The following is a 72,089-nucleotide window of genomic DNA, read 5'->3' as shown; positions in this document are numbered from 1 at the left end:
ACTGCACCAGCACTGAAGAAGACCAGAGCTAAACATATCACTGAAATCGTAAAGTTTGAGAAGTACTATCAAGTTAAATGGCACTTTAGGAAGGTGAAATGGGTTTTTAATGAAGCTTTAGAGGTATGGAAAAAGAAAAGGGAGGTACACTTTAATAGGTGTCTCGACTGATTTTTTTCAAAGCTCCCACTAAAGATCTTTTGGCCAAAAAAGAATCCTTTATGCGTCCTTTTAAAAACTCTTCTTTTTCCAATGCCTTTTTTGCCCTTTCAGATATACTCCCTGACCCTCATAAAGGAGCTTGGTGCATGGCAGAAATTAGGCCAATTAAGAGATTGTAATATAAGAACAACGTTGCGAGTATAGCTCTTAACCAGCTAAAATCCGCCTTATCAATTTAGAAAGGTGTCACAAAATTTAGAATAAAAAATACTGGGAGTATGAGTCCCATGTCGTCTCCCAACAAGTTGCAAGAAAGGGTACTAATTTATTAATTAGGAGTTTCCAAGAATTTTGAGAGTTGAATAACAGAAATTAAACAATTGTAATTTAGTGCAATGAAAATTAAAAAAGATTTATAATATTCTAAATAAAAAGCCTTGACTGGGGGAATGATTAATTGGAAGTTCTATCCTTGTTGGGATCTCTTAAGTGTAGTATCAAAAAGGTTGTTGTTTTCACTTAGATAACCCTTACTAAATAAAGGAAAGTCAAGTGATTGAGCTAACTCTTATTCGCAAATCCTAGTCCTCTCCCTTAGGAAGGTCTAGCGTTAGTAAATACAGAACTAGCCAACAACTTCCAATTTTAACCATTACTTAAGCCTTCCAACTCAAGTGTCTCCTTTTAATCAACCCCCATGTCAAGTATGGAGTCTACTCCATTGACATGAATATAACGCTCATAGAAATATAAGAAGACATGATAAATTAAATAAAAATAGGGATTGAAAATTAATTAAAAATAAAAGTAATCCTTTACATTAACAATCCATGAAAACAATCCAATTACCACTCTAAACAAGAATTAAGAATATGGAATAAATAAAAGAGCAAGTAAGGAAAAAAACTAGAATAGTATCTTTAATGGAGGTGATGACTCTTCAATATCCAAAAGCAAAAGCAATAAATTAATAAACTATGAATGTAAACAAAACCTAGAGGAAGAGTAATTTCTCTCTAGATTCAGATCTAAAACCTAAAAACTATCCTAATGAGAATGAATGAATGTGTGTTGAGTCTCTGCACGTTCCCTGGCTTTATTCTGTGTTTCTGGGCTGAAAACTGGGTCAAAACGCGGCCCGAAATCACCCCAGCATTTTCTGTTATTTCTGTAGATCGCGTAGGTCACGTGTACGCGTCATCCACGCGTGTGCGTCATTTGGCGTTTTTCCTTGTCACGCGTACGCGTCGTTCACGCGTGCACGTCTTTTGTGCAGACTCCAATGCGCGCGTACGCGTCAGGCACGCGCACGCATCGCTGCAATTTTCTCCATGTCGCGCGCACGCGTGAGCCATGCATGCACGTCGATGCTCGCTGGTCATCTCCTTAGTTTCTTGTGTTCCTTCCATTTTTGCAAGCATCCTCTCCAATTTCTAAGCCATTCCTGCCCTATAAAGCCTGAAACACCTAACACACGGATCACGGCATCGAATGGTATAAAGGAGAATTAAAATATACAAATTAAAGATCTCTAGGAAGCAAGTTTTCAACTATAGAATAAAACTAGGAAGGAATTGTAAAATCATGCAAATCATATGAATAAGTGGGTAAAGACTTGATGAAACCACTCAATTAAACACAAGATAAACCATAAAATAGTGGTTTATCAGAGCTTTAGGGGTAATTTATGAACTCCAGAAAAATGATCCAAGGACGTGTGGAATAACTTCAACTAATCTCGAGTATGGTCGAGACACTCATCATGTAGTGAGCGGTTGGACGAGGATCCTTGATATCCTCCAGGTACTTCATACCTTTTAGATTGATTATTCAAAGTCTCTTATTATAACTTCTTTCAACGCAGGTGCTCAACTGACCATCATTAGCGGAGTTGCTACCGAGCTTCCCCAAGTTGAAGAACTCTAGGATTTGGACGAAGATACCGCTCCACCAAGCGCCAAATCTGGTCGAGGTGGTCAAGGAAAAGGTCAGTCAAAATGTGCAACCTTTACTTCAAAGAAACATGGTCCCATTGACATCTTAATGAATGTTGAACCACCAAAGAAGAGTCGACCCACCACTTCCTCCAAGTACATGCTTTAGTCATTGCTTTTTTGCAACTTCTTTCATCATATATTTATCTTTCATATAATGATTATTTTTCAGTCGAGGCAATCTCAGTTGAAGCAATCCCAGAAAGGGACTTCTTCTCAAATCACTGATGTTGACACCCCTTCTTCCTAGAGGTTGACCAACCTATTCATGCTGAAATAGAAATTCTTTAGCCTCCATCGATCCCTATTTCGACTCCAACTCAGAATCCACCCTCAACTGCTGCTTCACATACTTTGACGACTTTTCCTTTGGTACGTTCTTTATTGATCGAATTTGTTGAGTCAATCCTTATTTGCTATTTGACTTGTTTTTCTTTTCGGGAAAGTTACAATCCTATTCCAAGTGGTGCGGAAACTCACCAAGAGTCCGGTCCTGCCCATGGGTCCGGATCGACTACCGCAGTAACTGCGGTTTCTCATACTCAACCATCGACACAGAAATCTGTCGATCAAGGTCTAGAAGCACCTTTCACTATTCCTTCTCCAAAAGCTGGGGATTTAAACTTTGATGATGTTGACTTTGATTTGGAGAACATGCTCAGGTCTAGTGTTGAGTGCTACCATTCCACAAGTCAAAGAATCGATCCCTGAGGAGCTGCTTCAGGAAAAGGAAGTCGTAGAGGAAGTCATTTCTCCTGCTCCTACAGGCCCCGACCTTCAGATCATCAAACAAGTCAACATCATCCTTGATTGTCTGAATCATCCTTTGGAGGATATTAATAATGATGCTAATTTAAAGGTTCGACTTATTAATGCTCTTGCTTACCTTAGTCCCCATATTCCTTCTTACACTCATTCAGCTCTAAGTTCCTTTATCGAAGATGTTTATGTTCATCTATAAAAAATTCAAGATGCCGATGATGAGATGAATCAGTCAATCGAGGCCTTAGCTAAGCATAACACACAATTGAAGAAATACGAGAAGGCTAAGTCCCAAGTTTCTGAAGTTTTGTCAGAATCTTGAACAAGAAAACAATAATTGGCATTAAAGATTGCAAATTCAGAAAAAGAGTTGGCTGACTTGAAATCTGGTAAGAACAAGGTTTCAGCAACTAATACTGCTCTTTCCCTTCAACTTCAATAGATTGAGCAAGTTCACACTACTAGTGTTAATGGTCGACAAGCTCTGGTCGAATAGTCACTCGAGCTACTAGTGCCAGTAATACAGCAGCTCAGGAAACCACAAACTTGGGTCAGCGTCAAGAATATTTGAAACTTATGTTTAGGACCTTATTTTGATCTACTTGTTTATATTTTAAATTTCATCATCTGACTCTTGACTATTTTTGTTCTAGTGATTACAATGGTACTTTTCGAGATACTTCCCATTTACATGTATGCTTTGATTACTGATTATACCTCGTATTCTGTATGCACGTCATCAAACACTCTTTCTATTATAAAAGGTCCTTGACATAAAGGTGACCACTTCCCTTTTACCTATTCGGTCGGAATTACCATTTTCAAGACTAAGTCATTAATTGCAAATTTTTTGCTTTTTTCCCTTCGATGGTATGACTTAGCTATCATTTCTTTTTGCTTGAAAATTCTATCTAATGTCATTAGTCGAACTTGGTCTAAATAATCTAATGGGAAATTATAGTGTACAGATGCGAGGATATAGATATTCCTCTTGGAGTTATCTCTTGCTGACAAGTGTCCAGGGGGAGCCGCTTTTGATTGTTTATTGAACGGTGTAACGTGAAGCGACCACGTAGCCGAGTAGCTCATGCTGGAAGGGAATTGGCTCCGTTTGGAAAGAAGGTGCTGCACTTGGATGTGAGAGGATTGGGCCCGGGTTGAATGGACTCCATATAAGGCCTTGGATAAGGGTGGGCCGCGGGGGCATCATGGTTGAAAGGGTGGAATGAGTTAAAAGCATACTGCAAGATTAAGTAATTTTAGGTTGTATGACCCTTGACCAAAAAAAAAAAAGGTTGTATGACCCAAATGAACCCAAACAAAATAAAGGAAGAGAAAGAATATATGCAGCTGGACTAAATTTTTGGTGAACACTGTAGACTTAGTTTATTTACCAGGAAGTAGTTGTTTTAGTGCTGTACTCATTATAGGTTAATTTTGTATAATTTAAAAAGTAATGAATAAAGATAACGAATATTAAATACCTGAGTATGGCACTACTAGATTAATAGTAAAAGTATAGTTCATACAGTATCGCCAGGACGTTGAGATGTAAAAATATCTTAAAATAAATACAGTTTAGATGCAGTTAAATGTGTTGATTCTATTTATTTATTAGAACATTGAGTAAATAATATAGTACAAGATTCAAATATGTAAATATACTGGTTGACGCCATAATTACCGAACATTGTATAAGACTAATCTGGAGTGTTCCGGTGTAGGGTTTGTTGACTTCTGACTGTTACTATTAATTAAAAGAAGGCAATAGAAAGAGTCACTTTGATCAGTATAGATGTGGGTATGCCTCCAAAGTGGATAAAGTCTTGGTGAATGGCAGTGTGTAAAAGCAGCAAGCAGTTGGTTGTTAGGGTATTCCGAGTTTGCAGCGAAAACTGTAAAGAGCTATTTGGATCGGTCTGGAGGAGGAAGGACGTTTTCGATTTGGTCGAAGCTACAAAAGAGTAGAAGAACGTAATAATGAGACAAACTGAAGTTGAGTTGCATGAATAATGCAATTTGATGGTTATCAGTGGCTAAGAGAAGGCGGGTTGAATCTTGGCTTCCTTTTTGCTGAATATTACTTTTGCCTTTTTAAAGAGACTTCACGAGATATTTTCACTTTTGTCTCATAACAAGTTGAAAGACATTTTTCATTTTGTCTCCTGAGTAACAGAAACAAAAAAGAAGTAGAGAAGAAGAAATTTCAGCTACTAGGTGCAATGTAGCCTACATCCAGTCTCCATCACAACAGTGATGAAATTTCACCATCTTTAGCAGATTACAAACACTAATTCTTTTCACTAGGATCTACCCAATCCTATATGGGACAAATCCAGATTCTAACCCAATCTGAACTTGACTAGGACTCATCCTAGCTTTCAACAGCAATGTGCTCACCCAACTTGCAAGGGACTAAGACTCACTGTAGCTTTCAACTGCAAAGTGCTAATCCAATTTGCAAGGGAATCCCCTCAGGACCATGACAATAAAACAGAAATACATTCGAAGGATTTCTGAGATAACTATGGATTTTTCTCAAAGTTTAAGTCTCTGCCTTTTTTGACTCATTGGCTTTTTCTCACAAGACCTCACATTTTGCCTTTTACTAACAAAACATAGACAGAGTAAATTGAGAAAAAGAAATATTCTATGAAGACCATGAAGGAGAAGAATAATATGGGAGCCCAAACGTGTGCTCTCACTCCTTACCTTCAACCCTTGGCCATTCACCGTTAATATAGAAGAGTGAAGCTTCCAAGGTTGAATCACGTTCAACCCTAGCACTGTCTTCTTCTCCAACATCAGATTAGCGGCAGCTTCATCAAAGGAGAGAGAGAGAGATAGCCCGAATCTGTTACGTGCATCTCTCTCATCCTTTTTCATCCATCTTCTTCAATCTTGGCCGTTGATCATGACTTTGGCCCCAAGAATAAATTCTAAGTGTTGATGAGCTTCTGACCCAAGATAGCTTCAAGCTTTTCATTTTTGCTTCTTCCCTATCTGAGACTCAGGGGCTATCTTCTTCTTGATGGAACAAAAATGGAAATGAAGTTTTTACCAAGGAAGATATGCTTCCTGCCAAAGCCGATCTCGTCCTTTCTTGGTAACAAAATCTTGAAACCTTTCTTCAAATCTTTCCTTCTGAAGCAAAGATCTTTCTTAGCCTTTTTTCATAGACTTTTCCTGTGACTTCTAATTTCTTCTATCTTCATATCTGATAGATTGAAGTGACCAAAAGCAAGAGAGAGGATAGAGAAGAGAGACAAAACTTTCAAAGGAAGCATTAAATGGAATACAACCAAATTGAATTTCCACTTCCGTTACCCAAGACATAAAGTAACATGTAAAGCTTTTAATGTGGCTAAATCAATTTGAATTTTAGCTTCCAGTTACTAAGGCATGAAGTCATGTGTTAGAATTTTTCAATTTTTAAATTTTTAATTCTGGTTTGTTTCTTATTTCTCACTTGATATTACTCAAATTTTAAAAGGTTGATGGTGGTGATTCTGTTTATTAGTTAAAAGATTTTAACATCCCCTCTCTCTCTTTCTCTCTCCAAATTTTATTAAATAATTTTTTTAGGTCAGACTATTTTTAACTTTCGCTATAATAAGTATTTTTTAAATTATGTAATGCATAAAATATCACATCTTTTCATATATCACATCATAATTTTAATTAATAAAGTAAATTAATTTATGAATTTATATTAAATTATTAATTTTAGTTACACTTAAATTCGAATAACACTTTAAAAATAATTTTAAAAAAAAATCAAAAACCTTATTTGAATCAGCATATACATAAAATACTATGTGAAATTAAGACTATATAAATTAAGACTATTTTTTTCCTTGTCTTTATCTGTCTACCCTCTTTATTTCTTTTAAAAATCGCTTCGTTCTTAATTTTTTATGTAAGCTATATGAATGCAAAAAATCCATACTCCATCTACTTTCAATCTGTCTTTGACTGTGCCTCAATCCAGTATAAATAAACAGATTTATTCTGCCAAGAATTGTTAAAAGGTTATAACTACTTTTTTAATAGTTATCATTAAAATATTTTAAATAATAATTTACTTTTTTGACCTTTTTTAAATTAAAAAGTTATATCATTTACTCTTTATTAATAGCGTGAACATGGGAAAGCGAAAATTGGACACTGAATTTCCCTCTTCTCTTTACATATTGTTATATATAACCTCTAAAAAGAAGGTGGAAATTATTCTTAACTTATTTTTAATTTTTAAAAAGGATTTCCTATAATTATGTTTTATTCTTTTTTACGAGAATGTTATTGTTTTCTTCTTTACAAGTTTGAAAACCTAATCCCAACATGAAATCCTATGTCTTATAAATTCTTACGTTTCTTTCATGAAAATAATTTTTTATACTTGCATGGATAACATTTTTTTCAACATATTAACGCAGGTATTGCAATAGTCAAATAACAAGGTCTTAGTACGTGGCTTTGCATGACGTCGTTGCATGCTTCACCAGCTCTTGTCCAAAGTAGGGTCCGATCCGGGTTGGCTCGCGGACAGGGGAGCGCGGCATGCACATGTCGTTTGATGCCTGTAGGGTGGCCCGCAGCATATGCTTCCGCTACAGTTGCACGTGCGTTGCATTGGGAAGCCATTCAGCAAGACAAGGAAACTTAGCGTTTGCCCTCGCGGGGCATGTACAGGTATAAAGGATGCATGCACTGGAGAGCCATGATGAGCCTACATTCGCGTACGGAAGCGGTTGTGTTGGACAGCATCCGGCCCCCCGCCCCTTCCAGATGACAGTCATAATAATGGCACCGTTAGTATTGTTAACACCCTCCTGTGCAACTTACGGTGTCTCCTCCTGAGAGTTAATGGATCGGGGTACCAACCCATATGTGGATTGTCGTGCAACGGTGAGCATTTCGACGTCCACTGTTCATGCTTAGCTGTGTCATGATCTTGCCGTGTTATAGCGTATAATATGTGTCTCTTCTCACGAGCTATGCCATCAACGTAGTGATGAATTATTTTTAATGTATTAACCATGAACGAGACAAGAAGATTTGTCGGTGAATATCGACCAGAGGCAACATCGTCACAGTTCAAAAATGGGTCCGGCCACGATAAAAATGGTTGAGTTCAACCAAGAGTACGATTTAAAGGGTCAGTGCATCACGGGACATGTACATATGATAAGAATGGTTAATTAATTTGTACATACATATGGCCGCAGCCACGATTCAGCATACATGAAAACAAATTAAAAAAATTCGTTGAACGGCCAAATAGTGAAAAACATATACTAGTAATCACCTATTTAGGCAGACAAAAGTAAACAGTCTTAACTCGAGATACACCAAGAGATTAATATCGGCATCAGTTGCTGTTCTCCAAGATCACTCACGAGAGGTGCCAACTTATAGTAGGGAGTCACTAAACTTGCATTCATTGTTGCTAGATACATTGGTAGAGCGGTAGTCTTGCAAGTCACCCCGGCCTTCCTAAATGTGAAATTTGCCGAGGTGCGCACCCAATAATGGATCCGACGTAACTAGAAAGCTAACTGAGTCATGCCTTTGTTCCCAATGCTACCCAATCTGAAGAAAACATGGAAGGGGCTTATGTTACTGCCTAACAGGTTTTTATAACGTGTGCGGTGTTTGTTTAGTGGGGTGAGGCTCTCCCCAATATGGAGTGCCATGATTTTGAAGGTCCGCTAAGGTTGTTTTGTAGTCTAACCCTGAACGGGTTTGTGTGTTGTTGTGTGATGTGGTAGCGGTAGAGGGATATTTAACAACGACGCCATGCATTATGCATCTCAAATAAGCCAACCTCCAAATGCATGTAGGATTCAGTATAGTTGCGGGGCCCATAAGGTCCTACACGGCGTCGTCTTGTGCGTTGTGGTTTTTGTTAAAGCAGGTATGACGCGATAGGTTGATGGACAACACAATGGGTGTACTGTAGCACGCATGGGGTTGTGATCCCTGTAGAAAGACTATTTTGTCCCCCGCTATTATGGTTTCCCGCCACGAATATCAAGACCTCATGGTCATACTAATTCGATGCGATTGAATGCGTCGAAAATGCAAGGGGTTAGTTCCATCATAGGGCAACTCATGTAATGACTATGTGAGGCTGGTGTGAGGTAGCAGGAGTGGTGTGGGAAGATCACAATACTTCTACGAGGCATTGCACAAACGAAAAAGAACTTGTGCCTGTTAACCTCCTCCACAAAAATGGCTTCCATGTTGGCGAATGGTAGTGTGCGGGTCTAACGCTATTATTCCTTCGCCACTGTTTCTTGGCATGCGGGAATCTTTCCATGGAAGAGGACAAAACAGAGCAGTCTCGCTTTGTTGGGGGGTCCATGAATGGAGTCCTGAGTGGCCAACATGTTCCTCATCCGTCTGCAGAAACCACATCAAATATTTGCTCGTAGCTCGAACCCATGTGAGTTGATTCCTTCCAAACTTAGCTATGTTCTATTTCTTCCGTACCATTATGATTTCAATAGTGTCAATGCACTCGGGTGCCATACCCACGTCTTTCCCTTCAGAAGCTATCCCTAGTAAGAATCTCGCCGGTATTGGAAACTTGGTCTTTTCAAAATAGCTTATTGTCCCCGTTTTAGTGTTAGGGTTCCGTGACCATGTGTGACCGGGTTGGACGCTTTTTGCGTCGTATCGTGCCTGATGTTGAGAGGAATGTATTAATGCGTGGACGTTGCTATTCAGAACCGGGTCAACCAAAACCTGTATTTTTACGTTTGTCGCCGTTAGGCTTAGTCTGCCATGAGAGTCCGTAGTTGCCGTCGTTTTGCCTACAAGGGTATCTGGGAAGAATGTTGTTTGCAATATTTTGGGGGCTTTTGGGGTAACATGTAAGTAGGACTGGTTTCAAAATTCTCTTACTGTGTGAACCGTTACACATAGGGCCCGCTTCGTAAGAGATGGGCCTGTGTTGAATCAAGTTGGCCTTATGAGGGTTGTCATTGCTGCAGGCGCATGCATGTGTGGCCCAATAAAATAGGAATGTCTAGAAAGCAACCCATCTAGGCTGTGATTATGAGAGAAGGTGTGGGCCAGCAGGTTTTATTGGACACAAGCATGTATCCCTTCTTTTACTGGGCTTGGCAACATGATCTCCGGCCCGGAAACCTGACCGGAGAAGGGGGTGCACAACAGGAACCCTCCATGGTGGTTTTTGTATGACTCGGGTGTATGACTTGTTGTCCTAGGCTAACTGGTGAAATTCTTGAGTACTGTAGGCACTCCCGTCGTTTGTCCTTCAGCGACAAGTCGTTTCGGAAAGTTTGCGACAGCCCGCTGCCCGTATCGGGACCGGTGGCTGGATTGAGTTCCAAATGTTCCTCGTCGTGTACAAGGAAGAAGTCGTGTCTTAACACTAGCAGGTAATTAAAGATATATGGTTTTTATTTAAGGAATTCCATAAGCAATGCATAGAATATACATGGGATAGTATGCTAAAGTTTTCTTGTCACTTGACTTTTGCAGGGGCTTTGTAGGCGGAGATGACGATCAAGTCGCATCATCTGGAAGTTGCCGATCCTCCCGTGCTCCAAAAAACCAGGTATGTCTTAGTAGGGTTCTTTTCCTTAGTAAGCAAACCGTCACGTATTTGGAAGTACAACATTCTGTGATGTGGTACGATTTACTGTCGGGCAACAAAACCATCGCGATGAGTATGGTGACAAATGTCTCCGGGATGCAAACGGAGCTCAGGAAACTTGCAGCCATGTTGTCCCGGCATGATGCCTTTGTACAAGAAATGAGAGATGCCATCAAGCTACTGAGAAGAGACAATTCTGCTGTGTCATTGAACCCGGTTCCATTTGGGCACTGTGCCACTTGCAAGTGCTGGAAGGGGGAGGCCATTGCGATAGTCCCTTCACCTACTGTGACATCAAACAAGAGGATCATCAACAGCCAGCTACTGACTCCGGGGTAGGGCAAGGGTCTGGCATCCCGTCCTACCATCGACACGACGTTCACAATTAACCATATGCCGTTCAGCTCTCTGTGGAAGAAGAAATCCGCAAGAAAGAGCCTCTGGTCCCACACAAAGTCCCCCGCAAGTCCCTCGCCAAAAGTGGTTCAGTCTTCTAGGATAACGGGGTTTATTCATAGCATGCATATGCGAATTCCATGAAACGTTCGTTCCAGATAGCCTAATAATCCAGTTGATTCCTGCAGGTCGATTTGACTTCCGAGCATGTGTGGGATAGCCCAAAATGCAGGAATCCCCCTGAAGAAGGCACTAGATGCATGCGTTGCCCCACAAGGGTTCAGAGCAATTACTATCTCGCTGAGAACGAGGACGTGCTCGATGGTTGCCAGGGGGTGGGGATGAAAGTCAAACACATTCTCCGGGTGCGTCAGTCAATCTGTTTTTAAACTACCAATTACCAACTCTACCCTAGTATGCCAACTCAGACTTGCTGGTAGTTCTTCATTTGTGACACTTTGCATGGATTTCGTAGACCATGAACCTGGCATTCCAGCCCCAGAACGACATGAATCTGTCTCCAGTTGAGCTGGCTGTGGCAGCTTACGTCTTCTGTAGGGATCTTCCCCACAGGTTAATAACATGACGTGGTCTTGCAATAGGCGCTGTGTGGTTGGAATGTTTTACGATAATCGATTTAAGTGACATGACTGCATGGTTTCCTGACAGCGAACTGCTAGTGAATGTCGGCGACTGCATCACCAGCAGGGCAGCCCTGATGACCCTTGTTCTGAGAGCGGAGGTTGTGGATGATGTACGTGCCTGTATTGAACCGCATAGTATAACATTGTCTTAATGGCATGCCTTTATACCCGCACTGATGATGTCACACTGACCTTATTCTTCCTTGATCACTGTTTTCGATGCAGGTCCTAAATGTGGTCGTCTGGATGCTGACACGGACTTCAAAACATACTCAATGGTTCCTCCCCACAAGCATCATGGTATGTAATGATCTTCCTTTTGACGTTGTTGATCACCAGTTATTTTATTGAGAAGACACAGGTGAAGTTTCTGTTCTTGACTTATCTCAGCAAGCCGTACTCGAAGGCCGTACGCTTACCTCAGGCACTGTCACCTCGCTTCGTAACAACTACATGCGGTGCAAGGTGGACAGGGTCACGAGGGTATGTTCCTTACCTAACCCAATTACTTTCGAGTGTATCGTTTCACGTTACGCCTCAATTCTGATATCTTGTTCAATTTATGTCTAGATACATCAACGATGTAGTGTGATGGTCACTAGTATCTCATGATAATTGATGTGCCCCGCATGAAACTCATTTACCTGGACTCGCTTCGAGATCCTGCTCAAGCATAAGCAAGGAAGATCGGCATGACGTGCGTGGTGAGTATCCGATTTTAATTCCCAACTTTTGGATCGTATCCCCTTTTTTTATTGATGTTGATGCTGGGTTCTTGATCCTTGTCATATTCTTGCTGTTCAAGTAGGCATTGTACCTTGAAGGGCTGACGTTGCGACGGTCTTGGCTCTCCGGCAACTGCTCCATTCGACCCAGGTTTTCTACATTCGATTTCGAAGAGCCTAAAGTGCCCCAACAGGATCGGAAATCGTGAGCTACCAATACCCCATTCACATGTCGCTCAGATGCATCCATTACTCAACAAATCCTTGAGTCGCTACTCATAGTAAAAGTGGCATCTCCTTTAGAATACAAACTAACATGTGTTTTGTGACTGTGCAACAGAATGGACTGCGGTGTGTGTGTGGCACAGTGGATGATTAGGGACCATCTGTGGCAGGATTATAATGTTCAGGTATTTTCCTCTGTCACTAGTTCATGTCATGATAGGTTTTCCTCTCGTTAACCTCCTATGTATGTCGAGTTCGGTTTTCCTATGTTATAGAACGTTAGCAACGCAACGCGTATGCGCTTGGCGGTAGATCTGGTGATGAAGTTGCACAACGACATGGCTAGGGACATCGTTGCCAAAGCCGTTGCTCACTGGCAAGTGGAGGCCACGTAGCCATCGCCTTTGAAAAAGGTTCCGGTCTTATACTGTGTGCGTACCCTTTTTTGGTGCATCTCCAACAAGCGTGTGGCCATTTTGGAACAACATGGAGCCCCCACGTTAGGTTCATATTTGGGTTGCATACAGCACTTTTGGAGGTCAAATGACCAATTTTTTGTTCCAAGCTCTTGACCTGGCATAGAAAATGTACTTCCACTTCTGACTTCTGTAACGTGTCTCGGCCAATAGGTCAGGTGCCTTTGAAGCCATGGAAGACTTATAGCACCACTTTGTTTGAAGACATTATGCAACTCTTATCATTTTGTATAAGAACATTATGTAACAGCAACAATGTTCTTAAAATACATATTGTTAAAAACCAAACAATGGTCAATAAATTAACATCAAGACTCATATCTATTGTATTAGTATATACTATAAGTATTTACTGAGAAATAATATTAATAGATATCATACACTTAGGAAAAGAAAAATTAAGTAAGTTTATAATTTTATTTAAATAAAAATATAATTAAGTTAACAATGAGTGAGTTAAGAACTAAAATTAAAATAACTTAAATACAAGTAAATTATTGGCTAAAAGGTATCTACATATATTTTAATTTGCACATATATTGGTAACAAGGATGTTAGTCTGGTGATTCTGACTACCATTCCTCTCCTTTAGGAGGGGGTTCGAACCCTTGCTTTTTCATTTTGGGACCCGGGTAGAAAGGCAAAAAAAAAAAAACGTTATTGTTGGCCCATCAGACCCAGCAGTTACGATTGGCCTTAATGCAACAGTACTCATTACATGGATTTGGCCCTTGGCAACTCAAACATTTCCATGAATCAAAATAATAGATGTCTTCGACTCCACAAGGCACATTACCTGGAGCAGCCACCATTCAAACAAGTCCTCATTTGTTGCCCTCGTCGGAGTCGACATACTGCCGTGGCCTTCGTGCGGCGGCGGTTCGCTTTGGTTCCCAGAGCAAGGTTGGGATGCATAGAATTGGTGGATGTGTTGGCCCCCAGGGAAGAAGTTTCCCCCACTACCCCTGCCACAGAACAGAGCACGCCAACATGGACTACCTCTCTGATTCACCATGGAGGATGTATTCACAGCTGAGCTAGACACGTTATTGAGACCAGCTTCACCGTGAGGCGAGGTATGATCCTGCAAGCATGTAGGCCGTTTTAGAATTTGTTCAAAATATAATCCGCTAGCAAAAAAGTGATATTAGTAATTAACTTCAGCAAGCAGGAAACAGCACAGCCTCCCATGTTCACTTAAAACGAGTTAATATTTTTACCTTAACTCTGTTACTTGTCTCAACATATACCACCGTTCCAATCACGACACAGGTAAAACAAATGACAAGCTACCGGGTTACAACTTAATATGTTCGTGTAACATTGCATCCTGAACAATAGTTTAACAAGCACTATCCACTAAGACTGATACACTTAGCCAATTATTATTCTCTCGGGAAAATGCAAGGTTTAAACAACTCCAACTCACAAATAACATCTCAAATGGTCTTCTAACCCAGGGAATAACATGCAATATACTCAAAAGTAAGGCATCTACCAAATTATGTCGCTCTAAAACAAGGCTAAGGTCTACGGCATGATATGAACCATGAAACTAATCTCACAATAGCACACAAACGTGCAACTAGAGAAGTAACCCATTTATCTGGACAAGTTGATGGATAAAATTACCTCATACGCATCACCGAGCTTTGTCGGAAGCGACGCTGAAGCGGCTGCAGGGTCGTGCTGCGAACCGTTGCCAAACGTGGGCGAGACCCCATTACCTACCCCAGACACACTTGGTGCACAGTTCCCGCTGCATGTCCTCTTCGTATGCCCTGGAATGCCACATTTGGTGCAGCAACATCTCTTCCCTCGGACGTTGGGTTGACAACTTGTGTCGAACTTCTTCGTCCTCTTAGGGGCACCTTTTGTTCTTGCCACAACCAGGTCCTTCGTCGCGCACCATGCCGACATCCCTGGCTGACCGCCTGCCCTCACATAAACTCTGTGACGTAGCTTTTCTATGAGACTCACGATGCTCTCCCTAGTGAATTTGAAGTCTTCGCCCTCCTCCGAACCAAGTCTTGCGACCAAGTTTGTGGCCGAACAAAGTGCAGCATACCTAAGCATGCGACCCGCATGTCCAGGTCTCGTAGTCACCGACATCCGTCTGGAATCCTTTGCATCTTTGCACCATCTTCTCATTATAAGACTGTTCGGTATTTGTTCCAAACCCTCGTATTTCATCACGCAGAATATGTGACTACATGGAATTCCCTAACTATTCCACATCAAACAGTCGCACTCAATTTTCTTGTCATCGGGGTCGAACAAAACCTTCTGTATCCTACCAAGAGCGCCCATCCTTGAAAACTTGTAGACAACCGTTGTGCAGATGCTGTCTCTCCCACGAAACAACAAGGTCGCAACACCCTTAATTTGTTTCTTCACCTCTCTAAAAACTGCCTGCGTGTATAGTTTTGATGCAAAAAGCTCAATAGAGTCAAGCCCGATAGTTAACAGGGGCTATAGTACGTAGAATAGAACTGCGTCGTGACCTCGTTGTTTCGATAATCCTTTATAACGCGATCTAAGCTGTGCACCAGCTCCAAAATGCTATCAGTGGATTTCAGGAACCCCTTTATGTATGCATTAATCCCCTCACATCTTGAGGTTGTCCTGTATCCCACACAGAACGTGCCCCGGAGATATGCTGTTGCCCAAATTTCTTTGACCTCGTATGTGCTTTGAACCCAACTATTATTTTGTAGGCCAAGTGACTCCACCGCCGTCTTCCAATATTCCTCAAAGTCCTCCACCTTGAAGTTCGCATAGATAGCCTTCTTAAAGACCTTCCGGAATTCGGTATCCTTAACCCTTTGAACACAATTTTTCTCCAAGTGCCACCCACACAGCCGGTGCCTAGCTGCTGGGAACACCTCCGTAATAGCTGCGCGCATCACTTTGTCCCCATCCATGACAACAACACACGGCGTCTTCTCTCCCATTACGTCAATAAGATTTAATAGCAGCCACCGGTAACTACGAACTTCCTCGTCCTCCAGCAGCACAAATCCAAAAATGGTTGTCTGTTTGTGGTGATTTGACCCGGGAAACACTACAAGCGGTTTCTTGTACTTATTTGACCGATACGTCGAATCAAAAGCCAGAACATCTCCAAATAACTGATAGTCCGACATCATCTCACCGTCGACCCAGAAAAGGCTCCCCAGCCGATTATCGGCAGTTCGCGTGTAACGTGCGATCGTCGGCATGTCGGCATTCGCCTTGCCCTCCAAGTAATTAATCGTTGCTGCAGCATCGCCATCACTGATTCAGGCCAGTCTTTTCCCATGAACGTAATTATACAAATCACGCTTTGTAAATCGCAGCATTCCAGACCCTTCAGATTGACCAGCCATGTAAGCCATTATCTTTGAGGTTGGTATCCCAAATTGCTTCATGCTATCAACTTGCGCTTTGTCACCATTACTCATCTTCCGATGGCTAGGCAGGAGGTAGGAAAACATGGCCGGAGCAAGCTTGTGGTTGTGCTCATCGAAGATGGTCCTGACCTTCCACACACTGCGTTGCACATCATAGTAAATCTTCAACTTTGCCTTGCAGTCGGTTCGACTTTCCAACCTCTCCTCCCTAACTCGCTCAGGAAGGTCATAGTGCTTAGGATGTCTTGTGCCTTGTCGATGGCAGAAAAAGTCTCTCCTGACCAAAACCCCGTCAACACGCCCACATCGCCCTTGTGTAACACCCTAACTACCAAAGCTCACGCTTCTGGCTGCGCGACTCTGATATCTCGGACATTACGACGACACTTATACTATTTAATACTAAAATATGAGCCTGTTTAAAACTTTAAACCGCAATACCGCTCCCAAAAATACATTCGTTCGATAACGTACATCCATAAATACCATACAACTTACAACAACTCATAAAGAGTACATCCATATATTTATATATATATATATATATATATATATATATATATATATATATAAATAACTTTACAGGCATTAGCCAATACAATTCCTATCCCTCTTACAGAATATATCAAGATAATGGCGAGGGTTCAATAAACCATAACTAAAACAAGACAGAGCATCTCAACAACAACTAAATAAAATCTTCGTAACTTCTGCGCCCATGTCCTGAAAGGGGAAAAATGTAGGGGGTGAGAACATCATCCTCGAAAGGGTTCTCAGTAGAGGGTTTTTGGGAATTACTGTAATAGGATACGTGAAGATAAACAGTATCAGTGAGTAATAACCGTCTTATGCCTCTTTTCAAAAACAACGGTTTACAATAAAAGTAAAGTCGGAAATCTTTTCTAAAAGAGGAACCGTTCAATTCTCAAAAACTCAAAAGCCTTTCAAAAGGGTTTATCTATACTGAACCAAAATAGCCTTTCATATTTTATTCCAAACCAGAAACACAAAACCGAAATCAACCATCAGTTCATCTCATTCCAACCATGGCCCTAGGCCCAAACAATCCAACAACAACCAATCACCACAGTCCAACAGAGTCCCAGTAGCAAACACAAATAGGAAGATGCAAGCACAAACAAACAGTTATTGCAAGTAGAACAGTTAGCAATTAATCACATAGGTAAACCAAGTATAATATGCACACCCAAACAATGTCACATAAATGCATATGATGCATGCCTGTCCCTAGTGGCTGATGATATCATCTGTCAGTTATATAGCCAATCTGACACGTCCTGGTAGCTAACCATGGACAGAAATACCCATCGTGGAGCAAGTAGGTTTGAGCTACAACTCCATTGCTACTACCCGCTCAACCCAGAGCCAGTGGAATAACCACTACTGCGGCTACTACCCAGGCGGGTGTTTAAAAGCTCAACATGGAGCGAGTAGAATCACCACTACTACCGCTACTACCCAGGCGTCACAGTCTCTTACCTGGAGCAAGTGGGACGAACCACAACCCTTGCTACTACCCAGGTATCTCAAGCATATATTCATTCAGTCCCAACCATGGATCAACATCCATCACAGCCATCCGGCTTAAATTCATAATTCATAGTCAGCCATACGGCCTATAACTCATTCGACAATCAGCCATAAATCAATATCGTACACAGCCATTTCGGCTCACGGTTCAATCCAGAACCAGCCAATATTCATAATCATACACAGCCATTCCAACCCACAATAAAACAGCACTTCCACCATTCAACATCATCAAATTCATAAAACCGGCAGTTAAGCCATAAATCACTTTTCTCAAGCCATTTCACTTTGAAATCAAATTTCAACTCTTTTCAGCCTTGGCTTTAAAGATCTCATTTCTCAAATCATCTCAGGCTCATAAGCCAAATTTACTCAGCATCGGTGGTGACTCAGCAGCACAGGGCAAGCTAACAGAGATTCCAGCAACTATCCCCATAAATGGCAGTGGCGATGTCACTTACTATAACTATTTATTAAACACAACTAGTTTCAGTGACAGCTTCAAAGTAAGAATGAATTGGCAGAACTAAGAAGAACCAGAAACAGGGCAAGGCTCACCAAATCAATAGCGGTTCTAACGGTAGCTTCCGACGGCAGTGGCGGCGGCAGCTCAGCAACGTCCCCTTCCCCTGTGCGCACACGCGCGCTCCCTCTTTCTCGCGTCGGGCTCCTGCGTCGCATCCCTCACGTTCGCAGTTCTGGTTTCGGCGCGGGTCAATGGTGATCGACGGCGGCTCCCAGACCTCTAGCGACGACGGCGAGTGGCGGCGGCCAACCAACGCCTCCTTCCTCTCCCCTGCGCACTCCCTTCGTGCACGAGCTCTCTTTCGCCTTCGTGATACTCCTCAGGCGACGGAACGGGGAGATGGGTAGCAGAACCGCGACTGGTCGGGGACGAACGGCACTGTTTCGGCGGCGACGCTCCTCGCGGCTCCGGCGACAAGGGTGACGGCATCTCCCTCCTCTCTGAACCTTTCGTCTCTCAGATCTCCCTTTTCAGCTTCTCTTCTTTCTCATTGTAGCGTTGCTGCTGCTTCTGAGTGTATTGTGTGATGAGAGGTGAAACTGAAGGTGCAAGAAGGGAGAAACGCCGCTGCTAAGGGTTTTAAATTTTGTGAGTTTGCTGAGGGTGAAAGGGAACTGGGTAATTGGGTTAGGGTTTTGTGTGTTGGGTTTTAGGATTAGAGGCAATATAGTAATTGAAGCCCAAATTAAATCCAACACTATTTGTACATAGAAAATACTATTTGCTCATCAATTTTACAAATTATTTTCAATAAAATGCCCAAATCCAATAATTAGAAATAATATAATTAAATCGTTTATTTTCCAAAGCAGTGGTATTAATATTTAAAATATTAATTATTTAATCCAAATCATATAGAAATCCTTATTATTTCACAACTACCAACTTTATGATTTGAATATAGAAAATAATCCAATAATTGTGAGATTGGATAATAATCATAACTTATCTCAAATCTAATAAATCAAAACTTGCCTTAATTATCTTTAATAAAATAATTTCTGAAATTAAGGCTATAAACAACCATATGATTTGAGACTTGATCATAAAAAGACTTTTCAAAGGTTCTGGGTCTTATACTTTGCGGACCCCAAAACCCCTCATTCTAGCAAACTCCTTGTATGCAAGATAGGCATCCTCCTCCCCAACAAACTTTCTGCCCAGAAATTCCTCTGCGACAACTGGACGAATTTTCCCGTCATTGATGACAAGTCATCTTAGCCTATTTTAACTAGTCTTTTTCTCTTGTTTTCATTAGAATTATGCACTTTCTTGAGCCACAAGCAAGCCAATTAGGTAGATTTTAATGTTTCCCTTGATTGAATCAACCATGTATGAATTCATGCTATTTCATGAGGTTTTATACTATAATTGTCACATGTTATGAAAGAATGAATATCTCATGATTTTAAGCATAGCTTTGATGTGTTTGGTTAATTAATGATAGGTGAAGAAAGCTTGGAGAAAGGTTGAAGCAAGAAGGAATAGCTAGGAGTAAAGAGAAGATAATGGAATAAGTGAAATTGAACCAGGAAGCAAAAAGCTGGACCTAAAGTTAGCCTCAAACTTTTGCACAAACTTTTGGGTGAAAAGTTAGCCCCAACGTTAGCCCCTAACTTGGAGGCTAACGTTGGCACATGAAAATCACCCCTGGGCACCAAAAGTTTGCGCCAACGTTAGCCCCCTAACTTTGAGGCTAACGTTGGCATGAAGAAAACCTCCCTGGGCACCAAAAGTTTGCGCCAACGTTAGCCCCCTAACTTGGTGGCTAACGTTGGCACATGAAAATCACAAGGGGAGGAGCAAAAGTTTGCGCCAACGTTAGCCCCCTAACTTGGTGGCTAACGTTGGCGCCACAAGTGCACAAGGTAAGGCCAACGTTAGGGCCAAAGTTAGACCCCTAACTTTGGCACCAACGTTGGTATCAGATGGGTATAGCTGCTGATATGAAAAGTTTGGGCAAAAGTTAGCCCCCTAACTTTTGCTCAAACTTTTGGTCCAACTTTTGCAAAACTCCAACCCGGTTCAATTGGTTCACTTTGGTTCTTCTCCAAACTTCAAGAGCAATCAACCAAGGCCTCTTTCAACCCAATTCCACCAAGAGCAAAGGCCCAACTCAAGGCTTGAAGATCATTGGAAGAAAGTGTATAAATAGAATAGAATTCAAGTTCTTCGGGGAGCTTTCTTTTTAAAATTTTCAGAATAGTTTTCGGAGAGCTTTGGATATTGAGTGATCTTTAATTTCTTTGTCTTGGGGAAGGAGAATTCACTTCTCTTCCTCTAAGTTTTATTGCTTTCAATTTCAATTACAATTGTCTTGGATCTTGGGTTGGAGAATTGAAGAAATTCTGTTTCAATCTCATCCTTGGATCTCTCTGTTTCTTTACTGCTAATTGAATTTAATTTCTGTTGATTGTTCTTCATCTACTCTCTTTACAATTTACAATTCCCTTGCAATTGTTCTTGTTGGATCTAGGAAGGCATTGAGATCTAGACTTGGCTTTCTAGTCTCTGGGTCCTGAGATCTGATTTCCCATTTCAATTCTCTATTTACTGCTTTATATGTTCATTTACTTTTCTGTTTCGGATCCGATTCAATCCCAATTCCCTTTTACTCTTCTGTTTAATGCAATTTAACTTTTCCTTGTTTAAATCCAAGCCCCAATTCCCTTTACAATTCCAGCCGTTTACATTTCTTGCATTTTAAGATTCCGCTATTTACATTTCTTACATTTTAAGTTTCTGCTATTTAATTTCTTGTTCTTTAAGATTCAGCAATTTAATTCCCTGTTCTCTTTACTTCCATGCAATTTAATTTCTGCAAATCACAAAACACACAACCAAATCTTGATTCTCTTGACTAAATCAACCACTAAACTAAAATTGCTCAATCCTTCAATCCCTGTGGGATCGACCTCACTCCCGTGAGTTTTTATTACTTGATACGACCCGGTGCACTTGCCAGTTAGATTTGTGTGTTTTGGGAAAAATTTATTTTTCACCAAAATACTCATCAAGTTTTTGGCGCCGTTGCCGGGGATTGATTAGATTGACAATGATTAAGTGAGGTGGTGATCTAGATCTAGCATTTTTATTTTCTGTTCCTTTAATTTTCAATTAACCCACTAACTGTTTGAATTTTTGCCTAGGCTAACTAATATTTCACTTCAGCCATGGATTGAAGTATTATTGCTTTTCTGGTATTGTGTGATTCTTGTGTTTTGATTGTATGTCAGATACAAGAAGAGAGATCCCTACCTTTCATGAAACTGACGAAAGAATCCTCCGAAAGCTAAGAAGAGAAGCAAGAGAAAAAAATGTTGCTGGAGAGGAAGAATCAGATGAAGAATATCATGAATTGGAGGAACACTCAACAAATCCAACAAATCCACCAGTGAGAATGGCCAACAACAATGGTCAACCCCAGAGGAGAGTCTTGGCTTCCTATACCTTTGCAAATGCTAGACATTGTGGAAGCAGCATTCTCACCCCTAATGTCAATACAAATAACTTTGAATTAAAGCCACAACTCATCACTTTAGTCCAAAACAATTGCTCTTTTGGGGGAGGACCGTTGGAGGATCCAAATCAACATCTATCTACCTTCTTAAGGATTTGTGACACTGTCAAGTCCAATGGTGTGAATCTTGAAACTTACAAGCTTCTGCTGTTCCCGTTCTCATTAAGGGACAAGGCCGCACAATGGCTTGAAACTTTTTCCCAAGGAAGCATCACTAGTTGGGATGACTTGATAACTAAATTTCTAGCCAAATTCTATCCACCTCAAAGAGTCATCAGGCTGAAGACTGAGGTGCAAACATTCACGCAATTGGATGCTGAAAATCTGTATGAAGCATGGGAAAGATACAAGGCTCTGCTGAGGAAATGTCCACCAGAAATGTTCACTGAGTGGGACAAGCTACAGAACTTCTATGAAGGACTCACTCTAAAGGCTCAAGAATCACTTGACCACTCAGCTGGAGAATCATTGCAACTGATGAAAACAGCAGAAGAAGCTCAAAATCTTATTGACATGGTGGCTAACAACCAATATTTCTTTGGCCATCAGAGACAACGCCAACCATCACTAAGGAAAGGAGTGTTAGAAATGGAAGGGGTTGACATCCTCCTAGCTCAAAACAAGATAATGCAGGAGCAGATTCAACAACAATTTGAGCAGATGGCTAAAAAGATTGATAGCTTGCAAGTTGCAACAGCGAATACAAGCCAACCATCAACCAAATGGGGGCAAAATGAAGAAAACCAAGAAGATCAGCAGCAGGAGCAACCTCAATATGTGCATAACCAAAGCTCCGGCCAAAATGAAGTCTATGATGACACCCACAATCCATCCTGGAAGAACCATCCAAATCTCAGATGGGGAGATAACCACACCCACAGCTAGCAACCGTGGCAGAAAAACTCAAACCAAAACAACTCAAGAAATACAACTTACTCAAACCACGACCAGCAAAACACTAATAATAATCAATACAAGAAACCACAAAATACATATCAACCACCCCACCACAATCCACAAACTCATCAAAATAGCATTTCCGCACCAACATCTAACCCCCAAAACTACCACACTACCCCTACAAATAACTTCCAGCAACCACATTTCACCCCCATCATACCACCAATAGACCATCATGAAAGTAGAATTTCAAGTCTTGAGGCAGCCATACAAGCAATTGCTCAGTCCACTCAAAGCTTGGTCAAAATGCAAGAGAGAAATGAAGCTACCATGAAGAGCCTTGAACGACAAGTGGGACAATTGGCCAAACAAGCTGAACGGCCAACCAATGTTCTCCCAAGTGATACAATCTCCAATCCAAAGGACAAAGGAAAAGCTACAAAGTGGGAGGAGTGCAAAGCAATCATAGTGGGAAGTGAAAAGACTAGGGAGAAGGAAGCCATCAATCAAGAAGAGTACAACAGAGAAGTTCCACAAGAAGAGACAGAAGAGAGAAGTGAAGAGGATAGAAAGACCAAGAATGCAAAAAGCTCAAAGAGAGATAAGGACATCCCTGAAACACAAATACAAGAAAAGAAGGAAGGGATGACGCCATATATCCCCAAACTTCCATATCCTCAAAGATTCAAAAAAGAAAACGAGGATAAGCAATACTCAAAGTTCCTGAACATATTCAAGACACTCAGCATCAATATTCCTTTCTTAGAAGCACTTGAACAGATGCCATTATATGCTAAATTTATGAAAGAAGTGCTAACAAAGAAAAGACCCTTGAAGGAAGGATAGATTATTGAAATGACAATGGAGTGTAGTGCTATTCTCCAAAGAGGTCTACCAGAGAAGAAGGATGATCCTGGAAGGTTTTATATACCTTGTACCATAGGAAACATAACTATTGAGAAATCATTCTGTGACCTTGGTGCAAGTATAAACTTGATGCCTCTATCTCTTATGAGGAAGCTTAAAATTTTTGAGCTGAAACCCACTCGAATAACTCTTCAAATGGCTAACAAGTCCATTCAACAAGCACTTGGAGTTGTAGAGAATGTGCTGGTAAAAGTGGGAAAATTTCTTCTCCCAGTTGATTTTGTCATCCTGGATATGGAGGAAGACCCTAACACTCCCATCATCTTGGGGAGGCCTTTTCTTGCTACGGGCAGAGCATTGATAGATGTTGAAAAAGGGGAATTGTTGCTGAGAGTGCATGATGAGCACCTAGCATTCCATGTTTTTAAAACCCCACATGAGCCCACTCAAAAAGAAGAGTGTGCAGAGGATAAGGCCAGAGATCAAAGTTTGAAGGAGGTAGTCAATGAGTTAACTCCAAGACTTCTACATCCATGCTTGAAAGAAGTGGAGATGGTGCAACAGACCAAAGAAATCAAGGAGGAACTAGATCCAAAACCCCCAGATGAGAACCTCAACATTCCAGATAAAGAACCACCAAGGCATGAATCATCTCCTAAGAAAGAAGAGAAGAAGAAGAGGCCAAAAGGGTGGAAAAACAAGAAAATCCCCACTGAAGGCTTTTCACCAGGGGATAAAGTAGTGTTAAACACACAACCAATGAAGATGTCTCCACAATTATTTGAATATTACACTGTGAACCAGGTCCTTTCACTTGAACACTTAGAGATCATCAAAGAGGAGACTGGAAGGAAGTTCACAGTAAGAGGAGAAAAGTTGAGGCACTATGATTTTCAGCCCCCATGATCAAAGAATGAAGGATGTCAAGCTAGTGACATTAAAAGAGCGCTTGTTGGGAGGCAACCCAACCTGAGGTAGTTCTTTTTTTTATATAGCTAGTTCAATAAAAAGGTTAAGTAGATTCACCTGTATTTTAAGGAGCTAAGTTTGGTGTTGCACACCAAAACAATTTAAGGAAGAATGAAGGATTCTAAGTTTGGTGTTCCACCGAAATCTCATTTACAAACACATTCTCACCTTCTGCATAAAGGGTTGCTAGCTCCAAGCAATCAGATGAATCATTTAATCATTGTCTGTTTCTAGTTTTTAGTTTTATTGCCTTTAGCAAAGACACAAGGATTTCACATGTGGTTAACTTGATGCATCAGAGGCAGTGGCGAGGGACTAAGTTTGGTGTTCACACACCAAAGTAAGTTCAAAAGCCTATAAGAAAGTCTTGCACACTAACCAATTACCTAAGGGCTTGAGAAGCAAGCAACTTTTGAGAATTGTGCAGGGAATTCACTACCATTTGAAGACACTATGCATCATAACTCAAAAGGGCACAGCAGAAGGAAGGACAAAGGAACTGCAAACCAATAGGTTGTATCTACACTTAACTCTTGCTGTTGAAAAATGCTTTGACTTGTGTCTTGCTAAAGTGTTCATCTAGTACAAGTAGAATCACTCTTAAAATAAGTAAGTTAGTCTAAGTGTGTGCTTGTGTGTTTACTTTCACTTGACAAAAAGCATGCTTTATCCCCTGCATTTTCAATTCAATAAAAGAAATGTTTGAATGTGAAGTGAGATAGTTCTCTGTTAGATAGAAGTACAATAAAAGTAAGTGGTGGTATGTATGTGTGATTGTATGATAGCTCACTTTTAGTGAATAAGAGAACTAGGATGTCTCCTCTTAAGTAGAAAGTAGCTACTGTCTATGAACCTCAATCGAATAAAAATCCTTGGTTAGAAAGAAAAACAAAAAGAAAGAAAAAAGGGAGAAAAAGAAATAGCCAAAGAGTGGCAGAACAAAAGAAAACAAAAAGAAACAAAGCTGGACACCAATAGCTTGAACTTTAAAATATATGCCTGTGGTGTCTTTGTACTAGGATCTGCTTGGATTAGTAAGCTCTTAGGAGTGCATCAACACTCGGTGACTTGGGTTAACTAATCCGGGATCATCAGCTGAAAGTCCACTATCAAGAGCAACCTAACTACAAGGCATTTAGTAACCCAAAGAGGTGCTGGGCATCAATGTTTTAAGAAGGAATGTGAGCCAAGTGTCTATGGTGAATAATGTGTCAAATATAAAGAAAAGAAAATGAACTTGCTACACATGACACTCAAATAAAGCTTATGAACAAAGTAATAGCCAAGGATAAAGGAATAATGAGAAGTCATAGTAGTATGTCACTTGAAGCTTGAAGGAGACTTTCTAGGCCTAGGAGTCAATAAGAAGTGAGTATTTGCATATCCACACAAAATCCCATGAACTATCAATAATACTTTGCTAGCATGAACATCCTCTTCCATTTCATTCTTTCTTCTCAATAAATCTTTTCTTGCTTGGGGACAAGCAAGCTTTAAGTTTGGTGTTGTGATGACAAGTCATCTTAGCCTATTTTAACTAGTCTTTTTCTCTTGTTTTCATTAGAATTATGCACTTTCTTGAGCCACAAGCAAGCCAATTAGGTAGATTTTCATGTTTCCCTTGATTGAATCAACCATGTATGAATTCATGCTATTTCATGAGGTTTTATACTATAATTGTCACATGTTATGAAAGAATGAATATCTCATGATTTTAAGCATAGCTTTGATGTGTTTGGTTGATTAATGATAGGTGAAGAAAGCTTGGAGAAAGGTTGAAGCAAGAAGGAATAGCTAGGAGTAAAGAGAAGACAATGGAATAAGTGAAATTGAACCAGGAAGCAAAAAGCTGGACCTAAAGTTAGCCTCAAACTTTTGCACAAAATTTTGGGTGAAAAGTTAGCCCCAACGTTAGCCCCTAACTTGGAGGCTAACGTTGGCACATGAAAATCACCCCTGGGCACCAAAAGTTTGCGCCAACGTTAGCCCCCTAACTTTGAGGCTAACGTTGGCATGAAGAAAACCTCCCTGGGCACCAAAAGTTTGCGCCAACGTTAGCCCCCTAACTTGGTGGCTAACGTTGGCACATGAAAATCACAAGGGGAGGAGCAAAAGTTTGCGCCAACGTTAGCCCCCTAACTTGGTGGCTAACGTTGGCGCCACAAGTGCACAAGGTAAGGCCAACGTTAGGGCCAAAGTTAGACCCCTAACTTTGGCACCAACGTTGGTATCAGATGGGTATAGCTGCTGATATGAAAAGTTTGGGCAAAAGTTAGCCCCCTAACTTTTGCTCAAACTTTTGGTCCAACTTTTGCAAAACTCCAACCCGGTTCAATTGGTTCACTTTGGTTCTTCTCCAAACTTCAAGAGCAATCAACCAAGGCCTCTTTCAACCCAATTCCACCAAGAGCAAAGGCCCAACTCAAGGCTTGAAGATCATTGGAAGAAAGTGTATAAATAGGATAGAATTCAAGTTCTTCGGGGAGCTTTCTTTTTAAAATTTTCAGAATAGTTTTCGGAGAGCTTTGGATATTGAGTGATCTTTAATTTCTTTGTCTTGGGGAAGGAGAATTCACTTCTCTTCCTCTAAGTTTTATTGCTTTCAATTTCAATTACAATTGTCTTGGATCTTGGGTTGGAGAATTGAAGAAATTCTGTTTCAATCTCATCCTTGGATCTCTCTGTTTCTTTACTGCTAATTGAATTTAATTTCTGTTGATTGTTCTTCATCTACTCTCTTTACAATTTACAATTCCCTTGCAATTGTTCTTGTTGGATCTAGGAAGGCATTGAGATCTAGACTTGGCTTTCTAGTCTCTGGGTCCTGAGATCTAATTTCCCATTTCAATTCTCTGTTTACTGCTTTATATGTTCATTTACTTTTCTGTTTCGGATCCGATTCAATCCCAATTCCCTTTTACTCTTCTGTTTAATGCAATTTAACTTTTCCTTGTTTAAATCCAAGCCCCAATTCCCTTTACAATTCCAGCCGTTTACATTTCTTGCATTTTAAGATTCCGCTATTTACATTTCTTACATTTTAAGTTTCTGCTATTTAATTTCTTGTTCTTTAAGATTCAGCAATTTAATTCCCTGTTCTCTTTACTTCCATGCAATTTAATTTCTGCAAATCACAAAACACTCAACCAAATCTTGATTCGCTTGACTAAATCAACCACTAAACTAAAATTGCTTAATCCTTCAATCCCTGTGGGATCGACCTCACTCCCGTGAGTTTTTATTACTTGATACGACCCGGTGCACTTGCCGGTTAGATTTGTGTGTTTTGGGAAAAATTTATTTTTCACCAAAATACTCATCAGTCATCCCCTGCATCACTGGCACCACCTGAGAAATTACCATGTTCATCTTCTCTGCGAGCTGTTGGGTCACCAGAACTCACCACCTTCATCCTCGTCACCTTCTTCATCACTGGCATAATAACGGGCACAATATCCATTAGAGCTGTTCTCATCCGAGTCTTCCGCTTTGGCTCCGAACATCTGCTTGAAATCCATCGGAGTTATCGGTTCACAGTTCAAGCCTGAAAACATGAAAGCGTGCAACAAGTTACGGTCAATCACTCTGTCCATGAAAGTTCTTGTCAAATTAAACTACAAATTTTAAAAAGCCAAACAACCATGAACACACACCACTGTAACGGACAACACCCTAATGTCTCATGCACAATCAACTACATCATAAGCTCGGGACATCCGTTTCCCTCATGATTAGATCTTTCCTTCCAGTTTCAACATCGTGGAGGTTTACAGAGCACTTAACACATTCAAATCCCACACTAAATCCCCCAACAACCACTCAGGACCACTATTTGCAAGCTTGACTACGGAAATTGTTCTTCTAATAGCGGTTGCCACCGGAAAAAGTTCACAAAATATTTGCACACAATTCTTTCACCCTACCATCTCAACTAACATCACAAGCTGGGCTCAACTCAGCAAATAGAAAGAACTTGCGTACGACTAAAAAATGCAACCGAGAACTCAAACCTGAATAGTGGGGAGCACAATCACCGGCCAGATCTCCACATCAGACGGCACGGAGGGCTCACTGCATCCTTCAGCGTGGGGAGCTCGTGCAAGGAACCGGTCCTACCCCTCGGCTTCAGATCACACGCACCCATGTTCCACAATTTACACAACGGCTGCAACACAGCTTCAAATCTCCGTTGCGTCTGTCACACGGCACCCAGACCTATGCAACTGTCGGCGGCAACGACCACTCTTCGAATCGAGGAAGCAGACGCGACAGCCGCATTTTCTACGGACAAAGTGGGTGGGGCTTTGGTTACGAAACTAGTGCTGCAGACTGTTTCCCTGACCATGCTCGACCGGCTGAACAATTCATCCCTTTTCCCACATTAACTCATAATTTTTTTTTGGAAATTGGCCCAAAAATCTTTTTCTTCCAAAGCCCACAGCCACAATGACCCACCCATCAATCCAATCCTGATTCCATATCTCTTGTTAATGAATAGTATCGGCTAGGCTCACCCCTTCTAAGCCTTCTAAGCCTACACCAAATCCCACACCCTCAAAGCCTGTTCCATTATAAACCGAACATCACACGTGTCCTCCCTCCAGGCACAAAAAACAAAATCTATGTACACCTTCCCCAACTTTCATCTGTACACTAGACCATCTCTAATCTAATTCATCTATCATGCTCGACCAATATTGTTCGACTGGTAAGTTATTCTGCCTTACTACCCTTACATTTCGCAAGTTAATTTCCAATGGCAATACGGCTTTATACTCATATACTAATTCATAAGGTGTGACTTAATTGATTCTCTTGGTGAACATCTGTAAGCCCATAACACTTGACTTAGTGTATTATGCCAATTCCGAGGCTGTCTCTCTATATGCTTTTTGATTAAATTTATTATGATTTTATTTGACTGCCTTGACTTGCCATTAGTTTGGGTACAATAAGGAATCGAATGTACAATTTTAATACTTCATAATTCAGCATATCCTTTAAAAGTAGCATAGAAAATATTATTTTAGAATTACTTGTTTTCTTTTATTGATTATAATTAGTTTTTAAAATTTTTATCAGGATTTATATTTTTTTTTTTTGCAATCTTGAGGACAATGTTGTTTTGAAGGGTAGGATAATGATAAGATTAGTATTGGGTCTATAGTCTAATTAGAGAATTATGTTATAAATAGGAGTATGATGTAATAATGTGAGGTATCTATGAGATAATTAAAAACTCTACTTTTCTTCTTTGACTTTAATTTTAAGAATTTCTATTCTATTCTCTTTGAATTTCTACTTAATTCTCTATTTTATGATACAAATTCGTATCAAATATTTAAATACTCTTGTAATTTTTTTTAAAGACCAAAATACCTTTTGTTAAATTTAGTAATTGATTTATATAGATGAACAACTAATCAAATAACAAATGATATCATTATTAGTAATAAAATTTAATGTCTAGAGTAATTTTAGTGGATTGAACCCTAAATTTAATAGCTCTTTTGAATGAATGTGAAACTAACAAACTTCATCTCAAATTACTTGTTAATTGAAAAAATAAAATAAAATTGTTAACTTCTTCTAACTATTTGATATCCCATAATATGCTAAATTAGTAAAGAGCACCTCATATTAAAATTAATATGATGAATAGACAAAATAAAAAATATTAGCAATAATATATTGACAAAAAATATAATTATTTATGTGACTAAATTTATTTATTATAATTTATCAAGTTAATCAAAATATAATTTTAGTTATTATTGCTAACGTTATGATAAGCATGTTGTTGGGTAACTTTCTATTTTACATTTTAGATATTCATATATTACAATTAAATTATAAAATAAAGTTAGGAAAATTAAAATAAAGCCTGATGCCTAAATTATATGTGTACAATTATACAAATATAAATTTTATGTTGATGAATAAATTATTGAAAGTAAATGCACCATATATATAGCATAATTTGTGTTTGCAGAGAAGATAAAATACGGAAATAAATTAATTTTTTTAGTATGTATTAATTATTTAACTTATATAATAATAGAATATGTTAAATTCTTAATAGTAATCATAATTGTCATTTATTGAAAATAAAGATTAAAAGTTATAATTAATGTGTTTGTAATTTTATAAAAGAAATTCTTAGTGTGTATTAATTGCTTAATGACCCTACTAATACATATATGTTTAGCCAAATTAACGTAAAATCAAAATGTTGTGAAATAAATAAATAAGGAAGAGAAAATAAATATAAAATAAAGAGATATAAATAAATAAATTTAGGGGAAAAAGATAAATATGTCCTGACTTTTTAAACTTTTGACAAATACATCCCTCACAAAATTTAAATACAAAAAAGTTCCTGACTTTAATAAACGGAGGACAATTTAGTCCTTCCGTCTATTTGCCTCTCATTCACCAAACGGAACTGGCTGACGTGGCTGAAACGGTGTCCAAGTGTCCGTTACGGTGCCACGCTGGAAGGGGAATAAAGTTCGAAGGACAAATAAGTCCTTGACGTCATTTTACAAATAAAGTTCGAAGGACAAATAGATCCTTGAGAATTTTTTTTTTCAAAATTAATAAACTTCTTTCCTAAATTCTCTCATCTACCTTTCTCCATTTTTATATTTCTCTCTACTATTTTTACTCTATATATAATTATATTTTATATTAGTAATTTGACAAATTAAAATATGTCATTCGATATTTTTTTACAATTAAAATATTTTAAATGTAAAAGTATACACATTAAATTATTTTAAATTTTAGATAACAAATGTTAAAATTAATTATAAATAATTTAACAAAAAAATTATTCTCGTAATATTATTATGGATAAAAATACTAGTTCTAATATAATACACAAATGCACTAATGCTAACTTAATACATGAATGATGCACAAATGAACTAATGCTAACTTGATGCATAAATGAACTCATGCTAACTAATGCCACTGGTATGATGAAAACTGAACTAATGCAATTTAACATATTCTAATATAATACACAAATGCACTAAAACTGAACTAATGCAATTTAAGAAAAAAAAGTAGAACAGAACAAGCCTAATTTCTGCAATTTTAATACAAATAATTTAAATTATAGAATACAACAAGTTAACTAGATTTCAAAATACAAGCAGTTTATTCAATCTATAACATAAATATTTTTTTTACATTATAATATAGATCTAATTTGAATATTATTTCAATCTATAATTTAAATTGCAGAGTTCCATTACCATTAATGGGTGGCTCCGCGATTTCTTATGAGCGCAAGCCTCCCAAGTAATTCAGTTTTATAGATTTTTTTTCAGTTAACATAGTGAATGGAATTACAACTATTTCAACTATTTAATCAATTACTTCTTGGAAATGCTAAAAGTATTATTCAATTTTTTTATATGATACCGGGATTGATATTAAGAATATCAGCCCAGGTGTTAATTACACAACCTTGACTATCAACTACAGATTGATTGAAATTGAAACCATTTAAATTGAAAGCTATAGTGCTAATCCATTTTTGGATAGGCGCCAATATAAAATAAATACTCAATTCGACCTATACGAAATAATTTTTTTATAAAAAAAACCAACTTTTAGCCTACATAAACTAAATTCTCATAATAAAAGCATAATAGAAGTATAATGAAAAAAAAATTCTCAAGGACCTATTTGTCCTTCGAACTTTATTTGCAAAATTACGTCAAGGACTTATTTGTCCTTCAAACTTTATTCTCCTTCCAACGTGGCACCGTAACGGACACCTGGACACCGTTTCAGCCATGTCAGCCAGTTCCGTTTGGTGTATGAGAGGTAAATAGACGGAAGGACTAAATTGTCCTCCGTTTGTTAAAGTTAGGGACTTTTTTGTATTTAAATTTTGTCAGGGATGTATTTGTCAAAAGTTTAAAAAGTCAGGGACTTATTTGTCTTTTTCCCTAAATTTAGTATTAATGTTCACCACAATTAATATCTCAATATAATAAAAATGATTCATATATATATATTACTAATATATGTAGTAATATATATATATATAAGAGAAAGAAGAGTGTTTATATATTATCATAGCATGTAAAGAAAGAGAAGAGTACTTTGTTATTGTTGTGTATATTTCCCGCCTCCTAGTTATATACGTACAATAGGTTTACATTTTCAAATCTCTTTAATGCACTTCATCCTTGAGAATATGAGTCACTCATAGTAAATGAGCATCCACATCCCCATTCTTATCACAATACAAGATGAATTTTTAATAGAATTTTAAAACTCCAAACAATAAGAGAGTATTGTAAAAGCCACCGTTCTTCCTAAGACTACCTTGTTCTCTGAAAAAAGAATTTTATAAGGCAATGATTCTTCTCTTTCTAGCAGCAGAAACTCAAGTTGACCCGGGATACGTGTTACCTCCGTGGCTTCTCACATTTTGTGTGTTGTATCTCAAGTTACCTTATTATAGAGGGAGAATCATATCTAACATATATCCCCAATTTTCTTTGGGGTCTTATTTTGGTGCAAGAAGGTGGTGCAATGGAAATATATATCGTACAGCAGAATATTCTTATACGGGAAATATTTGCCTGCTGGACAAAAACTAATTGCATAGAAGAAAACTGATGGTAACTTGTTGGCCTCAAACGAATAAGTGCTGCGGCATGTAAAATAGAATGCCCCCAAGCTGAAGTTGGGAGATTTATTCTCATAGGTAAAGGTCTAGCAATTAATTGGAGGTATTTAATAAGTGATTCTGCTAACCCATTTTGTGTGTGAACATGAGTTACTGGATGTTCAATGCTTATTTTGTTAGCCATACATCAAAGGCTTGGGAAGCAGGGACGGATCCATAAATGTTATCGTGAGGGGCCAATAACATATATAATATTAAAAAAATATGTAAATAAATTATAATGTAAGATGCATTACAAAAATATACCGATAGAGAATATATTTAAAGTACAAAAAAATATGTGTACTTTTTACTAACGAAGTGGTACACGTCGATTCTTCATATCATAAAATTCGTCGATAATAGAATCGGTATCAAATCTTTCAGCAATCTTCTTCTCAATATAAATCAAAAGATAATTAGCAAGAAATTCATCTTCTATTTTGTTTCTGAGTCTATTCTTCACAATATTCATAACTGAAAAAGATCTCTCAGTTATAGCAGTTGAAACAGGGAGAGTTAATACCAAGCGAATCAAACGATCAATCAAAGGATATGTTAAAGACTTTCCTGTCTTCGTTAATCCTTGACATAACTCCGAAATTGTGCACAAGTTAGTTAACTCAACATGATTAGGAACATCAAGTTCATAATGTTGAGCTTGCATTCTAATGTGAAATTTCTCTTGGTCACTGAAGTCGCCTGGATAAAATCGTTCTACTAATTCACATACTTTGTTGACACTGAAGAGCTTATAATTTTCTTTGGGATCTAAAGTTGAACTTAAAGTAAGCAATTCCACCATATTATCATTGAATCTTCCATTAATCTCTTGCAACTGTGTATCAATTCGAGCCAGAAATAAATTAACACGGTAATGATGCTCCACTGAAATTTGGTCAACAATTTTGCGAGTTCGGCCTCTTCTAGGAATATGCATTGCATTCATATCAGGAACTTCAACTTCATGTTTCTCACAAAATAATATAACTTCTTTTATGAAAGCTTCCCAACTTGATTTTCTCATTCGTTGGATTAAAGTCTTGGTAGTAGAAACCAGAGTTAAAGTATTCAATATGTCTTGATTTTTTCGTTGCAAAACTTGACAAAGATTATGACTAACTTCTAAAATTTTTCTCATCAAATGCAAAACAAAGACAAATTCAAAGGATGTGATAGCATCATAAGCAGCACTAGTATCACCACGAGTGGAGAAATTACCTTCTTCACTGCTTTTTTCAAGAACTTCACAAGTAGCATCAAACATGCATAGCAAGCTACGTACAGAATTCAAATGAGACCCCCATCTAGTATCTCCAGCTCTTTGCAAAGTACCAATTTGATTAAGTCCACTACCTGTCACAATTTGATCATTGGAAATTAAGAATGCAACATTATTTGCTTGAGCAACCCTTAACTGATCATGACGTTTAGGAGAAACAGTCACAACATTCGCAATTAGGGTAAGTTTTGAAAAGAATTGATGAACATAACAAACTTCTTTGACTGCAGAAATAAGTGCTAATTGTAATCGATGAGCAAGACAATGAATGTAATAAGCAAAAGGGCAATCTTTCAAAAATAGAGCTTGCAATCCATTCCATTCACCACGCATATTACTAGCTCCATCATACCCTTGTCCCCTAAGATTTTGAACATCAAGATTATGACAAGAAAGAACTGATGAAATTTCTGTTTTCAATGTCAAAGAACACGTATCAGAAACATGTATAAGATCAAAAAATCTTTCTTGAACACAACCGTGCTTGTCTACAAATATCAAAACCACAGACATTTGTTCTCGCTTTGACTCATCTCTTGCTTCATCAATAATTATACAAAATTTAGAATCACCAATTTCTTCTCGAATTGTTGCACGCATTTTTCTAGCAAAGATATGCAATATATCTTTTTGAACACTGGGAGATATATATTGAGCATTTCCAGGAGCATTTTCAAGGACAACATTATTAACATTCTGATTACATGAAGCTAAAAGCTTAATTAACTCAATAAAATTTTTCCTATTTAAAGATTCAGGACTTTCATCGTCGCCTCTAAATGCACATGCTTGAAATGCAAGCCATCGAATAGCATCAATAGATGTCTTCAACCTTAAGCGGTTATTTGCAATAGTTTCATCACTATGCCTATCAAGAACTTTGTCTATATGCTTAGAAATGAGCCATTAAATTATCACAAGATTTCACACATAAATTATGAAAAAAATTAGAAATAGAACCCTCGTGACATACAAATGCACAATTCACTCCATTGTTTACTTTCTTCCAATTACTAAATCCTAACTCTGAAAATACATTTTTTCCATGATTGCAAGCACCATAATGTTTACTAAACAAGTAGCAAGGCAAACAATAAGCAGCATCTTTTTCTGGTGAATATTCTAACTAACTTGAAAATTTCTTAAATTAAGAAGATTGAAAATATCGACGATGATTGTTATTACCAGAAGCTGGATAACTAATATTTGTTGGTTGGTATGGCCCAGCTATTATGTATGCTCTACGAATCTTATTACGTTCATTGACATTATACTACCAAATTGGACGTCACTTTTCTGGATCCCTTTCTAGTAAAGAGATATCAACATCTCTTTTTAATCTTAGAACTTTGGCTTCATGTTAATGTGTATTTTGAGTAAGACTAGAGAGTTCACTTACTTGAATCTTGTAAAATAAGATTAGAGGGTTGACTTGTTTGAACTCCAACATTATCAGCAGTTTTTCTCTTAAAAATTACATCAATTTTACTTTGCTTTCTCATCATAAAATGTTCTAGTTTTTTTTTATCTGAAAAAAAAATTCAAATAATTATATACTTACATGAATAAATAAAGTCTAAATATTTTTTATTAATTAAATATCAATAATAAATTAATAATATTTTTTTACTAAGTCACTATCAATTTTACTAAAAATAAAAAATAAAAAAGCTACTAGATAAATTAATAATATACACAGTCATACAGTACACAAAGATATATCAACAAGAACAATAGAATCTCCATAGTAACTATTTAAGATATATAATAAAAAATTTAAAATTTATAATATATAATAAAATGTACCTTGTATGTAGTTGTACCGTTGTGAGACAGTGGTCAGTAACTCAGTGGAGTAGAGGGAATCGCGCGTGGCTATGGGCTATGACTTCAATTTCAAAAGGAATCCTAAACGTCAAAAGCCAAAAGAAATAAAGGAAGAAAGGTAATCTAGTATTTCTGTTTAGCCAATTTAGGGATTTAAAAAAATTTTAAAAATTATTATATTTTATGGGTTGGGCTTCTTAAATTTTACTACTAATTTTTGTTTTTTGTAAAAAGCTGGGGCAGGCCTCCACTTGCCCTCATGTATCCGTCCCTGTTGGGAAGTAAATTCACCAACATTATCAAGATGAATTACTTTGATTGAATTTTTTGAAAATTGTGCTTTTAATCGAATAATTTGAGTAAGTAATCTCGCAAATGTCAGGTTGCGAGAAGACAATAAGAACACATGTGAACATATCGAAGATGCGTCTATTAGGACCATAAAATAGCTAAAAGATCCACATGGTAGATGAATAGGTCCACATATATCGCCTTGAATCCTTTCTAGGAATTCAGGGGACTCAAATCCAATCTTTATTGGTGATAGCCTTAAAATTAGCTTTCTTTGAGAACATGTAGCACAACAAAATTCACTAGATTTAAGAATCATCTGGTTCTTTAGTGAATGTCCATGGAAATTTTCAATAATTCTTCGTATCATGGTTGTTCCCAGATGATCCAATCGATTATGCCAAATTATAAATTCATTTGGGCTAGTAAACTTCTGGTTTACAATAGCATGTGATTCAATTGCACTAATTTTAGTATAATATAACTCGAATGAAAGTGAGGGTAACTTTTCTAATACTCTTTTTATTTGAATCATGAGTTGTGATACATAAGTACTCATGATTTTCTGCATTCATTGTTTCAATATAATATCCATTTCGGCGAATATTTTTAAAACTCAACAAGTTTCTTAGAGACTTCATAGACAATAGTGCATTATTTATTATGAATTTTGTTCCTCTGAGAAACAAAATTATAACTCTTTCACAGCCTTCTATCACATTGCTTGAGCTAATAATAGTATTAACATATTCTTCTTTTGACACAAGATGAGTAAAATATATATTACTTTTGAGAATGGTGTGCGAACTTGCACTATCCGCAAGGCAAACATCTTCATTATATATCATTGTAATTTTCTTCAAAGACAAATAATAGTAATAAAATAAGTAGCAGCCCGTGGACAGTAAAATTGTATTCCTAATAGGAATTAGAGAAAATGACAAATCAATCCCTGACTTTTTGGTCTGTGGACATATAAGTCCTTGAGGATTTAAAAATATATTTAAGTCCTTGACCTCTTCAAAATCTGGACATATCGATCCCTGTGTCTAATTTGTTCCATTTTAAAAACTCTCTCGCTTGTGCATCCGTATCAACCAGGTCAGTACAATGGAAGTCACGTTTGATTTTTCCGTTGGGTCTGACAAATCCAAGTGAACATGAAGGATCGATATGTCTAGATTTTGAAAAGATCAGGGGACTTATATGTATTTTCAAATTCTTGAGGACTTAAATGTCTGCGGATCAAAAGGTCAAGGACTTATTTGTCTTTTTCTCTAGGAATTAATTTTCTAAGAAACACTGTATATAAAAATAGTGTCATATATTAAAAATTTTATTATTATTACTATTATTATTATTTTAAAACTTAGACACATTTAATGATTTCAAAATTCTTAAACATAAACATTAATATTTTATTAAACATTATTTATATACATCATACTTGAAATTTAAATACATATAAAATAAAACTTAACACGAAATTTCTTACATTATTTATTTACATAAATACTTAACAAACAGACATATTAAACTTTTCTATCATTGATTAAATGACTAATATTTTTTTCAGGATCCTCAAAGAAATCAGATACTTCATAATGAGTGGTGTAATTTTTAGCAACATTCTTTGAAACAAAATTCGTCTCCTTTCTTTTGTCATCCTTTTTCAAAGATGCTTGATAAAAATCAACTAGGTGTCTCAAGGTACGACAGGTGCGCGACCAATGGCCCTTTCCACCACAATGGAAATATTTATCCTCTTGATTTATTTTGCCTATTATTTCTTTCTTTGTCCCACTTCTTGTGAACATAATTTTTCTTCCTTCCATAACTTTTTTGTTTTGTTACCAAAACCTTGTCATTTAACTCTTCTTGGGTAATGATTTGTCGCATTTGCTTCATGATTTTTTAAAAGTAACTCATTGTTGCGTTCAACAACAAGAAGGTAAGAAATTAGCTCAGAATATTTTTTAAATTTTTTTCTCGACACTGCTGCTGCATGAGCACATTCGAGGCATGGAAGGTCAAGAAAATTTTCTCTAACATATCATTATGAATTATCTTTTCTCCACATAATTTCATTCGTGAATTCGTGAGGTAATTCGGAAAATTGCTGAATTGTATTCATTTATAGATTTAAAATCCTGTAGACGTAAGTGCGTCCGCTCATATCAGGCTTGAGGAAGTATCACTGTTTTTTTATGATTATAACTTTCTTCAAGGTTTTTTCACATATCTGTAAGATCTTTTAGTGTGAGATATTCATTTTTCAATCCTTCGTCAAAGTGACGACGAAGGAAGATCATGACTTTGGCTTTATCCTTCTAGGATGCATTATTTTCAGTTTTAATGGTATCTCCAAGATCCATTGAATCAAGATGGATTTCGACATCTAGTATCAATGATAAGTAGTTGTTTTCAGATATATCAAGAGCATTAAATTCAAGATGAGAGAGTTTCGATATAATAAAAATTTAGAGTAAAGTATCGTTTTTGTTTCCAACGTTTGGGGTAAGTCCCAAAGTTGTCCCTAACGTTTCAATCATCCTATTTAAGTCCCTAACGTTTCAAAACTGACTCAATGTTGTCCTTCTGTTAGAAATTCGTTAACAGAATTGATGGCGGGACAAAATTGAGACGATTTTGAAACGTTAGGGACTTAAATAGGACGAAAACATTGGGGACAAAAATGATACATAGAAATAAATTTTAATTTTATCCTTCAATAATATCAATTTTTTACTATACATAGTATTCAATTATTTTTTAATCACATCTAAGTAAATTACACTTAATCATATTACTTTCATTTTAACTAAATTAATTTTTTTTTATAATTTTACTCTTAAAGATGTTTAGTTATCATGAAATGTTTGTAGAACGACTAGTATATAAACTTGCAGAAAAGAAAAAAAATAATATATATACAATAAAATATAAATTATACCTTTTGTCTCTAATGTATCAAAATTTTTCAAAATTATAAAAAAATAAATTATTTAAAATGAAAGTAATGTGATTAAGTGTAATTTATTTAGATATAATTGAAAAATAATTGAATACTATATACAGTAAAAAATTAATATTATTGAAAGATAAAATTAAATTAAAATTTATTTTTATGTATCGTTTTTATCCCTAACGTTTTCGTCCTATTTAAGTCCCTAACGTTTCAAAATTGTCTCAATTTTGTCCCGCCGTCAATTCTGTTAACAGATCCCTAACGGCAGGACAACATTGAGTCAATTTTGAAACGTTAGGGACTTAAATAGGACGATTGAAACGTTAGGGACAACTTTGGGACTTATCCCAAACGTTGGGGACAAAAATGATACTTTACTCTAAAAATTTATTACCTGAGCCTTCCTAAATTTTGATTAGAGTATCGTATTGATAACGTGTTGTGAAATAAATAAATAAGGAAGAGAAAATAAATATAACATAAAGAGATGTAAATAAATAAATCTAGTATTAATATTCACCACAATTAATATCTCAATATAATAAAAATGATTCATATATATATTACTAATATATGTAGTAACATATATATAAAAGAGAAAGAAGAGTGTTTATATGTTATTGTAGCATGTAAAGAAAGAGAAGAGTGTTTTGTTATTGTTGTGTATATTCTCTGAGACTTAGCCTCCTATTTATACGTACAATAGGTTTACATTTTTAAATCTCTTTAATGCACTTCATCTTTGAAAACATGAGACGTCCACATTAAATGAGCATCCGCATCTCCATTCTTATCACAAAATAAATTTTTAATAAAATTTTAAGAGAAATGCTAGGGGCCAGCAATTTTGGTGTTTTGTAACCATCAATTGGCCATCAAGAATGTTTTTAATGGTGTGAGATTGCATCTAACGGTGAGAGATTACTCACTTTCGTTTTGATGGTTAAGTGTTGGTCAAAAAACACAAAAGTTGCTGACTCTCTAGACTTTTCCAAATTTTAAAATTTCAAACAATAAGAGAATATTGTAACAATCACTGTTCTTCTTAAGACAACGTTGTTCTCTAAAAAAAGAGTTTTTATAAGGCAATGATTCTTCTTTTTCTAGAGACAGAAACTCAAGTTGACCTGGAATACGCATTATCTCCCTGCCTTTTTGTATTTCGTGTGTTGTCAATGCTAGCTCCTATTAACAAGGAGTATTAGTCCACTACTATTTAATATCAACCAAAATTACTAAATTACACATTACTAAACTCAAACTAATATAAAAAAAATAATTTATATACATTATATTTAGATACAATACATAAATATTAATTTTTAATATTTCTATTTTATTATTTTTGTTCTAATATTATATTTTATCTTATTTACAAAAACAAATACAATTTAAATAAAACTTAGATTGAAGTTGGTTTGAAAAAAATTTGGATGTCTATCTTGATTATTTGACTAATGACACTGGAAAATTTATTAATGAAGTCTTATAACATATTCCATCCAAAGTTCCGAATCAAACCCATATCTCCCTGTTTATATCACTGAAATAGCAAAACATTTAGTAATTAAAATATATAATTAGTTTCCCAAAAAATTAAATTTGATTTATCTGTTGAGAAAACAAAATATGGAGGTGGTTTTAAAAAAAGTATAGAGAGAGAATGAAAATACTAAATAATGTGAATAATGAATATATTAGATGTGTAATTCAATAGATACCCAGATAATTATGTTAATTTTTAATTGGATGATTTTTTTTTATTCGGTTTACTCGTACATAATTAATAATAGCTGAATATTCAATTTAATAGGTATGCAGATAATTATTCTAATATTAGAATTTAAGAAATAATTTAGGATGAAGTATTTTTTACTTTATTAAATCAATTTTAGAATCCATTTCTTATTTACAAAGTCATTATCTACCTAATAAAATCGATTTTCTAACTACAAAAAGATTCGAATGCTAATCAGTAGCCGTCAATAACTTAGTGGAGCCACTTTGCGGTAACATGTTGAAATCAACGGCTGATATTAAAAACTGAAAAGTACCATTTTGCAAAATCGCAAATACGACGTCGCATGAGTCTCTGATGCGCACACACTGATACTGTTACGGATTTGGGCGTGAAACAGAGGAAGCGCCTCCCTTTCTCTGTCTTTCTCTTTTTCTCCGAATTGGTTCGGCCACGCCCACAACCAAAGCCTCCAACTTCAAGGTTTCTCCGCAAACACCAACAACGATTGCAGCTTCCCAGGGTGCCTTCTCATTCTGCCTTCATTAGGGTTCTATTCTTCTTCTACTTCTTCATCCCATTCCTACTTCAATTCAATTACATTGTTTTCTATCACTGTTTTGTTATCCCCCTTTGGGGATGATACTAATTAGTTTTCTCTTGTTCCATCGCTGAAGCTTTTCCCCCTTTTGTAATGTTTTCATATGGGTATCTATGTTTTTTTGTTAAAGATTGAGCCTTTGTAGCAAAATTCCATCATGTGTTGTGCTGTATGTTGACCTTCCATTCTGGATATTATTTAATTTATACACATATTATTTATTGATACTGATAACAAAATTTTACCTGTTCGTGATTTGAAATTTAGAGTTGAAGAGCTACATGCAAACCATTTCACTGTTTACCTGTCTTAAAATCTGTGCTCTTGGAGCTACATATTCCTCACTTGTGTCAGGTTTAATGAGTAGATATATGTATTTGCTGTTTGATAGGCCATGGCTACGAAGAGGGTGATAACTATAGTTCAATCAGGTGGTGAGTTTGTGGCAGACAAAGATGGATCGTTGTCATACAATGGTGGGGATGCATATGCAATAGACATTGATCACCAGACAAAGTTAGCTGATTTCAAGTCAGAGATAGCGGAAATGTTCAACTGCAATGCAAACACCATGATTATCAAGTACTTCCTACCTGGCAACAATAGGACACTAATCACAATATCAAAGGACAAGGATTTGCAGCGCATGGTCAGTTTTGCTGGGGAAGCTACAACCGTTGACGTGTTCGTTATTTCGGAGGAAGGAGCGGCTCGAAATACGTCCAACATGCCTGCTAGTAGGTAGTTAAACTAGTTCTTGTTGTTTATTGTTCCATTTGTACATTGGCATATAATTCCCTGGACACTAAGTGGGATATGGTAATTTGATTGGCCCATAATTGGATAAATCATAGTTAGTGTATTGTTGTTATGTGTCAGCAGAGTTTCTTGTTGTCTCAATTTAAAGATCTGATTGTGGCCAAAATGAATAGCCATAGCATATATTACCGTCATGACTTAATTTGTGTATTGTTTTGAAAATTTTAGGGTGTACTTATCATTGCAGGTCAAGCAGGACAACGGCGTCAGAAGCTATCGTCCCTTGTGTTGCCCTTGTTGAAGCCCCTGCCGATGTCACACAACGCATGGATAACCTTGAGGTGGATGTAGCTATTGAAGCCATTTCATGTTCTCTTCCTTCTGGGGCCATTGAAGAGAGGCATCATAAAGCTGCACTACAATGGGAAAATACCATCACTGGAGTGGACCAGAGGTTTAATAGTTTCAGCGAGTTCCGTGACGCGTTGCATAAATACTCTATTGCTCATGGATTTGCTTACAAATATAAAAAGAATGACAGTCATCGTGTCACTGTCAAATGTAAATCCCAAGGCTGTCCATGGAGGATATATGCATCAAAATTGTCAACCACGCAATTGATTTGCATTAAGAAAATGAACTCAAATCATACTTGTGAAGGATCTGCTGTTAAAGCTGGGTATCGGGCAACTAGGGGTTGGGTAGGAAGTATCATCAAAGAGAAGTTGAAAGCGTCACCCAATTACAAGCCAAAGGATATAGCAGATGACATAAAGCGGGAGTATGGGATTCAGTTAAATTATTCTCAAGCATGGCGGGCGAAAGAGATTGCTAGAGAGCAACTCCAAGGCTCCTATAAAGAGGCATATACCCAGCTACCATTATTCTGCGAGAAGATAAAAGAGAGCAATCCAGGGAGCTTTGCTGCATTTACGACTAAAGAGGACTCAAGTTTCCATCGTCTGTTTGTATCATTTCATGCCTCAATATCTGGTTTCCAGCAAGGCTGTCGCCCTCTTCTTTTCCTTGACCAAACTCCTTTAAATTCGAAGTACCAAGGGGAATTATTGGCTGCAACAGCTGTGGATGGGAACGATGCCATTTTTCCTGTAGCATTTGCCGTTGTAGATGCTGAGACAGAGGATAACTGGCATTGGTTTCTGCACGAGCTGAAGTCAGCGATATCACCGTCTGAGGAGATTACATTTGTTGCACATTTTGAGAATGGTCTAAAAAATTCAATAGCTGAGGTATTTGACAAAGGCCACCATGGATATTGTTTACGCCACCTTGCTGACAAACTGAACAAGGATTTGAAGGGACAATTCTCTCATGAGGCCAGACGATTCTTGATTAATGATTTCTATTCTGCTGCTTATGCACCCAAATCGGAGACCTTTGATCGTTGTGTTGAGAACATAAAAGGTATTTCTCCTGAAGCCTATGAATGGGTTGTACAAAGTCAGCCAGAGCACTGGGCCAATGCATACTTTAGTGGAATAAGGTATAATCATATGACATCAAATGTTGGACAGCAATTCTACAGTTGGGTATCCGAGGCACACGAGTTGCCAATTACCCAAATGATTGATGTATTACGTGGTAAAATGATGGAAGCAATTTGTGCACGAAGGGAGGAATCTAACCAATGGATGACCAAATTGACACCATCCAAGGAGGAAATGCTTCAAAAAGAAACATCAGTTGCTCGTTCACTTCAAGTGTTGCTCTTACAAGGTAGCACATATGAGGTCCGCGGAGAATCCGTTGATACTGTTGATATGGATCGTTTAGATTGTAGCTGCAAGGGATGGCAACTCAGTGGACTGCCTTGCTGTCATGCAATTGCTGTCTGTGAATGTTCTGATAGGAGCCCATATGATTATTGTTCTAGATACTTCACTGTCGAGAATTATCGGCAAACGTACACAGAATCGATTCATCCCCTGCCAGATGATTTTGAAAAACCAGTTGACGGTGAATCGACCATGATAGTTACAGTGACCCCTCCACCAACTAAGCGGCCCCCGGGCCGGCCAAAAATGAAGCAAGTTGAAACGATAGACGTAATCAAACGTCAGCTTCAGTGTGGCAAGTGCAAAGGACTTGGGCACAATAGGAAGACATGCAAAAATGTATAGCATGGTGAGCAGTCCTCCCTCTCTCTCCCTGCATTTATGACGCATGTCTGTGCATGTATATATGTTTTTAAGTAAATGAATGAATATTAACAAGTAAAAAAGAAGAATTAGGAGAGGTGGATTTTAAGATTAATGATCTTTTTGCTGTGTCATGTGAGCTAGGCATCAATTATGAGTTTCTAACTTGCTTTGTATGCGCGCGCTTTTACAACATGCTTATGCTATAGTCCCTTCTGATGATTTTGCCTTGCTCTTGGCTGCTGATCTTTGATAGGCATTCATATGCATGCCATGAATGATCTGATCCTAGCATGTTTTGTCTACTTTTTGAATATTGAGGTCGATAGAGTTATGAACTAACCCTTTGTTGTGTTATGCATTGACGGTTATATAATTTCCTTTTTTTTTTTTTTTTTTGCAAACTGTATGGATAATGGTTAAAATTGGAACTCGCAATGCTGTAAGCATTTTCTATGGCATTGGCACAGGTAATCATCATTGAAGTAAACTACACATCCGAATTGTTCAGAACCACGGTAGAGAATTGGGCCAGGTAGAAACACATTTTGTGGCTGTTCCGGATTTGGTCGGATTCTTTGTCACCAAAATTCTTTTTTATTCGTTATCCAGTGATTATTGTAATATAACGAGGATATTAGTTAGTACTTTTTCTCCTATTTCTCAAATGTTATCTAGCAGATTAGAAATAGAAGAGAACAGGTTAGTCCATTTTGTTATATAAGGTAGACGCTAAATTATGACTTGGCACTTGGCAGTATAGGTATTCCCTTGTTCATATTTAGTACTTAATATAAATTTATTGATTCAATAGAATCTCCATTTCACTAAATGCATAGGTTAACCATATATTATGTAATATGTATCAATATCAAGTAATTATTTTTATTTCCCATTCCTTAAGTGGTTATATAAAGAAACAAAACTGAGTACTGGGGATGGCTCTTGATGAGTGTTGTGTCTCTTGACCAGTGTTGTGTTATCACTAATCTGTTTTTACTTTTTAACTTAAGGTATTAAACTATTTTATATTTGATTTTTTTTTATAAGCATGTGTGAATTCTATATCATAAAAATTGATTTAAAATTCAATGTAAAATTTGTTATTTCAATATTGATTTTATTTTAATTTAATGTTACATAATAAAATTATAATATTTATTTAATAGATTTAATAGATATACAAATAATAATATTTTATTAGTTTTTTTTTTAAAATAATACAATATTTTTTTATTAATACTAATATCATTTTAAAAATTATATTTAATATAAATTTTAATTTTAAATCAGTTTCGTTACGATAAAAGTCAAAACTGAAATCCAAAAATTATCCTATTAGAATTATTCTAAGGTTATTTACAAAGTATTAAAATTGAATATTCAAAGGTTATTCACAAGTTTCCATTAGCTATAGCTGTAAACAATAATAAAAGTGGAATGGTTAAGGATACTGAATTCCTTAAAATTTCATGACTATATATATTTAAATCAATCATTTATATATCTATATAAAATATATGTTAAAGATATATAAAATAATACATATGAATTTAAAAAAATGCATATAGAGTGACTAAAACTAAGTTTTGGTTTTCGTTTTCTCGAAAATCTTAGATCTCAGAAAGAAAGACAGAAAGTATGACGTATATAGTTTATGCTTGCAGATAGACCAGTGGCGGCAGGGGGCGAAGCTACATGTATAAAAAGGAGGAATGTTAGAGTCACTAATTTTTGTGATATGTAGTTATCAAATAGTCATTAATAATAGTGCCATCAATAATAATTTTAATGTTATAAAATTTTATTTAATGACTTATTTTTTTTGCTGATTATATACTGATCAGAATTTAATAAAATTATTGATTCTCTAGATTTTTTATTTAATTTTTTACATATAAATTATATATAAATTTTAGTTTAGTTTTTTTTAAAATTTTTATTTTAATTTTATTTTATTATGCAAACGTTTTTAATCTCCTCTAATATTTCATCTAGCTAGCTCCGCACTTAGTGGCGGTGCCTATAAATACATACATGGAAGAAACCAAACAAATCGAGAACATACCAGACCAGCCTAAAAGAGATAGAGGAAAAGAAAAAGAAACCAGAGTTCAATTTGCCACCTTTTTTAATTTTTCACCTAGGTTTGGGTGCATACCTGTTCCATCCATCCATTGACACGAACCAAGTTAAGAAAGACTTTGAAACCAAAAAACATGATTTCATATTTGACACCTTGCTCTCCCTAACTGACACGTGTAACTCAACAACATGGTAACCAAGCCACGTTGCATGAACTTAACCTACCATGTTCATCAACTCACTCCTTTATAATCCCCTCCCAAAACTTCCCTTTCGGAACCACCACATTACAACTTACGAACATTCAGATTCTGATTATTTGTTGTTCCATTCTTACTATCTCATTGTTGCAAAGTATTAATAGTGATGGCTTCAAGGATGGTGATGGTGATGGTGATGGTGGCTGTCGTGTTGGCTTGTGGCGTTGAATGCACGACCAAAGAGGAAGGGGTTGACTATCAGAAGGCCAAAGCCAAGACGACGGAGACGGAAAACAAGGCGGCGGAGACGGCCAAGGAAGGGAAAGAAGCCACCGAGTCATGGACTGGTTGGGCCAAAGATAAAATAACCGAAACTCTTGGCTTCAAGCACCCCGACGAATATGCCGGTGAAACTGCTCAGAGAACAAAAGAATACACCGGTGATGCGGCGCAGAAGACCAAGGACTATACTGGCAGCGCCGCTGAGAAGGCGAAAGAGTATGGTGATGATGCGGCACACAAGACCAAGGATTATGCAGGTAGTGCTGCTGAGAAAGCAAAAGATTATGGCGGTGATGCTGCCGAAAAGGCCAAGGAATATGCCGGTAGCGCTGCGCAGAAGGCCAAGGAATACGGCGGTGATGCTGCTCAGAAGTCTAAGGAATATGCCAGTGACGCTGCTCAGAAAACCAAAGAAAAGGTCCAGGACTATGCCTCTGGTTCGTACTTAATCCTAAATCCTAAATCTTTTACTGGATGAACACTTGTAGTGATTAGTTGTTCGGGACACGAATTTAGTCTATTGAAAGATAACTATTTTACAAATTGATTTCGAAAAAATTGTTAAATATTCGTCCTCAAAATCCCCGTTACTTGGATGATGGCGTGTTGACACGTTACCCTTTTTTTTCCGCTTGAAGGTTTAAACTGTTGCGCTTCTCAATTGTGGCATTAGACAATTTTTATGCATGAGAATGATGAAATGCATGAATACTTGTAGTGATGAGTTGTGTGTAATAAACAGGGGCTGGCGAATACAGTGCAGAGAAGGCGAGAGAAATGAAGGACATGGCGGCGGAGAAAGCAAGTGACTTGGCAAATGCGGCGAAGGAGAAAGCACAATATATCAAGAACGTGGCAACCAGCACCGCTGGCTCCGCCAAGGACAAGGCCTCAGAATCCATTGACGACGCAAAGGATAGAGCCGCGGAGAGAGTTGAAGAAGCCAATCAGAAGGCAAAGAAGGAAGCTGAAGAGAGCGAGAGAGAAACCAATGAGCAAATGGAGTGGGTTAAAGAGAAGGCTAAGGAAGGTTATGATGCTGCCAAAGATAAACTTGGTGCTGGTCAACGCAGAGATTCTGAACTTTAAGTCTCCATCAACATACCACGTATAGAAACTGTGTACTGTTTATTACATTAGTGCCATGGTAATGTCATTTTCCTTTTTCCTTTTTCCTTTTTCCTTTTTCATCTTGTGTGTATATATGGGGATGTTCTGTTCTCGTCTTGTATCTTAATGTGTGTGGTTAGTCTACGGTGTTTTAGGGTTTGACTTGTTGGCAACTACACACATCAGATGAAATTGAAATATTCGGTTTGTTTTCCGCGAAGTTAAAAAATAACATTGTTGCAAATGTAGCATTTCTTTGAATGAATTCACACTGTACCATTAGAGCCTACCATGTGGAGTAATGTTTGGTCTTTCTATTAGAGCCTATTATTTGATACATTTTTTAAGCCATAAAAAACTAATTATTTTTAATAATTAAAGTTATATCTTTGACAAAAATAATCAATCGGTCAATTTTTATTGATAATCCTGTAAACATCCTTCCCTTTTCTTTCCTCGTTCCATAACTTCTCTTTTTTTTCTTCATTCCATAACTACATCATTTCGTCGCATGCACCTCCTCACGCCGATTTAATAAATCATAATTTCCCCCTTGTTTATAAGCATCAAGGTGTTTGAGAGAGCAACGAGAACCCACATCCTTTGGTTTCTTAGTTCTTTTTCTGAGAGCGCGGATCTGATTCGGTTTGTGGTGAATGAGGAGGAGTTTGTTGCGGTAATCATTAATACCGGCCTTAAGACCTATGCCTATCAAGGAAGGCTTCCCCCGAAATCGTCCTCTATTGCCTCTATCTTGAATCTGATAGTACTTTTTCCAATTTTTGAAACCTTAACTAGAAAGAAAAGCAGAACTAGTAATCGCTTTTGCATGATTCAGGGAGAGAGAAATCAAATCAAACCAAATCAGAAGAAGAAAGAGAGCCATAGAGATAGTTGCGATAGAGAGAGAAAGTTATGTACAAAGAAAGAGAACGAGAGCGAGGAGGTACCAATACCAAATCGGAATCTGAGACTGAGTGAGGAGTCTGATGTTAGTGGTTCTGATGGAGATGACACGTCGTGGTTCTGTAATTTGAGAGGGAATGAATTCTTCTGCGAGGTGGATGAATGTACATCATGATTACATTCAGAATGATTTCAATCTTTATGGATTGAGTAATCAAATACTTCACTATGATTATGCTTTTGATTTTATTTTAGATGTTGAATCCTCTCATAGTGACACATAGGATGGTAGATTTTGCAGTAGAAGTGGTGGTGGTTATGGAACTAAGATAGGAAAAGAAAGGAAATGAGTATTTATAGAATTATTAATAAAAATTTAATGATTGGTTATTTTTATCAAACAAAATTTATTTTAAATGGGTATTGTATATATCTTGGTCCAAAATAAAGTCAGGTCCATTAAAGGTAGAGGTCCATCAAGAATGGCCTCGTTTACTTACCCGACTTTTTAAGAAATCGGATGCGATATAGAGCAGCTTTACTTATCTAAATAAGTAATTACCTTTTTTAAATCTCTCTTACTATCTCTATCTCATCTAGAGAGAAGATTTCAACAAACTTTCAAGATAAAAGAAGCGGTTATCTATCCAAAAAGGTGGAATTACTCAGAAAGATGGGTATTTACTCTACTATAAATATATTGATACCTTTAAGTATATTCAAGTCTCAATCTACTAAAAACCTACTCAAAGTTTTTGCTAATTTAAGCATCGGAGTCTCTTGCAAGTACCACCCCCATCTCCTCACAAGAAACTTGGACGGCGGTACCTCAGCTCCAGTACAAGTCGTACACTCCCTCTACAGGAGCTTGGACCTCACGTTCAGACTTAAAAAGCAACCCAATTTCAAGTAACCCTCGAATATTGGCGCCATTATCGAGGACCTGAAAGTCTACATCAGCTTGCTAGGGGTTAAACAGGAAGTTGGAGAAGCACTCTGAGACTACATGGAGAGATTCAACAAAGTCTGCTTGAAAATACAAAACATGCCTACTGAAGCAGTGACAATGGGACTTGTTAATGGCCTTAAAGAAGGGCCATTCTCTCAATCCATATCCAAGCGACACCTGACTTCCTTGTACGAAGTACAAGAGCGGGTAGAAAAATATAGCAACATGGAAGAAAATTTTCGACTTAGAGAGCCTCCCCCAAGGCCCAGCTTGTCTTACCCAACTCGGAAAAAGGAGAAAGCAGCTAAAAAAAAGGAGGAGTACGACTCGGAAATACCTCGAAGGTATCATAATTACACCCCGCTTCGAGTCTCTTTTGTAGATGTCTACAAGGAGATATACCACACCGAGAAACTTCCACCTCCTCACCCCATCAACCATAAAAAGACAGGAAGTCGGATGGAATACTGCGATTACCACAAGCTTTAGGGGCATTCTACCAACGATTGCTATGATTTAAAGAATATCATTAAAAAGTTGGCTAGAGAAGGTCAACTAGACAAGTAGTTAGCTAAGAGGTTAGACGATCAAAGAAAAAGGAAGAGAGATGAAGACGGAGGTCATCAAGAACGCCCCCTCAAACTCCTGAAGGACACACACATGATTAACGGAGGGTTTGCTACAGGACGAATATTAAAAAATCCTCACAGAAAAGACATCTTAAAGAGATGTACCAAGTCAGAGAAGATAACAAAACTCCCGATTTACCAACCATCTCGTTCACTAAAGGAGATGCTCAAGAAATGACACCTGGCCATGACGACCCAGTGGTAATAACAATAATCCTCGCCAATGCAAATCTCCACAGAACTCCGATAGATCAAGGGAGTTCGGCGGACATATTGTTTAATCCTGCCTTTGACAAACTTAGTCTAGAAGAAAAGGATCTAAAGGCGTACCCAGATAACCTTTTCGGGCTGGGGGACATGCCGATCCAACCTCTTGGATTTATCTCCCTATACACCACTTTTAGAAAGGGAACGAAGTCAAGGACGTTAAGCGTCGACTACATTGTGGTCGACGTCATGTCGGTATACAATGCCTTGATAGGTCGGACCACTTTATACCGACTAGCAGTAGTCGTCTCTACACCTCACTTGTGTATGAAGTTTCCTACTGCAGAAGGAATTGCCACCGTAAAGAGAGATCAAAAGTTGGTACGAAAGTATTACAATGAAAGCCTTAATCTAAAAGGCAACCAGACGGAAAAGAAGTCAATGCTATCAAGCTCGGTGGTGTTCGAACTCGGAAAGAAATATGTCCCCAACCTGGAGGAAAGGTAGAAGAAGTGCAAATCAAAGATCATGCTAAAAAGACAACGAATATAGGGGCAACCTAGATGGAGGCCTGAAAGCTCAGCTCGTTGACCTCCTACGAAGAAACTCCGACCTCTTCCTTTGGAAAGCCTTTGATATGTCTGGTATAGATCTCGACCTGATGTCTCATAAGATCGCCGTCTACCCGGGTTCCAGACCTATTCAGCAAAAGCATAAAAAATACGATCCCAAAAGAACACAGGTCGTGGAAGAACAAGTGCAAGCATTATTGGAAGCCGGATTCATAAGAGAGGTAAAGTATCCATTGTGGCTGGGTAAAAAAGCAGAATGGAAAAGTGGAGGATGTGTGTCAACTACACTGAACTCAATAAGGAAGTATGGGATGTGACTAAACCCCTCAAAATGCACCTTCACAGTAGAGGCCAGGAAGTTCTTAGGTTTCATGCTCACTCAAAGAGGTATAGAGGCTAATCCGAACAAGTGCACAACCATACTAGAGATGAAGAGCCCAACTTGTTTCAAAGAAGTCCAACAACTAAATGGAAGGTTGGTAGGACTATTCAGATTCTTAGCAAGATCAGCATTGAAGTCTCTATCATTATATTCAATACTCAAAATGGGGAATCAATTTGAATGAAACCAGGAATGCGAACAAGCCTTTCAAGGTTTTAAAGCATTTCTGGGCCAACCCCTATACTCACCCGACCTATTGCAGGAGAAGAGCTTGTTCTCTATTTGGTAGTGGCAACCCGAGATATAGCTTCTGCCCTAATCTGAAAAGATGAGAACGGGTAGCAACCTATCTACTTTGTCAGCAAAGCCTTACAGGGAGCAAAGTTAAACTATCAAAAGATAGAAAAGTTTGCATACGCTCTTATCCTCACCTCCCAAAGGCTCCAACCTTACTTTCAAGCTCACACTATAAGGGTTCGAACTAATCAATCCATGAAGCACATTCTACAAAAAACGGACCTAGCAGGAATGATGCTACAATTGGCTATGAAATTGTCCGAGTTCGATTTGAAATACGAAGCTCATACAACAATCAAATCATAGTACTTCGCCGACTTTGTAGCTGAATACACTAAAAGTTGAGGAAGCCCAACAACTTGGAGCTTATATGTAGATGGATCAGCCAATAAAGGCGGCAGTAGAGCAGGTGTCATCCTGAAAAGTGAGCAAAGAACTCAGATAGAACTCTCGCTAAAGTTTGAGTTTCTTACTTCTAATAACCAAGCAGAATATGAAGCCTTGCTTGCTGGCTTAAAGCTGACTAAAGAGGCGAGGGCAGAAAGGTTGATAGTGTTTAGTGACTCTTAGGTGGTAACTTTGCAAGTTAATGACACCTATCAAGCCAAAGATCCCAACATGAAAGGATATCTGGATGAAGCTCTGGAACAACTATCACAGTTCTCGAAAAGAGAGGTTTTCCATAAAACTCGGGAATCTAATGCCCAAGCAGATGCCCTCTCCAAACTAGCCAACACCAAGCTAGAGGGCAACAACAAAAGTTTCATCCAGGAAACTCTCCACGCACCATCAGTATCAAAGGGAGATGACAATTCAGACACAATAGCCATATCTAACCAAAATTTAGGATGGATGACCCCCATAGTCAACTATCTTAAATTTGATATCATTCTTGAAGATGACAAAGAGGCTCAAAGACTCATAAAGGAAGTACAAAATTATACATTAGTCCACAATGTTCTATACAAAAAAGAGATATCAACACCTCTCCTAAAGTGCGTCCCGACCTCTAATACAAAAGTGATCCTAGAGGAAGTACACAATGGCATTTGGGGGAACTATTTAGAAGTCCGATCACTAGTTAAGAAGGTGATCCGAGCTGGCTTCTTTTGGCCGATCTTGCAAAAGGAATCGGCCGAATTTGTCAAAAGGTTCCCGCCTTGCTAGAAGCATACCAACTTCTATATTTCACCTCTCGAAGAGCTTATCAGCGTCACCTCACCATGGCCATTCGCAAAGTGGGGACTTGATATCCTCGGACCATTCCCTCAAGCTCCAGGACAAGTAAAATACCTCATAGTGGGGATTGACTATTTTACTAAGTGGATCGAGGCAGAACTATTAGCAACCATCACGGCCCAGCGAAGTCGAAAGTTTCTCTACAAAAATATTGTCACAAGGTTTGAAGTTCTCCACTCCATCACCACGGATAATGAAACTCAATTTACCTACTCGACCTTCAGGAATTTGGTGTCCGGCCTCAATATAAAGCACCAATTCATGTCAGTGGAACATCCTCAAGCAACGAACAAGTTGAAGCTGCAAACAGAATCATATTGGCCGGGTTGAAGCGCCGACTACATGATGCAAAGGGCGCATGGGTAGATAAGCTTCCTCAAGTCCTATGGACATATTGAACAACTCCTCATTCCACAATAGGGGAGTCACCTTTCTAACTTGCTGATGAATGGAAACCATGATTCCTGTAGAGATCATTGAAGAATCTCCAAGGGTTATATTCTACAATGAAAGGGTCAATACCCAAGCACCAAAGGAAGAGTTCGAACTCCTTCCAGAAGTCTGAGAACAAGCTCGGATCAAAAAGGAATCACTAAAGCAAAGGATGGCTTTGAAATACAATCAGAAGGTAATCAAAAGAAGCGTTACCATAGACGACCTTATACTGGTCCAAAATGACATCGGGATTCAGAAGTCAGGCGATGAAAAGCTGATTGTAAACTGGAAAGGACCCTACAAGATTGTTGAAGTCTTAGGAAAATGTTACTACAAAGTGTCCGACTTACAAGGGAAAGAACTCTCGTGGTCGTGGCACGCGAGTAACTTGAAGAAGTATTACATTTAGGTAGCGCACCTTGTTCACTGGTGTAATCTTTTTTCTGACTTTATAATTTTTTTCCAAGAAGGATTTTTTCTGAAGGGGGTTTTAATGAGGCATCATAACAAGGGCTAAGAGTAGTCAAAAATCCTTAGTAACAAATTTATGTAAGGCATTTTTTCATTTATTAATGATAAATCCACTTCTTTAAAGTTTCCTTTAAAAATGCATTAATTTAATCTCGACATACCGCGAAAATCATTGCCCGACCTAGTATGGTTGTAAGATGAAGTGACGAGGTACAAATTAATGTACGAAGTTATGTAAGCAATTTGTAAGACCGACCTCAAAATTAAGGCAGAACTAAAAAGAAGTGTAAAAGTAACTTGACAAAGTCCGATTAGACAAAGTCGGAGCTTACAAAGGGAAACACAACATTCTACACTGACCTATTTTGCCGACATCACTTAATACTTAGCAAAAAGCAGCATTAAAATTTGTCAAAACACAGTCTTCAATTAAGCGGTTATATAGGCTCAGAGTTAATTCAACAAGAAACAAAAACCTAAAATCATTATCAAAATGAAGAAAGGTTCTTTAAAGAAATTCTAAAGTTGTTTAATTACAACTAAAAAAATAAATTGTTCAAACAAACTATTACAAAAAAAGTCCATTAAAGACCCACAAGTCAGGCCGTATACAAAGGAAATTAAAAAGGGTGCAGGTCCTCGCCGGTAACAGCATCCTTGGGTCGAACAGAAGAGGTCGGAACTATCCTCTAAGTCCTTATAATTGTCCCTTGCCTTGGCCAGCTCATCCACCAAGTCCAACTTCTCCACGAAGACTCTGGTGTAACTCTCCTCTGCCTTCTCCTTCAAGCCCTTAGCCATCGCCAAAATTGCCTCGGACAGCTTCACCCTCTCCCGAGCTTTGGCCAAGTCAGACTCCAAGGCCTCCTTCTCAGATTCCAACTCCTTTTTTGTCTCCCTCAAAGACTCCACCTTGGCTTGCAATTTGACCAAGGTACTTTGAGTGGTGTCTAAAGGAGTCTTCCTCATCTCTTTCAGTAAAGCCGTGTAGAGCACGGCCGTCTGAACCCCACCTCGGGCCATAACTTTCAAGTGAGACTCTATAACAACATTATCCATGCTTATAACATTGTGAGGAAGGATGTGCTTCTCACTCCAGGCTAAAGCATCAAATTCCTACTCGTAGATGTCTGAGCTCAACGTTTTGAAGAGGGAGTATGGTTCACTTGCTTTGGAGGGCGAGATGCTTGTTGTTCCGAGGAAAGGGAGACTATCTGGGGACCTAGGTTGGGTATGATCTTCACGGAGACAGAGGCAGCACCCGAGTCTGACTTAGACAGTGAAGCCAGCCTATCGGTTTCTTATAATTGAAGGTTGCGAACAACAGCACTCTTCCTTGCGAATCGTAAGTTCTTTATTGTGGCCGACTTGGGAGCCATTTTTTCTACACCAAATCAAGAAATCAAAAACAAGTTAAGCATGAAAGATATACTTAGCAGCACCTTAAACGGGAGATAGAAAGAACGCTACTTAGCTCAGATTGGACTTGGTTGGGGTTCCCTAAAAATATTTTTGTATCCAAATAAGGAGCCTGGCTCCAGCACTCCTGGAACATGTCAACTACACACTTCTCAAGATCATCTGAATCAGCCACATTATACTTAATTAATACAGATTTCTCCTCCCAATATAAAGAAAATCGGGGTTCATCGTTTTCATAAAAAAAGAAAGGCTGGGTATTATTAGGGGTGTTCGCGGTGCGGTTTGGTTCGGTTTTTGAAGGAAAAGCCATCCGATCCGATCGTTTAATTAAGCTGCGGTTCGGTTTGGTTCGGTTTTTTTTTCAAGGTCATCCGAACCAAACCAAACCAATTAAAATCGGTTTGGTTTGGTTCGATTTGTTCGGTTTTTTCAATCAAATAAAAAAAATTCTACCATACTATTATGCAATGTCATAAGATTGAAATCAACAAACCAAAATACACAATAACTAACAAAGTCTTGATCTAATGAAATATAACGACAATATAATTCAAATACGACAATTAAAGAAGTTTAATAGCTCAACAGTCAACACAACTGAAAATAAAAATAAATTGTCATTAAACTGATAGCAAAGTTATGGTGTCTTCTCCAACAAAATAGCTAAAACTTCATAATGCAAACCAACCTGAAATAAAAAAAAAAAAACAGTTACATAATAAGAACAACAACAAGTTGTGTGTGATCATGTCCAGCTCTTGAAAAAGCTTCTGTTAAGATTTGGGCAGGCTCTAATTAATTCTTGACAGCTAATGAACATTGGAGGGTAAATCTTTCAATTATTACACATTTCTTGCCTTTTAGTACTTAAATAATTAAATTAGTGTTTACTTATACATTTTTTAAACTCAAGAATGGAGATAATATATATATATATATATATATATATATATATAAATAAAACTAGTGTATGAATAATAGCTACTCTTTTTAGTATTTAAATAGCACAAGCCTTTGTATAACTCCATTAACATTATCCTTGTGTATTCTGTGGTCCTGCTTTGGACTATAATTGAACTACACAATAATGTAAAATGACAGCATAATCTTTGTGAAAAAGAACAAAAACTTAAACATGTGATTTGTCCTTAATTTATAAGGATAACTATATTTGCTGATCTTGATCAAAAGCAAGAAGTTCTACCACATTAGTATAAAACTCTAGCACAATCAACACAGTTTAATTTAGTGTAAGGCATCTCATGATTGATTAATACACCAATTAGTTAATGCTTTTACATTAGCAAGTAGCAACTATGTACACATCAAATCAATTACTTAATCAATTATTCATATAAATAAAACCACTATTATGGCAAGAATTTTAGCCTTTGAGGTCCCCAAGTTATTGTTCTCAATAGTACCTTCCAATTCATCTTATATGGGATAGTGAGGCATGTGTGTTTGCTTTGGGTGAGAGAGGGACCACACTTTTCTTTGTCCTTTTGGTGCTTTGGAATTAACATGAACTACAACAATCTGAAACTAGTTGCACTATGCACGTTTTAAGTTTTTATGAGGGAAAGAAACAGCTACAGTTTTATGCACAGACTCTGCTAAATGCCGTCTCATCATTTTTTTACAATCAACAAAATAATAGTGACATCTTTCTAGATATCCAATTCAATCAAAGGTAAAAATCAAGAATATAATTTAGGTGTTAGGAAACAAATGTGTTAAAATTCCATCATAATATTACTAATTAATTTGGTTGAAATATGTTTTACACCACATCAGTAGAACTTGATCAAGTATCTCATAATTTATTTACTAACAATAAATTCTTAATGAAATTTAGATTTAGAACGAATTAATTCTTGACATGAGGTTATTTTTTTCTTAGCTTTTAATATGCTGCTTGTTGCCTTAGTTTTGAGAATTTCTGTTGCTTCAATTTTCTTAATTAATTCTTATCATGTATTCATATCTGAACAAGCAATGAACAAAACCAGCAATAAACAAGCAATAAACCAGCAATAAACAAAACAGAACAAAACTTGATAATATGAACAAGCAATGAACAAAACCAGCAATAAACAAGCAATAACCAGCAAGACCAAAATTACCAACAATAGACTGAATACATGGTAAACACTAAACAGCAATACCAACAATAACCCTAACCTGAATAAACTGAACAATAACCTCAAGCAGCAATACCAACAAGGCAACAATGCATCAGTAAAGTTTACCTGAATAGATGGCTCGGGCTCCATATGCACTTGAATCGGTGGCTGGGTAGGAGACTTTCTGGGTGGAGGAGGCGAGGTCGAAGACTCGGAGGTGGTGAGGTGACCCTACAGAACCCAGAAACGCTGCTGGGTGGAGGCTTTCTGGGTGGAGGCGGCGAGGTCGGAGGTGGTGAGGTGACCCTGCAGAACCCAGAAACGCTGCTTGGGTCAGTGGGTGACTGGGTCTTCGTCTTCGTCTTCGCGGTGGGTGGGTGGCTCAGGCTTGCTTCGTCTTCGAGTTTCAAGGAGTGAAGGCGGTGAGATATGGAGGAAGAGGAAGGCTTCGAGTATCAAGGAGGTGGGTGGCTCAGGCTGGCTCCGTGGGGGGTCTGGCCGTCTGGGTGAGTGGGCGAGATGTGGTGGCTCCGATCTGGGATTTGGGCGGGGTTAGGTTTCCATGGGGGGAGGGACTCGTGCAGCACGGCAGCAGTAAGGTAAGGTAAGGAAAGTAGGTAGGGTAACGCGTTTGGGGAGGGTGGGGTAGTTTTAATTTTTAGGGTTTTGGAAAGAACCGGTTCGGTTCGGTTCGGTTAGGGTTTTGGTGGCAAGAACCGAAAACCGAACCGAACCGCAGAAAAACAGCAAAACATCACTTTTTTTGTTTTTTCGATTTTCGGTTATTTCGGTTTTTGGTTTTTTCGGTTCGGTCCATCGGTTTAGTTCGGTCCGGATCGGTTTTGAACACCCCTAGGTATTATCAACAACTCAAATTTTGAAGAAATAGTTTTTAAAATTGTGAAAAGACTCATCAAAGATGGCAAACACCTTCCTGCCCTAGACAGTTCAGAAAGAAGCCCAACTCAATTTTTTAATAGAGCTAAAAGGCTTGGTAAGCACAAAAAGATAAAAGAAGACCTTCAGAGAAGGTTGGACATCAAGCTCCCGAAATAAAAATTGGTATATCTTCAAAAAATCCCAAGAATTAGGGTGCAGTTGGGAAGGAGCAACATTACAAGTCCAAAGGACATCGATTTCAAAGTAAAAAAAGGGGAGACAGACATCGAGCTTAGTGAAAAAGAAATCATAGGCATAAAAGAAAGGGCGTTCCAACCTATCAAATGGGAGAAAACACACCCTCTCCTTGGGATCAGCAACAATAATTTTATAGTTTCTCTCATCCTCTCGATTTATACACAACCTATGATGTCTATGAAACTATTTAGCATACTCTCTATCAATTACGGGAATGGGAGTAAGGAAAGTTATATTTACCCAAGTCAGGTCAGAAGGAACTTTGGTCGACATGTTATGAATTACAAATCGAGACATTAAAACTATACCTACAAATAGAACACACAAATGAAAAATTGTAACAACAAGTCGGAAAGTCGGATAATAACAACAAGAAGTCAGACGTCATTGACAACACCAATAATTAACTACATTTGTTGTAAAATCTCATAAACACAATGAAAAATCATCAAAATTTCAAATACAGAAATGGTACCATCTTTAATCATAAAAAGTGGCACCATTTGGGACCAATACAACTATAGTCCGTAGCAAAAAATCTCAAACAACCATAGTTTTAATAGATTCAAGATATAGTAAGTAAAGCGACAGTGAAAAAGAAGTCATAAAGTCTCCATCACCAACAACATCCCAAAAGTCACCAACAACATTTCAAATTACCATTAAAAGCATCATTACAAGTACTACCCAGAGCAATCGAAACAGAAAACAAGGAAAATGGGCAAAAGCACCAACCTTGATGAAACGCGGAAAAAAAAGGGCGCGTCAAACAGCAAGAAACACGAACGTTCCTTTCCAAAATAGAAACAAAATCTTCAAAAAGATTCAAGAGGGAGAAATCATGAACGCAAGAACAAAGGAGAAAAAAGAAGGGTGAAAGGGTTTGATCGAAGGAAACGCTATAATGCAAAGCGTTTTTAGAAACGAAAAAAGAAGGAAGAGTGAAGAGGTGAAGTTTTTATAACAGACAATAGGCAAAAAGAACATTTTGCACCCCTCCTTTAATGTGCCGTACGGATTCTTAAGAAACTACCGCGTAACGTGCGCGACGTTATTAAAGTGGCAGCATTTCAAAATTTTGAAACACGTCAATTACCCGACCTCATGAAGGCGACGTACCCGACAAAGGAAACTGGAACCACAAAATGCTTGAGCCCAACCTCTTGAAAGCTCAGACTCAAGTAGGGGCATAGTTCATACCCTGACCCAAAATAAAACCAGGCCCATTAAGGACAAAGGCCCATCAAGGGTGGCCTCTTCCACTTACCCAACCTCTTAAGAGGTCGGACGCGACAAGGAGGTCCAGCCTTACTTATCTAAACAAGTAACTACCTTCCCTAAATATCTCCTACTATCTCTATCCCATCTAGAAGGAAGATCCCAATAAACTCCCAAGATAAAGGGAGTGGTTATCCATCTAAAAAGGTGGAGCTACTAAAAAAGGTGGTTATTTACTCTACTATAAATGCACTGACACCCCTCAGGTATATTTAAGTTTCAATATACTAAAAACGTGCTCAAAGTCCTTGCTAACTTAAGCATCGGAGTCTCTTACAGGTACCACCCGCCACCTCCTCACGAGGAACTCGGACGGCGGCACCTCAGCTCCAGTACAAGTCGGACGTCTCGCTACAGGAGCTTGGACCTCACGTTCAGGCTAAAAAAATAACTCAATTTCAGGTAACTCTCGAAACAGGTATAACTTTAGTTTCAATTTTTTATGGTTAGATTTTTCAGCTTCCGAAGCTTTCATGGTTAGAAATGACTATTTACATTTTTTGTTTGATAGGTTAAATATATTGTAGATTGGAATTTTGTTTAAGAATTTATTATTAGTTAATAAATTGTTGTAAGGTTAAAAATCAGAATTCGAAATATTATTTAATAATTTATGATTAGTTAACAAGTTGTTGAACTTACAAATTTAATACTTATTTAAATAAATTTAAATTAGAATTTAATTTTGATGCACTGTTAATTTTATACATATATTCAATTACGTAATGCTACAGTAAAAATTAATTTTTACATTGACTGTGTGAATGGTCATCCAAAAATAATTATTTTTTATATTGACCGTGTGAATAGTTATCCAAAAAAATAAATATAATCGTATGATTGTGTAAAACGCTTTACACTGTTAATGTATCAAAATTAACCTCATTAAGTTAACTATAAATTTAATATTTAAGAGTGAAATTTTGGTTTAGAAAGTTTTGAAGTTAGCAACATTATTTAAAAATTTGAACACGCTTTTTTTAGAAAAATGGGTAAAAGACTAAAAGTATGATTTTAACATGGATGTTTTTTTTTGTTGGCATTTTAAAATGGACTTGGCCAATATCAAATCTTGTAACCGGGATGAGTGAGTCTGTTAAAAGTTTGGGCTTTCCTCACACGTTCACCCGTTGAAAGTTGGGCCCTCATGGTTGCTGACTGACGATTGGAATAGGTACTTAGGTGTTATATCTTCTTGCAAAATCCTATCCTAGTAGTTAAATAGTAACACGGATTTTCTCTCTAGGAGAACTCTTCTCTCTAGGTAGGAGAATACACTAAGAACTTAAGGTTCTTTCTATCCACCGTATCATAATCACATAAATCCTCTGCATTGTCATAAAAAATTCTACTTATCTATCATCATTGTCCCATTTATTATTAACAAATTTTCATAAACTGAAGTAACTACTACTCCGTTCACTTCAAACCATTGTCCTAACTAACTCATTACAGTTCACTTCAAACAGAATAGTTACTCTCTTCTACAATACAAGCTGTCAAGTTTCAAAAATAAAATAATAGAAGGTAAGACCATCACACTGGAGAACAGAGAGGAGCACAAATTCAAGACTTGATTGTATTAACTTGGTTGGGAAGATTATCTCGAACAAGGAGCTCCCATTCAAGATCATCAAAAACACATTGCTTGGAATATGGGGCAATCCAGAAGGCATATCAATTTCTGCAGTCGAAAGAAATAAAATTTTAGTCAGCATCAAAGATATGGGAAAAGGGCTACAAATACTAAATGGAAGACCTTGGAGCATAAGGGGACAAATTTTCAATCTTCAAATATGGTCCCAAGGGATATCTGTGCATGAAGTAGCACATGATTACTTGGAGTTCTGGGTTCAGATCCCCGGACTCCCGCAGGAATATATTAATGCAGACACAGCAAGAGACATTGGTAATAGAATGGGAATTGTAGCAGAAGTGGAAGATCCTAGGGTGGAAGAGGTATTAGAGAGGACCTTTCTCAGGGTTAAAGTGGCAATCGATGTATCCAAACCTCTCCCTACTAGGTTCTGAATGGACAAAAATAACTTACCAAATCTATGGATTGAATTCAAATGTGAAAGGTTACAAGACTATTACTGCTTAAACTGTGGGATCATAGGTTACAACAAGAAGAAGTGCAAGAATCTAACATCAATGGCTTGTAGGAATCCAAGAGAGCCAAAATACTCAATGGGTCTGGGGGTGGCGCAGGCTAGGCGGTTGAAACCAAGGGAGGAAAGAGGTAGCAAAGGAATAAGCTCTACATGGCTGAATGAGATGGAAGCAGCGCATGAAGCTCACGACTTGGAAAGTGAGGATGGCTTACCACATGGAGCAGAAAAAAGCAGAGCAGGAAGTGAACAAGAAAAAGAAAGGTGCATGAAAAGTGCTGCTGAAAAGAAGGCTTTAGAAGTAGCAGATGGAGATAGTCAGAGAGCAGAAGAACAGGTAAAAAATATCCCTGAATCTTTGCTTAACATAGGTAAAGAGAGAGAAGGAAATAATGACAAAGCTGGTAGGAAATTAAAAATGATTACTAGGGTTTTTGAGGAACAAAGAAGGATAAATAGGAAGGGAAGAGAATGGGGTGGGCCAAGCAGAACACCTATTAGAGCTGAATTGAAGGATGATTGGGCTGAATCTTCACTAAAGGCCAATGTGGAGAATCATCAAAAAAATGATAGGCTAGTTGAAAAGGAAGGGAATAGGTCTATTGGGCAATTTTTGAAAGATTATTTAAGCAATAAACCTGTAGAAATTATGGGGAGGAGTTTAGAGGCCCATATTAATTTTACAACCCATCAAAAGATTATAAGCAAAGACATAAAAATCTGCTGGGGACATAAGGAAGGAAATAACGAGATGCTACAAAGTAACAAACAGATTTATAAGACACTGGATCATGATACTTATTTTGTGGAGCCGGTGGATGACGACGAAAATCAAACTACAAGTAATGACAAGGCGATCACGATAGCAAAAGATTACGAAATGGAATTGGTTCAGAGAATGAAAAATCATCTAAGGCTGAAGAGAAAAAGAAATGAAGATCACTTGCTAATGGAAGATATATGTGAAAAAGAAGAAACAATGTTGTACTCTCAGAATGTGTCAAAAAGGAAGAAGTGCTTAAACGAATAATGGACAGGGACTAGCTATTAGCAGTTACAGGGGAGAAGTCATATTTTGAAATACTGAATGGCTGAGGAGGCGGGCCTTATCATGCCTCCAACTCAGCCATGAGTATTATTAGTTGGAATTGTTGTGGAGTGGCGGCCTCTGCGATAGTTTCGGAGTTACATAGTCTGTGTAAATAGATTAAGCCCGCCATAGTATTTCTTATAGAGACTAAAGCTAAGGGGAAAACTATTACTAGGCTGAAAAAATGTTACATTTTGAAAAGGCTTTTTGTGTAGAACCCTGGAGTTTGTCCGGAGGGCTATCTCTTTTAGAATGAAAGAATAAATAACCATTTGTACCCATGAGAGATGAAAATGCTGACATTTGTACCCATGATAGCTCGAAACTAAACTTATACCCATGATAGATGCTCTCTGTGTGACAAAAGTGCCCTGGCTTGGATCTGAGCTTGGTTCGTGGGTTTCCGAACCTACATGGTACTCCCTTCCTTATCTTCAATCTCTCTCTCTCTCTCTCTCTCTCTCTCTCTCTCTCTCTCTCTCTTCACTCTCCAATACCCACTCTGGCCCCTTCTTCCTCAACACTCTGCTCCCTCCCGGAGGCGACAATTCCGTCACAGGCGTGAGGGCGCTTCCTCGACGGGGATCTGTTACTGTTCCACTTATGATTCTTCATCATTGTTGTTGTTCCCTCCCTGATGCTTCTTTTGCTGGTTACTTCTTCTTCTCTCTTCTCCGTAACTGTGGTAGCAGTGGAGAAGCTTCCGCTAATGCTGCATGGTTCTTCTGAGAGCTGAGACACTACCTCTGAGACTTAGCTTCTTTTTTGTTGATGATAATGAGGTTGGGAATGGGATGTGGGTTCTTTGATTCGATTTTGTCATTAGGGTTTTGAAGAGGAGGCAGAAGGGTGTCCAATTCTGGCTTCAAAATTGGAACTTGATTTTGTTTGGCAATGGGTGTCTCTGATAGGACCTCTTTCACAGACTCTTCCTCTAACACTGGTGGTGGTTACCGCTGTGGTATTTGTTGGTTAAGGTTTGAGTTGGGGAGAGAGGGTGTAAGGTATTGTTGGGGGGTTTGATTATTTTGGTGAACCACGTCCATTGCCAGAACCAAAACCCCTCTTTTCAAAACTCTCTTTTTTCTCAACAGCCTCCTTAATCTTCATGCTCTCAAGCTGCTCATCAATCTTCTTCCAATCCTGCCCCTTCTCCACCAGCACCTCTTCCCTCGGTCTCACCTCGCCGAATGGGCTTGGACCCTTTGGTTTCACCACATTACCATTACCATTACCAGCACCCTCCTGGCTCTCATTGTTCACAGGCGCTGTACGAGGTTGCAAAACAAGCCTAGGTCTCCCACCACCACCCTCACTCCTCTCACTTCCACCGTTAAATTCAACCTTTTTCTTGTTCTAATTATCAGAATTTGCGCCGCCGCTAGACCCAAACCCTACCTTCCTCTCTCTTTCAAACCCAAGACCACCAGAACCGCTGTTGGAACCGAATTGGAGGTATCATCACCATCACTGGAGCTTCTGTTGGCGCGGTCATTGCCGTAGTTCCTGAAGCCGCCACCAAGACGGTTGCGGTCGCGGTCGAGCTCCTCGGCGGTGCGCTGGCGTGGACAGGTGGGGAGCACGATGGGATCTTGGTAGTCAATTTTGGCGGTAGTGAACTTAGCAAGGGAAAAGGTCTAGCCTTTCTTCTTCTTGGGTATTGGGGAGTGAAGATAGAGAGAGAGGGGTTGAAGATAAGGGAGGGAGTGCCACGTAGGTTCGGAAACTCACAAACCAAGCTCAGATCCAAGCCAGGGCACTTTTGTCACACGGAGGGCATCTATCATGGGTATAAGTTTAGTTTCGAGCTATCATGGGTACAAATGTCAGCGTTTTCATCTCTCATGGGTACAAATGGTCATTTATTCTAGAATGAAATATATAAAATTGATGTTTATTTTTTGTGTGACAATTATATTAAAGCTCGAATTAAGGATAATAATGGAAACTCATGGATAGGTAGTTTTGTGTATGGAAACCTGAATTATAACAGGAGAAAAGATTAATGAAGGGGCATTACAGCTGGCAACAATAATGAAGGAGTCCCTCAGCTCTTTATCGGAGACTTTAATGACATTTTAAGTCAGGAAGAGAAAGTTGGACTACACGCGAAACCATAGAACCAAATATGAGAATTCAAAAAGTTTGTTGATTCAAACTCTTTAATGGACCTTGATCTAAAGGGAGAAAATTTTACCTGGTTCAGCAATTCAAGGAATGGATTTGTGACGAGAGAAAAAATAGATAGGGCATTGGCGAACTGGGAATGGATATTTATGTATCAAAATGCATCATTATCGTTAATGCCAGCTGTTAGTTCATATCATTGTCCTCTTATTTTGGATGTGATTTTGGTTCATAGAGTAGGAAAACACTTCAAGTTTGAAGTCTATTGGGCTGATCACGAAGATTGCTTTAATGTGGTCAAGATGGGTTGGTGTAAGGAAGAGCAAAATAGCAATGAATGGGATAAAATCAGTAGAAAGATCAACAATAAGGAATTAAAGAAGTGGAGTAAAGTTACCTTTAAAAGAGCTGATAGAGAGATCCAGAGAATGAAAGAGGAATTGAAAAGACTATAGGGTTTGGACTTCACAGAGGAGAACCAAAGAAGGATGCAACTTCTGAAGGAGAACATAGCAACATTATGGAGACAAGAGGAGAAGTTTTGGGGACAGCTGTCTAGATTAAAATGGCTTAGATGGGGGGAAAAATACGGCTTTCTTCCATGCCACTACTATTCACAGAAGACAAAGAAACAGAATAGAAAGGCTAAAGAATGCCTCTGGTCAATGGTTAAATATCACAAACGAGATTATGGAGCATATTGAAGAACATTTTCAAAAACTATTTGCTTCTTCTACTAGTCATGGGTTTGAAAGCATAATTAATAAGATTCCAAAGCAAGTTACAGAGGAGATTTACAAAGATCTGCTCATGGACATTATGGATGAAGAGGTAAGAAAGGCAGTGTTCAGTATGGGTAGCCATAAAGCTCTAGGACCTGATGGATTGAACAGGCTATTCTACCAGAAGCATTGGGAGGTAATTAGTAAGGAAATTTGTGCAGTAGTAAGAGCTTTTTTTAGTAGCAGACATATACCAGAAGAGATAAACGAGACCACAGTGGTTCTTATCCCGAAAATAAAGAATCTAGAAAGTTTAAATGAACTTAGGCCAATTAGCTGCTGCAATTTCTTCTATAAAATAATCTCAAGAATAATTGTGCTAAGACTGAAAAAGTGGTTGAAAGTTATTGTCTCGCCAATGCAGAGCGCGTTTGTGGGAGGAAGGCTCATTCAGGATAACGTGGTTATTGTTCAAGAAGTTTACCATAGCCTGAATAGGAAAGGAAAGGGAGGGTCGAATAGCTTGGCAATCAAACTTGACATGAATAAAGCATATGATAGGCTAGAATGGGATTTTTTGGAAAAAGTTCTTTTGGCTTTTGGATTCCAAACAAGATGGATAAAGTTAATAATGGAATGTGTTAGAGGAGCAAACTATAGGTTTAAAATTAACGGAAAGCTATCAAGGAAGATAAAGCCTCAACGAGGTCTTCGGCAAGGTGACCCGTTCTTGCCTTACCTATTTATCTTAGCAGCAGAAGTGTTTACTATCCTTATGGATGAAGCAAGAAGAGACGGAAGAATCTCCGGGTTCAGGATTGTCCCTACAGCCCCAAATATCACTCACCTACTATTTGCAGATGATTGCATCATCTTTTTGAAGGCAAGCAAGGAAGAAGTTTTTCAAATCGTCACAATTCTTAATGAATACACAGAGGCTTCGGGTCAATGAATAAATCTCAATAAATCAGGAATCACCTTTGGTAATCAAGTATCCATTCAAAAGAGGGTTAATATTGAAGAAATACTAGGGATGCCGGTGTGAGAATCACTTGGAAAATACCTTGGCCTACCTGCAATATGGGGGAGATCTCTATATAAAGCTCTAGCATGGATTGAAGATAAGATTATGAATAAGTTGGAGGGTTGGAAAGAGAAACTCCTTAACCAGGCAGGCAAGGAAACACTCATTAAAGCAGTAGTTCAAGCGGTGCTTGCTTATGCTATGAATATCATCAAGTTTCTAAGAGTCTTTTGGAGGAAAATTAATTCTAAGGTAGCTAGATTTTGGTGGGCTTCAGCAGGAAAGGAACGAGGTATACATTGGAAGAATTGCGAATCAGTCACAATAAGTAAATGAGATGGTAGTTTAGGGTTTAAAGATTTAGAATTTCAAAACATTGCGTATCTGGCAAAACAAGCTTGGAGAGCCTTGAAGAAGCCAAACTCTATTTGGGTTTAGATTCTAAAGGCAATCTATTTTTCATATGGTAATTTTTGGGAGGCAAGAATCAAGAATGGGTCATCATGGGTTTGGAAGAGTTTAGTACATAGACGAGAACTTCTTAGGAAAAAAGGTAAATGGAGTGTAAGGGATGGATCGAAAATAAGTATTTGGAGAGACACTTGGATCGAGGGAGCTAGCCGACCATTGGAGGGAGAAATTCAAGGTGAATCCAAAGTTAAAGAGCTTATTGAAGAGAGTGTGGGATGGAATAAAAGCAAAATTTTCAACATGTTTCCACAACAAACAAGTGAAGCCATCATCAGAACTCCAATCAGTGTAGTGAATAAGAAAGACTGTCTATATTGGCCACGAAAAGAAGATGGAATTTATTCGATTAGAACAGGCTATTATGCTGCGAAAGAGGATTATCTAGCCAGAAATAAACGGAATCCATCTACCAGTACAGATAAGAGGGATCTATGGAGAGAAATTTGGAAAATGGAGGTTCTGCAAAAAATTAAGATGCATTTATGGAAGGTCAGCCAAAATATTTTGCCAGTTTATACTATTCTATGCAAAAAAAAAAGATTATAGATAGTCTTTTATGCCAAATTTTCTTAAACGAAAACGAATCAGTAGAGCATGCCCTCTTACTTTGTGAGTGGGTAAGGGCTGTTTGGTTTGGTGCAGAATGCCAATGCACTCCAATAACAAGAACAGTCTCATCATTAGAAAATTGGCTAATGAAAAATATTAAGAAAATTAGAGATGAAGGCGGAGAAGACCAGGGAAGAAGAATGAGTAGAATAGGATTCTTACTATGAAAAATATGGAAATCTAGGAATGACAAATTGTTTCAACAGAAAGAGATTAATCCTAGCTGGACAATTAAGAAAGCTAAACTATTGGAATACACTTAATGCTGTGCTGCAGAAAAAAGAGCAAAGACTAGGATTGGAGAAATAAGAAGAAGAAATGCTAACCTGGTCCGTTGGAGACCGCCTCCAAATGATTGGCTAAAAGCAAATGTAGACGCTACCTTCAAGAAGGAATCGGACAACGGAACTATTTCTGTTGTAGTTAGAGACAAAGAAAGGAAGGTCTTATTAGGATTCACTGGTAAAATTCAAGCTAACTCAAGCATTATAGCTGAAGCCCATAGCAATAAGACAGGCCCTAATCATCGTAAATAATTTACAATTGGGAAGGACATTAATTGAATCAAATAATAAAAAATTGGTTCAAACTATCAAATCCAAAAGTTCTATTGGCAGAGCATGGGCAATAATTCAAGATATCCAAATACTTTTAGAAGCTTTACCTGAAAAGGGTCTAACGTGGACTCTCAGGGATGACAACCTCCTAGCACACGCAGTGGCTAAAGCAGCAGAAGTGGGAACTCTATACCTAAATTGGAGCCTTCAACCACCTGCAGAAATTCATAATATAATATGAAAAGAAAGTTTGAGAACACAATCTTGAGGAAAAACATAGTATTCAATGCAACAAAGTTTGAGGTGAAAAAAGACAATGTTAAAAGAAAACGCAGTTAACTGGGTTTCAAGCGGAAGGGACGCGTCAACAATGCAACCCTTCTCAGTAGGAATTCCTATCCTCCCTCCTACACAGAGGTATGGCAAAGTTCTATTCATGGAGGAGACCAAATTGGACGTCTTGGAGCGACCTTGAAAGACCCACCTTGTCGTCTCCGTTGTTGGCCCCGTCAATGATCGCTGCGCTGAGGAGCTGCTCATCGTCTTCGTCGCTTACCTTGCCGGAACTTGCTGCATAGAGGAGCTGCCCGTCATCTTCTTCATTGGCCTCGTCGGAGCATATTGCGCATTGGAGGTCATCTTGGTCATCGTCATTGGCTTTGTCGGAGTTTGCTGAATAGAGGAGCTCACCAAGCCGTGTAGAGGACGTCATCCGCGACAACAAGATAGCTTAATTCATGGCTATGGAGTTTATTCACAGTAACGGCGGCTAAGGAACAACACTACCACAACGTTTAGTTTAGGGAGTACATTGTTGGGTGGTTCTTGGAGTCATGTTTGGGTTGTTGGGCATAGCCCAAGTCCAAAAAAAAAAGGTGTAATAGCTTCTTTCATGGTATGCTAGCTTTTTTTTTTGGGTCAAGTCATGGTAGGATTGGTAAGTATTTTTCGTTTTGGTCGATGTCATAGTAGGGTAGTCAATGATATCTAACAGGTAGTTAAAAGAGGTAGGTTTTTGTCAATTTTCCTTGTCTTACTATTTTTTTTTTTTGGTTAACAATTTTCCTTGTCTTAAGCTTAGGGATTGTAGGGTAGTGTTGGAGGCTCTACTTGGTGGCCCCTTGTGTCCTTTGCCCCATTTAGCCACTTACCACAAATGCTCTAATGTAAGTGACAATTCATTTGTTCGTGACTAGCCATATTTGAATTTGAAATTTGATTGAAATTAAATAATGAATAAGAACTCTTAAAAATATTTGTGTGTGAATGTGTAATGTGGATAAATTTATAATGTTGGAAAATTATCGCGTGTTCAGCATCTGAAGTGTCGAACATGATGTTCATTCTAAGTGTTTGTCGTATAGTGATAAGGTAATTGACACAAATAACCTTTTATTTTGAATGTGAATGGCCAAACTAACCAGCTCAGAAACAAACAAGCTAGTTGGTGACTTAAGAAAGGATGTTATTAAAACGAGCTTGAAGCTGTTTTGGCCCTTGTTATTGGGGATTGATCTTCTGTACAAGGATAAAATAAAAGTTGTGTCCAGTATGTGTAAATAATTTTCGGTCATTTATAGAGTTAAAGGAAACAAAATGATTCCACCATGTTACTCATTTAACGAAAGAGTTACCGTTGCTGCCATCATTCTTCAATTTGCATGTCATTATATGTTTCCGTTCACTGTGATGTCATCTTTTTATAGTTGGATGATTTTAAAATCTTTCGAAACTTATTTTATCTATAACAAAAAAAAACATTTTTTTAATAAAAAAGTAAATTATGTCGACTGTATTAGTGAATAAGAGTCGAATAATAAGTTTGTCTTTATTGCAGAGTTAAAAGACGGACCTCCATATATGTGTCGATCTCTTAATCCAGTAAAATACAAAACTCCTTTGTTAGGAGGAAGAAGTTATTCTTTCGATTTGACAAAAACTGAACAAATCTTCGACATGTTATTAAAAGATAAACAACGTGTACTCCCTGAAGGAAAAAGAATGCCATCTGTGTCTAAAATTAGAAATAAAAAGTTTTGTAATTTCACCAACCCTTTGGTCATTATACTAATAATTGTGTACGTCTCAGGGACATGATACAGAAGGCAATTGAAGATGGTCGATTAAAGTTCGCAGAGAAACCTGAGATAAAAGTGGACTCTGATCCTTTCCAGGTCACGTCGAACTTTGTAGAAACAGAGAAATTGACTTTCTCGATTAACATAGCCTCTATCGAGCTTGTAAAACAAATGATCAGCTCGACATGTTTGAAACAGAAAGGCCCATCTATCCGAAGACAGGAGAATACCTGTTGTATTTTTTTCTAGGCAAAGAGAAGAGGAAGAAAATGTTGCTATTTGTCCTCCATGCAGTATTTTGTTTGACGCCCTAACTGCTAAGGCTTTTGACTCACAAAAAGAGTCAAGAACGTGTTTATCAAGAGGAACTGAGGCAAGCTCGACTGAAGCAGGGAAGTAAGGGGTCAAGACACTACACATGCCCCTGTCAGGCAGCAAATGCATACAGTGGTCATAGTCGATCAGAAACCCTATGGGGTATCCAATCGAACTAGAGTTTCACCTGCTAATGTGTCAAATA

The 72,089-nt window shown here is 37.9% G+C and overlaps 6 protein-coding genes and 1 pseudogene across 10 annotated transcripts; 3 read left to right on the top strand and 4 right to left on the bottom strand.

Annotated features, from left to right (window-relative positions):
- Window positions 1–15,234: 15,234 nt before the first annotated feature.
- Window positions 15,235–16,232, bottom strand: LOC107612552 (protein FAR1-RELATED SEQUENCE 5-like). Its single transcript, XM_016314237.1, has 2 exons — window positions 15,516–16,232; window positions 15,235–15,423 (listed from the first exon to the last, which is right to left on the bottom strand). The coding sequence occupies exons 1-2, from the start codon at window positions 16,230–16,232 to the stop codon at window positions 15,235–15,237; spliced, it is 906 nt and encodes a 301-aa protein (XP_016169723.1).
- Window positions 16,233–33,741: 17,509 nt separating this feature from the next.
- LOC107612540 (uncharacterized) lies at window positions 33,742–35,979 on the bottom strand. The gene is made up of 3 exons (XM_016314232.1): window positions 35,968–35,979; window positions 33,955–35,601; window positions 33,742–33,822 (listed from the first exon to the last, which is right to left on the bottom strand). The coding sequence occupies exons 1-3, from the start codon at window positions 35,977–35,979 to the stop codon at window positions 33,742–33,744; spliced, it is 1,740 nt and encodes a 579-aa protein (XP_016169718.1).
- Window positions 35,980–41,872: 5,893 nt separating this feature from the next.
- LOC107635522 (protein FAR1-RELATED SEQUENCE 5) lies at window positions 41,873–45,885 on the top strand. 5 transcript variants are annotated; one of them, XM_016339010.3, is made up of 4 exons: window positions 41,873–42,084; window positions 42,527–42,876; window positions 43,142–45,039; window positions 45,524–45,885. In XM_016339010.3, the coding sequence occupies exons 2-3, from the start codon at window positions 42,530–42,532 to the stop codon at window positions 45,033–45,035; spliced, it is 2,241 nt and encodes a 746-aa protein (XP_016194496.1). In that variant the 5' UTR covers window positions 41,873–42,084; window positions 42,527–42,529; the 3' UTR covers window positions 45,036–45,039; window positions 45,524–45,885. The 5 variants fall into 5 exon arrangements, with proteins under 5 accessions (XP_016194496.1, XP_016194505.1, XP_016194513.1 ...); XM_016339019.3 differs by having other exon boundaries at window positions 41,876–42,057; XM_016339027.3 differs by having other exon boundaries at window positions 41,891–42,084; window positions 42,527–42,872.
- A 1,521-nt stretch (window positions 45,886–47,406) lies between these two features.
- On the top strand, window positions 47,407–49,003 carry LOC107635540 (uncharacterized). Its single transcript, XM_016339039.3, has 2 exons — window positions 47,407–48,057; window positions 48,363–49,003. Exons 1-2 carry the CDS (start codon window positions 47,505–47,507, stop codon window positions 48,707–48,709), a joined length of 900 nt encoding a protein of 299 aa, XP_016194525.1. The 5' UTR covers window positions 47,407–47,504; the 3' UTR covers window positions 48,710–49,003.
- A 2,310-nt stretch (window positions 49,004–51,313) lies between these two features.
- On the top strand, window positions 51,314–52,310 carry LOC148578535 (uncharacterized). Its single transcript, XM_088503083.1, has 2 exons — window positions 51,314–51,924; window positions 51,974–52,310. Exons 1-2 carry the CDS (start codon window positions 51,314–51,316, stop codon window positions 52,308–52,310), a joined length of 948 nt encoding a protein of 315 aa, XP_088359209.1.
- Window positions 52,311–64,464: 12,154 nt separating this feature from the next.
- Window positions 64,465–65,027, bottom strand: LOC148578534 (uncharacterized; annotated as a pseudogene).
- LOC107612529 (uncharacterized) lies at window positions 65,026–65,768 on the bottom strand (the record flags this gene model as incomplete). The annotated part of the gene is made up of 3 exons (XM_088503082.1): window positions 65,717–65,768; window positions 65,380–65,572; window positions 65,026–65,305 (listed from the first exon to the last, which is right to left on the bottom strand). Coding segments are annotated over exons 1-3 (525 nt in total), but the record flags the coding sequence as incomplete, so codon positions are not given.
- Between the last annotated feature and the right edge of the window lie 6,321 nt (window positions 65,769–72,089).

Source organism: Arachis ipaensis, chromosome B1 (assembly GCF_059453495.1).
Source record: "Arachis ipaensis isolate K30076 ecotype BB chromosome B1, ASM5945349v1, whole genome shotgun sequence".
Classification (NCBI taxonomy): domain Eukaryota; kingdom Viridiplantae; phylum Streptophyta; class Magnoliopsida; order Fabales; family Fabaceae; genus Arachis; species Arachis ipaensis.
Note: the sequence above shows the minus strand (reverse complement) of the source record. Positions and strands in the feature narration are given on the sequence as shown.

Coding starts and splice junctions, on each gene's coding strand:
- LOC107635522 (XM_016339010.3), top strand. CDS start 42,530: ATGGCTACGAAGAGGGTGATAACTATAGTTCAATCAGGTGGTGAGTTT. Junction 42,877..43,141: donor TCCAACATGCCTGCTAGTAG/GTAGTTAAACTA, acceptor TTATCATTGCAG/GTCAAGCAGGACAACGGCGT.
- LOC107635540 (XM_016339039.3), top strand. CDS start 47,505: ATGGCTTCAAGGATGGTGATGGTGATGGTGATGGTGGCTGTCGTGTTG. Junction 48,058..48,362: donor GGTCCAGGACTATGCCTCTG/GTTCGTACTTAA, acceptor TGTAATAAACAG/GGGCTGGCGAATACAGTGCA.
- LOC148578535 (XM_088503083.1), top strand. CDS start 51,314: ATGTACCAAGTCAGAGAAGATAACAAAACTCCCGATTTACCAACCATC. Junction 51,925..51,973: donor GTCCCCAACCTGGAGGAAAG/GTAGAAGAAGTG, acceptor CAACGAATATAG/GGGCAACCTAGATGGAGGCC.
- LOC107612540 (XM_016314232.1), bottom strand. Junction 33,823..33,954: donor TTGATCGTTTGATTCGCTTG/GTATTAACTCTC, acceptor TATATTGAGAAG/AAGATTGCTGAAAGATTTGA.
- LOC107612552 (XM_016314237.1), bottom strand. CDS start 16,232: ATGCCGACGATCGCACGTTACACGCGAACTGCCGATAATCGGCTGGGG. Junction 15,424..15,515: donor AGGATTATCGAAACAACGAG/GTCACGACGCAG, acceptor CTATACACGCAG/GCAGTTTTTAGAGAGGTGAA.